Below are 72,089 nucleotides of genomic sequence, written 5' to 3'. Positions count from 1 at the left end.
TTTGGATAAGAACAATGTATTTACTATTAATTTATTCATGCACTAATTTATTTAGACCTTTTATCAAGATAACAAACATGTGGTAATTATCAACTAACAAAATTATAATTGGAGTGACAGATTTATTTTTGATTTTGGGCCCAGATTTCAAGTTGGTCCAAATCGTTGTCCAAAATAAAACTGTGTTTGATTTCAACATAAATTGAATATAGATATAGGTTTCTTTCAAATGCTGAATCTAAACCTGTATTTAAATTTTGGATTTTTGGGCCCAGTTTTCAAGTTGGTCCAAATCAGGGTCCAAAATTGAATTCATGGGGTTCTTTGAAATGCTGAATCTAACCATGTATTTAGAGATTTTGGGCACTTTTATCAAATTGGTCCACATTGAGGTCCAAAGTGTCCTAAATTAAACTTTTGTTTGATTTCATCAAATATTGAATTCATGGGGTTCTTTGATATTTGATTCTAACAATGTACTTAGATTTTGGATATTGGACCATAATAGGTAAATGTCCAATTTCAAATTTTTCAGTTCTTTCACCACATTCATTTTGTGTCACAAACCTATGCTGTGTCAAATATTCAATCACAATCCAAATTCAGAGCTGTTTTAAGCTAAAATGTTGTGTCCATACTTGCTCAACTGTTCAGGGTTCGACCTCTTCAGGAAAATCCGGTTTGCTGTCACTCTGACAGCCTCTTGTTTCTAAGACTTATTTTAGATTATTTTTAATCCCCTACCGACGAAGTCGAAGGGTACTTTAGGTTTGCACTCCGTCCGTCCGTCTGTCTGTCTGTCCGTCTGTCTGTCCCTCTGTCAGTCCGGCAAATCATCTTTCCACACTTTTTTTCTTCGTTCTTGAAGATATTGATTTGATATTTGGTATATAGTTTTATCATGACAAGTTATAGATCAAGTTCAAATTTTGTTCCGGTCTGATGATTTAATCCAGAGTTATGGACCATAACTCTGGACCATATCTAATGTTAGAGTACTATGTTAAACCATATTTCTGTACAAAGAGAGATAACTATTTTTTTAAAAGACATTCTTTGTTCAATTATTTGAAGAATTTTTTGGCAGGTTTGTTAGTTATTAAGTATAAACTAATTTTCTGAATCCTATATATATATAAAAAACTATGAAGAGAAATTCTTTAAGGTTCATCATAACAAATGGACAAAAATGGCTGTATTTACACCTCAAAAACTACTCTGTGTACAGACTTACCTGTCCAGTTTGTAAAGTTTGAAGGCCTGGCATCCACTAGATATATAAAAGTTAAATGCATTTTTTGTTTCAGAAAGATATAATCACTTTTGGATTTTGATGGGCATTTTTTTTCCTTTCTGCAGAAGGTGTAAAAATAAACAAACACCTGAATTGCTTTGATACTGTCCACTCCTTTAAACCCGTTAACTCACCTATAGATGTGTAGATACCTATTGTCTATCTTTTGTCCATGTCAATCAAGGACAATCAATACAATACAATAAAGTTGTTACCTGAGAGGGAGCATCTCAAAGTTTTATCCCAACTTAGTTTATTTTTACACCTTCTGCAGAAGGAAAAAAAATGGCCATCAAAATCCAAAAAAGATTTGTTATGATGAACCTTAATTAGATAATAATCTATTTTTATTATGTATATATTTCAATACATTACATTGTGTAGATAAAAGTTGTTGGCATTTTATAGATAAGTTACAAATCTATATTAGATTGTGACAAATGAAAGAAAAAATATTTGGAACTATTAATTATATTTGATTATAATTTGAAAATAGATATACACTGTATTACATCATATCTAATTTTAGAGAACTATTAATCATATCTAATGTTTTTTTCATCATGCTTATACGATATTGATTGATAATTGGTATATAATTTTATCATGACAAGTTACAGATCAAGTGTAAATTTTTGTTTCGGTCTAATAATTTTGTGCAGAGTAATGGTCCTTGGACTTGAAAAATTCACTAATATAATCAGTTTTCCGCACTGTTTTTAGTCATGCTTGAAGATATTGACATGATATTTACTTTTTGTTTACACCATGGCAAGTTATATTACAAGTTAGCATTTTGTTCCAGTATAATGAATTTTTACCCGGTAGGGGACTTTGTATTGCGATGCAATACTCTCAGAATGCTTGTTAATATTAAAATAAGAATGCCTTATGGACATTACAATACATTTTTTTCCGATTAGGTAGCACAATATCAGAAAACGAGTAAAACTCTTAGGTTTCTTTTTTAGTTACCTTGCCCTATGGACCATGTGAGCTATGTCTGTCTTCGTTGTCTGTTGTCATCAATGTTCTAAAATATCTTCTCTGAAACCACTAAACCAATTTTAAGCAAACTTGGGCACAATAATCATAAGGTATCTAGTATGATGATAGTTTTTAGATCATCTTTCCAAAGGAAATGTGAGCTTTTGCCATCACTTGGTGTCCGTCGTTGTCCGTCGTCTTCGTCTTCCGTCCGGTGTAAACTATTTCAAACATCTTCTCCTCTGAAACCACTGAACCAATTCCAACCAAACTTAAGCTGAATGATCCTTAGGGAATCTAGAATAAAGTTTATGTTTTATTTTCTGTTTTGTCAAAAAACATGGCCGCGATGGCTAAAAATAGAACATAGGGGTGAAATGCAGTTTTCGGCTTATATCTCAGAAATCCTAATATCTCAGAAATCCTAAAAACTAAAGCATTTAAAGCAAATCTGACATGGGTTAAAAATGTTCATTACGTCAAGTTCTATCAGCCCTGACATTTTCAGATGAATCTAAGAACCCATTGTTGGGTTGCTGCCACTAAATTGGTAATTTTATGGAAATTTTGCAGTTTTTGGTTATTATCTTGAATATTATAAGTCCCCTACCGACGAAGTCGAAGGGGACTCTAGGTTTGCACTCTGTCTGTCTGTCTTTCCATCCGTCAGTCTGGCAAATCAGTTTTCCACACTTTTTTTCTTCGTGTTTGAAGATATTGATTTGATATTTGGTATATTGTTTTATCATGACAAGTTACAGATCAAGTTCGAATTTTGATCGGGTCTGATAATTTTGTGCAGAGTTATGGTCCTTGGACTTAGAAAATTTACTCAAATATTCAGTTTCCGCACTTTTTTTCGTCATGCTTGAAGATATTGATTTAATAATTGGTACATTGTTTTATCATGACAAGTTACAGATCAAGTTTGAATTTTGTTCCGGTCTGATGATTTAGTGCAGAGTTATGGTCCTTGGACTTACAAAACTCACTCAAATAATCAGTTTTCCACACTTTTTTCGTCATGCTTGAAGATATTGATTTGATAATTGGTAAATAGTTTTATTATGACAAGTTACAGACCAAGTTCGAATTTTGTTTCGGTCTGATGATTTTGTTCAGAGTTATGGTCCCAGGACTTAGAAAATTCACTAAAATAATCAGTTTTCCATAATTTCTTTCGTCATGCTTGAGATATTGACTTGATATTTATACCCCCGCTTTAAAAAAAAGGGGGTATACTGTTTTACCTCTGTCTGTCCTTCCGTCAGTCCGTCAGTCCATCCGTCCGTCCCATGAATATTTTCGTCGCATTTTTCTCAGGAAGGACTTCTGAAATTTGGTTTCAGGGTTTATATAAGTAAGTTACACCGTGTGATGCGTTTTCAGATTCACCACTCAACAACTTCCTGTTTACCGAACAATTGTATTATTTTACACATGATAGCCAAGTTGAAAATTTTCGTCACATTTTTCTCAGGAACTACTTGACAAGGATTTCTAAAATTTGGTTTCAGGGTTTATATAAGTCAGCTTTACCGTGTGATGCGTTTTCAGATTTATCACTTAACAACTTCCTGTTTACTGAAATATTACGGCGGGGGTATCATCAGTGAGCAGTAGCTCACAGTTTTACTTGCTGTTATATAGTTTACACCATGACAAGTTATAGATCAAGTTAGCATTTTGTATCAATACAAATAATTTTAAGAGGTAGGGGACTATGTATTGCCATGCAATACTCTCAGAATGCTTGTTATAGATAAAGATAAACTGTAAAGAGCAAAAATGTTCAGCAAAGTAAGATCTAAAAATAAGTTTATATGACCAAAATTGTCAATTGACCCCTTAAGGAGTTATTGCCTTTTAAGGACAATTTTACACAATATGTTCATCATGTTTTCTAACTTTTAAAAATCTTCTCCTCTGAAACTACTGAACCAAATTAAACCAATCTTAAGCTGCATGATTCTGAGGTTATTTAGAATAAAGTTTGTGTTTCATTTTCTGTTTCCTCAGAAAACATGGCCACCATGGCTATAAATAGAACATAGGGTAAAATGCAGTTTTTGACTTATATCTCAAAAACTAAAGCATTTAGAACAAATCAGACAAGAAGTTAAAGTGTTCATTAGGTCAAGGTCTACCTGCACTGCAATTATCAGCCAAATCGGGTATCTGATTTTTGTCGCAGAAAGCTCGACATAGGGATAGTGATCTAGCGGCGGCGGCGTTAGCTAACTTCTTAAAAGCTTTATATTTTAGAAGACCTGGATGTTTCATACTTTGTATATAGATGCCGTATGTTACGAGGTTTCCGTCTGTCATATGTCCATTGTCCTTGACCTCATTTTCATAGTTCAGTGACTACTTGAAAAAAAAGTCAACATTTTTTGTAATGTTAATTTCTTTCTTATTATGAGTAATAGGATAACTATATTTAGTATGTGCGTACTTTGCAAGGTCCTCATGCCCGTCAGACAATTTTCATTTAACCTCGACCTCATTTCATGGATCAGTGAACAAGGTTAAGTTTTCGTGGTCAAGTCCATATATCAGATACTATAAGCAGTAGGTCTACTATATTTGGTATATGGAATGATTGTAAGGTGTACATTTCCAACTGGTAGGTGTCATCTGACCTTGACCTCATTTTCATGGTTTAGTGGTCAAAGTTAAGTTTTTGAGTTTTGGTCTTTTTTTCTAATACTATATGCAATAGGTCAACTATATTTGATCATGATGTATGGAAATATTTTATCATGTACATGTCAGTCTCGCAGGTTTTATTTGACCTTGACCTCATTTTCACGGTTCATTTCTCAGTGTTAAGTTGTTGTGCTTTGGTCTGTTTTTCTTCAACTACAAATAATAGATCAACTATATTTGTTGTATGGAAGGATTGTAAGTTGTATATGTCTGTCTGGCAGGTATTATCTGACCTTGACCTCATTTTCATGGTTCATTGGTCAATGTTAAGTTTTCATGGTTAAGTTTGTTTCTTAGATACTATAAGCAATAGGTCAACTATATTTGATGCATAAATTGATTGTTAGGTGTACATGTCTGTCTGGCATGGTTCATCTGGCCTTGACCTCATTTTCATGGTTCATTGGTCAATTTTAAGTTTTCTTGGTTAAGACTGTTTCTTAGAAACTATAAGCAATAGGTCAACTATGTTTGGTTTATTGAATGATTGTAAGGTGTACACGTATTTCTCGTTTGGTTTATCTTACCTTGACCTCATTTTCTTGGATCATGTTAAGTTTATGTATTACTTGTAGTAAAGCTTTATATTTAGGACTATCAACATAAAATCAATGGTAAGTAGAGAAGGCGAGACATTTCAGCGTGTGCACTCTTGTTAGGTTATTGCCCCTGACTTGATGATTTTAAGGAAATTTTGCAGTTTTTGGTTATTATCTTGAATATTATTATAGATAAAGATACACTGTAAACAGCAAAACTGTTCAGCAAAGTAAAATCTAAAAATAAGTTTTATATGACCAAAATTGTCAATTGACCCCTTAAGGAGTTATTGCCCTTTAAAGACAATTTTTCACAATTTGTACATCTAGTTTGCTTACTTTAAAAAATCTTCTCCTTTGAAACTGATGAATCAATTTCAGAGCCAAACTTGGGCCGAATGAGTTTCAGAGTATCTAGTATAATTTTTGTATTTTATTTCCTTGTACATCAAGAAACATAGCCACTATGGCTAAAATGCATTTTTTTGCTTCTGAAGAAAATATGACAGATACAAAGAACATTTAAATGGCATTTTTAAGCCACTCATTAATATATATATTGAAAAGCAAAAATTGTCATTGATGAAAGATTTAAGCAAAAAATTACAGGTGAGCGATTCAGGCTCTTGAGAGCCTCTTGTTTTGTTCATGCCAACCAAACAACATGGCCACCATTATTATAGATGGAACAAAGATTAAAATGTATTATTTGTTTCATATTATGAAAACGATAATAGACTATGGGCCAACAATGCTTATATTGTTAAGGCGGATCTTCGGTATATATTTCCTCAGATAGAATTTTCTTATACTTTGCCAAAATGAAGATTTTACTAAGCTTTTTGCAAAAAATAATAAGTAGTATTGGTCACCGTGCAATTTTTCAAGCTACAAGTCGTGCAAAATTGCCCAAATTTGCATAACACTTTTTTGTGAATAAAAATAAATATATGAGATAGAACTTTGAAATGAAATATGAGAAGATAGGTTTTATAATACGCTTTAAGAAAATAAAAATAAAAAATGGTGTAACAGAACTAGTTTTCTTGCTACAAGTAAAACATGAAAATTTCACAATCATTCCAGTATAAAATGTTTACTATAAGAGTTATCTTCCCTTAAATGGCTAAGTTGAACAATTTATTATTAAAACACAAATATTTAGTATTTGTTTAAACATTTTGTATTACGCAATAAATCACTTATTTTTCTTTATACAAATTAACATTCTTACACATAAATTGCAAATCTGTCTCAAAATTTGCAGATTTAGTCAAAGAACTAGACCGATTGTGTACTGCTATTTACAATCCAAGATGGCGGTATACAGTGAATCTCCCTCAATATTTTCCTACTTACTATTTCCATGAAAACTGTTGGATGACATTTTATATTTTGGTCTAGATGAGGTCTACAGATTAAAATTTAGTGGGCCAATATTACAGAAAAACGACCAAAGAAAAAAAGAAATTAGAACAATAGGCCAAAAAAGTAAAGAATAGAGAATAATGGGTTCTAAATTATAAATACAGAAAAATGACTATACAATTAAAGAATACAGAAATGAAGGAAACCCCTCCCCCTACATCAAGATCCTATTATATGACTTGTGGCCCTTGAAAATCACCAAATTTTATGTGTTTGCCTATTATATGAAAAATAATAATTGATTAGTAGAAAATGAACAGTAAAAATTACCAGTGGTCCAAGGTTGGGCAGGGTTGATGGCTCACAAACAAGTTTAACACCGCCACATTTATGTGCTTGTCCCCAGGTAGTAACCTGTAATTCATTGGCTGTCGTTGGTTCATGTTTTTCGTATATCTTTTTTTCGTAAATTGTATTGCATATACAAAATGTATATTATAATTAGACTGTTAGTTTTCTCCTTTGAAATGTTTCACATTTTTCATGTCAGTGCCTTTTAAAGCTGACAATGATATATGGGTTTTTCTCATTGTTGAAGGCTGTTCATTACGGTTACCTATAATTGCTTTTATTTTCGTCAAGATTAACATTTGGCAAGTAAATAGTTTCCGGATGCTAAATCAAATATTTTATACAGGATTGCAAACTTGCATGGATATATGGTCACAAATAACGTGGGGAAGATCCCTTTCACTTTTAATGTTGCTATTTCTTATGTCAATGTCAAAGTTACTAAACAAGACCAATTTGTGCAGGGAAGTGGTTTTCGGATGCTAAATCAAATATTATGTATAGGAATTCAAACATGATCGGATATATGGTCACACATAATGTGAGAAAGATCCCTATCAGTTTTAGTGTTGCTTTTTCTTAGGTCAATGTCAAAGTTACTAAACAAGACCAATTTGTGCAGGGAAGTTGTTTTCGGATGCTAAATCAAATATTATGTATAGGAATTCAAACTTGATCGGATATATGGTCACACATAATGTGAGAAACATCCTTATCAGTTTTAATGATGCTTTTTCTTAGGTCAATGTCAAAGTTACTAAACAAGACCAATTTGTGCAGGGAAGTGATTTTCGGATGCTAAATCAAATATTATGTATAGAAATTCAAACTTGATCGGATATATGGTCACATATAATGTGAGAAAGATTCCTATCAGTTTTAATGTTGCTATTTCTTAGATCAATGTCAAAGTTACTAAACATGACCAATTTGTGCTGAAAAGTTGCTTCCAGATGCTCAATCGACTTGAGGATTAGAAACTTGCTTGGATATATGGTCACATACCGGTATAACGTGAGAAATAATTTGATGTTGCTGTGTCAAAGTTTCTAAATAAAGGCAACAGTAGTATACCGCTGTTCAAAAGTCAGTAGAGAGAAAACAAATTCGGGAAACAAATTAAAACTGAGGGAAACACAACAAATATAAGGGAAAAACAAAGGAACTTTGTGCCAAGAAACATGTTTAACCCCACAACATTCTATATGTGTCTGTTCCAAGTCGGGAGCCTGTAATTCAGTGGTTGTCGCTTGTTGTTGTATATCATAATTGTTATTCGTTTATTGTTTTGTACATAAATCAGGCCGTTAGTTTTCTCGTTATAATTGTTTTTCATTTGTCATTTCGGGGCCTTTTATGGCTTGTTATACGGTATGAGTTTGCTCATTGTTGAAGGACGTACGGTGACTAATTGTTGTTAGTTTTCTCGTTTGAATTGTTTTACATTTGTCATTTCGGGGCCTTTTCTAACTGACTATGCAGTATGGGCTTTGCTCATTGTTGAAGGCCGTACGGTGACCTATAATTGTTGATTTCTGTGTCATTTGGTCTCTTGTGAAGAGTTGTCTCATTGGCAATCATACCACATCTTATTTTTAAAATGAAGTCCAAATCAAATACGAAGTTAAACAGCTTTAAAAAGCGAAGATTCCGAATAAACGATAAAAGTAACCTATGCTTCAGGATGGAGAAACCTGCTTGAGGATGGAGAAACCTTGGTGTCTGGAATAATTCAACATCGTATAAACTGTAACAAAAATTAACATATCAATGATTTTTCATGTCAGAACAAAAGTGTTCACCACTGGGCAGGACTGGGGGTTCGAAACGTTCACTAGCAGTCGCATCGACCTAGTGGCTTTGAAAATTCACCACAGAGACTTACAAGATAGCTTATAATTTGGTACTTCAGAAGCGCGTTTCGTCTAGACAGTTCTTATAAAATATGCAAAGTAGTTCTTCTGGGACAACAGAGAAAGGACAGGAAGGTCAACATCATATCTAACAACCCTTATCTGTGATTTATGATCTAGAATATGCATATGTAGACAAATAAGACATTATTGTTGTTTACAATTTGTTTTAGATAATGATAATAACTTCCAACGCCTCAACGCAACTAGGAAATACCTGCACTGCAAAGAGAAAATTGCAGGATCTTAATCAATACGTTTCAACTATAAAGAACTGCCTTAACAAAGAGTAAATCGCAGGAACTAAATCAATACATTTCAAGTAAAAAGAACTGCCTTAGCAAAGAGTAAATTGCAGGAACTAAATCAATAAATTTCAAGTGAAAAGAACTGCCTTAACAAAGAGGAAATTTTCAGGAACTAATTTAATACATTTCTAGAAAAAAGGACTGCCTTAACAAAGTGTAAAACTTCAGGAACTAAATCAAAACGTTTCAAATAAAAGGAACTGTCCGAACAAAGAGTAAATTGCAGCATCTAAATCAATACCTTTCAAGTAAAAAGAACTGCCTTAACAAAGAGTAAATTGCAGGAACTAAATCAATACCATTCTTGTAAAAAGAACTGTCTGAACAAAGAGTAAATTTCATGAGCTAAATCAATACATTTCCTTTAAAAAGAATTGCCTTAACAAAGAGTAAATTACACGGACTAAATCAATACATTTCAAGAAAAAAAAATTACCATGAGAAAAAAAACCCTGATATATCGTTATTACCAAAGTTCTGTCTGAAGTCGTTTGCATCACGCATCAAAACTGAAAGAGAAATAAGAGAAATTATAAAAAGTATGCTCGAGGATAGAGAAACCTTGGTGTTTTGAATAATTTAATATCGTATACATAGTAACAAATGAACATATCAATGATATTCCACGTCAATATTAGGCGTAAGTTCCATAAAATCTAAGTTCAGTCATCTTTATTAGATATGATGTTGGCCTTCCGGATCTTTCTCGTATGTCTGCATTCTTATGTAATTAGAAGTTAGCATGTTTTATTAGAACTGTCTTGCAGGTGGACAAAACGCTTTTTTTTTGTGTACCAAATGATTAGCTTTCTTATTGTATCTTTTGTGAGTTGTCAAAGCCACTGGGACAATGCGAAGTAACCTATTAATAAATAGTCAGTAAAATATTGATATCGAGCAAAATTGATAATTTTAAAATTAAAATCTTCACTTTGGTCATATAGCTTGATGTTGAGATGAGACAGGTGAAATTGTGTTGGATAATTGGAGACTTTTGGATTTTTGGTTCGTGTTGTCAAAATTTTATCATTTATTAGTGCACACTTATGATTCCATAATGACATTATTACTGATGTAATGCATTTGATCTTATTCAATTTTTATTTGTCATTTTTTACATATTTGTTAATCAAATGTTAACAAATATAACTGAACTTAGATTTTATGGAACTTACGGCTAATAGTTACTCTTCGTGAACTTTCTCCACATAGGCAAACAAGCATTACATGCACAACAAATGGTACATTTCGAAAACTAAATGAATACATTTTTAGAAAAGAATTCACCATGAAAAGACCAACAACATATATCGTCATTATAAGTTCTATCAAAAATCTGTAATGTCAGGCAACCTACAGTGTAGAAAAAGGGACGTAGCGAAAAAGATAAAATTATGCAGAACCAATTTAATACATCTTAAAATATAACAATAAAAATATTGCTATTGATAAAAATGGATTATCCAAACTTATTTGAAAATTGACATCTTCATCTTTCTCATGGAGCTGATTTTGGAGATTTTCACTGTCGTCGTTGAAATACGACAGGTGAGACTTTAAAGAGTTGCCTAATATTGAAGACCTTATTTTGATGGTTAAAATTCTTTTGGTTTTGTGTGTCATCTTTTCTTAATAAATAATCTATTATGATACGTAATAACTGAATGAGACCATAATGTTTACTTGTGGATCGTCATATTGTAACCTGACGAATTCATCAAAACACGTCGGTCTAATACAAAGAACGATAACCTTTGCAACTTGGTTTGATATTTCTCGTTTAACACTTCAAATTTGATCTAAGATTAAAGGAAGCAAAAATAAAACTAGGGGGTAGCTAATGGCCGACAATTTGTGTTTTAGTTCATTAAACTTATCTTTGACCTCAGCCTTTCATTTTGGGTAAATGTTTACGGCGGCCTACATTGTGAAAAAACAGGAAACATTAGTTGCATGCAACATCATTACCCTTTAACAGTTTTTTTAATTTCATTGAAATGTTCCAAACAGATATCTTGTTGAAAAAAATATTTTTGAGTAACACAATTTTAGCCGATTTTGTAATTTTTCCTTAAAAAAAAACCTATGTTATGATTTGAGATTTGAATATATCACCAATGTCTGACAATCTGAAATCTTCAAATACAAGTAAATGAATAACAAAATCAAAGTAAATTTAATCCAGTAAAATATATTTATATTCAGACAGGTCAAGAAAGTTTAACAATACTGTTAGCCATGTTTAAATCAAAATTAACTCGTTGGTTCAAGTTAGAGAAAAAAATTGTGAAACTGGTGTTTCGAACAGAGAATAGACAAATGGACATCCGAGTAGACCATATGATTCTTCCCTCAATGCCGAATGAATGCGTTAGCATGAATTTAATTGACAGCTAAAATAAAAAAAGGTCGAATGTTCTTAATAGTAATTTGTACATCCAAAAATTAAAACAGATCACGTGCATCCTTGTTAAACAATAGCTGTTGTCATTAAGATTTACATCTACGGATGCATCTGTTGATGGGTTGAGGGTTTCCGTCCTTAAAAGTCAAGGAAAACAACGAGTCTTTGTTATAGATTTATTATTAGTATTATTATATTTGGGGAACGACCATTTAACTTCAAGGGGGAGGTTATGGTTTTTTCCTAAAAAAATATCCTGATCCCAATTTTGATGAAAAAAATATTGTGGTCAAGAAGATGACAAAAAAAAATATTCTGAATCCAAATTTTCCCTATACCTTATAGTGTTAAACTTTGAAAAAAATAATTTGATTGATAGCGTCGAAAAACTAAAAAAAAAATGTTCGCGATTGCTTGAAAAAAAATTCTGACTCAGACAAAAAAACAGAACCACCCATAACCTTCCCCCACCCCCATCTTGAAGTTAAATGGTTGCTCCCTTAGTATTGCGTATCATGTTCAGCATCCTGCGGTAAACGTATTTTATCTTTCGGATGTAATACAACGCTTGTTTCCAGAAACCCTTTGCAATATTGATCAATAATCAACTTGTTTAGGGTTATCTAACAAGTCGTCAATCGAAGCTAGTCGGCCATTCTCGCTACGCCAGGCTAAAATAACGGAAAGTCGGGATGGGGTTTACAAAATAGAGAATAATGGCCATGGGCGAAAAACAAATAAAGAAAAGGGAAGAATAGACCAAACAAATAAGGAGTACAGGGGTTTTCAAATATAAAGAAAAGAGAATACCGGGCAACAAATATAAAGAATACAGAAAAAACGTGTAAACAAAATGGAATACAGAATTGAGTGATCCCATTCAGACCCTCATATCGTATCTATGGCAGTAGACTGTGACGAAATTATTATATTTTCTAAAATATTTTATGTTTTACATCAACTTTGGAGTATATTTTGGATTGAAAAATTAAGATATTTAGTTAGCTATAAAACAAGGTTTAATCCCCCATTTTCTACATAAGGAAATGCCTGTACCAAGTCAAGAATATGACCTGAAGTTCTCTATTCGTTTGATGTGTTTGAGCTTTTTATTTTGCCATTTGACAAAAGACATTTCCGTTTCGAATTTTCCTTGGAGTTCGGTATTTTTGCTTTTTACCTTTTAGCTATGTTTAAAACGTGCATAATGACAAATATGAAAATACGACTGGGTTAGTCTTATAGAGAAACCTGTAATATTTCCGTCCCCTTTTTGCAAAATTAGTGCGAATTGAGTACTAAGTGCAATATGGGTAGTGTGACATTATACAGTAATGAAACAAACACAACGCCGAAGGCATGAAAATATAAACTTGTGGTTAACGTCACTTTAACGTAGGTTTTCACTGTAGTGAGGAGTTTAAAAAAAACTTGTGGCGAAATATCGTTTAGTGGGAATCTATTAAAATTATTACATTTGATTAATTTCGTCTGTGTAAAAACACTCAAGCAGATTCATGGTAAAATGTCACGTGAAGCTGCTATTTCAATCTTCACATTGAAACGACACATCTTGGAACTATCCTATGATGTAATATAAAATATGTAGCGGAAGCAGTTGCTTCCAATCTATTTTGACAGTTATAAGTTCATTTAAAAATCAAACAAACAAAAATTTCATATTAAGAAACTATTACATAAGAATGCAGACAAAAGAGAAGGGCCAGGAAGGCCAACATCATATCTAGCAACCAATAATTATGATCTAGAATATGCTTTAATAAGACATTCTTTTTGTTAGCGATTTGTTTTAAATCATTATTATAGCTTCAAAAATAGGACATTAGACTAGTTTAGGAAAAATGCTGTTTAAATCACTATGTAAGGTCTATTTCCTTTTGAAAACCAAATAGCTGCACTTTCAACTAAAATACATTTATTATGAAAACTTGTGTTAAAGTGAGCAATGTCGTCTGAAGCAAAAAAACAAAACTAAAAAAGACTTTCAAATATTTTCCACTTATTTGTTAAAATTGAGAAATTCATCATTTATATGATACCATAATGACATTATTATATGGCATGCATTTGAGCTTGATGATTTGTATTGAAAATAAAAATGTTTGTGTGCAAATCACATTATATAACCTGCTGATAAATGAATTGACAATTCACTTGGAAACTCAATATATACCCCCGCGACACTTACCAAGGAGTAAATCCTGAATAATCATAGGTCTGCTCTATGTTCCTTTGGAATTTCAACCAAAGATGGAGAACTGGATCTTCTCTCACTGTATTGGATACCTAAACTACATAAGTGTCCTTACAAACAATATTTTCTGGTTCTTCTAAGTGCTCCACGAAACATCTTTCTGAATTATTAACATCAATTTCATCAGCAATCAAAGCCGGGCTTCAAAATTACTGTGAAACTACCTATTTTAGAATCAGATGTGGATACTTAAAAATTTCAAAGATCTTTTGGAGCACATATATCTAAGACTCTTTCATCTATCAATAGTATGTGACCTAACGAATAAGAATTATCACCGGGTTTGTTCTTACATGTACATGAGCAACGCTACGGGTGAAAAGGTAGTAATATACAGTTGGGAAAAAAATTACCCTAATAAATTTTACCATCCACTTTTCCTTGCTTTCTTACAAATTAAACTTACTGTTTGTGTCATATATGTGCATATGTATGTTATCAGTATCTTCTATAGATTTGATATCAAGTAGTTGAAATGGTAAAATAAAATTTCTTTTGGTGTATCCATGGCAACAACCTGCATGTATTTTGCTATAAAACATTGCAAAAAGGGGGTACATATGTCACATATTTCCCCAAAATTTGGCAAAAGGTAGAATTTCAGTCCCTTTGAGTGACATCTTTTCTGAAACTGTTTACATATATCCATCAAGAGATCAAATAAAAATCATATGTCTTTCGTTTCATTTTTTTGTAAAATTGCGTCAAAAAGTTCGAGTGAAAAAAAGTGTTTGTAAACATTACAAAATCGTCTGGACCTGTGGCCGGTCTGGCTATGAAAATACGGACAGTCAAACATAAAATAGAATACAAAACATGTAAAAAATAATCTTGATGTCCTTATAAACCCACTTTGAAGGCTAAATTAGTCATCAGCTGTCTAAACTGAAAATTATCGCGCAATAACTTTCATATCTGAAAAATCCACCGGGGCCAAAATGTGAAACTGTACTCCTAACTGTGTATTGCTACCTAATGTGAAGCAGGATCTGCTAACCTTTCCGGAGCACCTGAGATCACCCAAAGTTTTTGTATGGGTTCGTGTTGGTCAGTCTTTAATTTTCTATGTTGTGTTTTGTGTTCTGTTGTGTGTCTGTTATAGTCTTTTTTTTCTTTTTTAGCCATGGCGTTGTCAGTTTATTTTCGACTTATGAGTTTGAATGTCCCTTTGGTATCTTTGGCCTTTCTTGTACATATTTTTCATCCAATGTTTATAAAAAGTACTAAACGTCGTGAACATATTCAACGTGTGCAATCAGGCAATACTTGCAAAACAAATAGTAGATTGCACGAACTATATTTATACATTTCCTGTTGAAAAAAATTACCAAGAGAAAAAAAACGACGATATCATAATTTCCAAAATTATGGATAAAATCGTTAACTTCGGGCATCCAAAAGTGAAGACAAGGGCCTAAAAGAGAAACAAACAGATATAATGATCAAAGTAACACATTCTAAAATATAACCAGTAAAAGAGAGGCGAAAGATACCAGAGGGACATTTAAATTCATAAGTAAAATATTGATGATGATTAAAATTGACGATTTCGATTGAAATCTTAAAAATGTGCCTTTGAGCTTGACGATGTCCATTGTTGTCAAAATACAAAAATATCTTGCGATAAGATCGGTGAAAATTTGAAGGGTAATGAAAGACAAGAAGTAGTTTTTGGTTGATGTTGTTAAATTCAGAATTTCATCATCTATAATGACATTATTACTTATGTTTGAGCTTATTCACTTTTTATTTGTCATGTTTTACATATTTGTCAAATGTTAACAAAAAATACTGAACTGGAACATAAGTCTTATATTGACCCTTCGTGAACCTTCTCCACATGGACAAACATGCAATACCTGTACAACAAAGGGTAAATTTTGCGAACTAAATCAATACGTTTATCGAAAATAATCGTTATTCTAAGTTATGTCAAAAATCTTTAATGTCAGGCAACCAAAAGTGTAGAAAAAGGGACGAAGAGAGAAAATAAAAATGTGCAGAATCAAATAAACGCCTCTCGAAACATACATGCATTACCCTTTAAAGGTATTTGAATTTCATTGAAATAATCCAAACAGATATCTAATTGAAATTTTTTTTTTTTTTTTAGTAAGACTATTTTAGCCGATTTTGTAATTTTTCCTGAAAAATCCTATGTTCGGAGAGATACGAATATATCACCAATGTCTGACTAACTGAAATACAAGTCAAATACTAGTAATTGAATAACAAAATCAATGTAAATTTTATCCAGTAAAATATATTTACATTCAGAAAGGTCAAGAAAGTTTAACAATAATGTTTGCCATGTTTAAATCAAAATTAACTCGGTAGTTCAAGTTAGAGAAACAAAAAAACTGTGAAACTGGTGTTCCGAACGGAGAATAGACAAATGGACATCCGAGTAGACCATGTGATTCTTCCGTCAATGTCAAATGAATGCGTTAGCATGAATTTAATTTACAGCTAAAATAAAAAGAGGTCGAATGTTCTTAATTGTAATTTGTACATCAGAAAATTAAAACAGATCACGTGCATCCTTGTTAAACAATAGCTGCTGTCATCAAGATTTACATCTACGGATGCATCTGTTGATGGGTTGAGGGTTTCCGTCCTTGAAGGTCAACAAAAACAACGAATTTCTGTTATAGATATTGTTATCTTTATTATATTTAGTATTGCGTATCATGTTCAGCATCCTCCGGTAAACGTGACTTTATCTTTCGGATGTTATACACCGCTTGTTTCCAGACACCCTCCGCAATATTGATCATCAATCACCTTGTTAAGGGTTATCTAACAAGTCGTCAATCGAAGCTAGTCGGTCATTCTTGCAACGCCAGGCTACAATAACGGAAAATCGGGATGGGGTTTACAAAATAGAGAATAATGGTCATTGGCCAAACACAAATAAGGAAAAGAGAAGAATAGGCCCAAAAAATGAAGAATAGTGGGTAGAGGGGTGTTCAAATATAAAGAATAGAGAATAATGGGCAATACATATAAAGAATACAGAAAAAAGGTGTAAAAAATAAGGAATTCATAATTGTGTGACCCCCATCCAGACCCTCATATCGTATCCATGGCAGCAGACTGTAACGAAATTATTTCATTTTCTAAAATATTGTATGATTTACATTAACTTTTGAGTATATTTTGGATTGAAAAAGTATGGGCAAACCAAAAACAAGAACTGATTGTTCATGTAAATAGTTTTAAGATAGCTTTTCTGAAATTATTTTGTCATTATTTAGCTGTGGGCGATGTTCCCTGCATAAAATAAATATTTTCTTCATTTTTAGGAAAATTACACATTTTGACGTCATATATTGTAAATCTTGTGTTAAGTTTACCAATCTGCATAATAATCAGACAGTGGTGAAAATATGACATTATAAACTCGCTCAAGTGTACATTAATTTAAGTTCAGAATGTACAATGATGCATGCATACAACGTTCTTTTCCTTTTCCTGTTCTTGTATTTTAAGATATAATTTAGTTGAAATTCATGTCTAGACATTAGCAATTAAGGGAGCTAAGTCCAAAATTTGTTATTCTAACTAAAAGTAATCTAGAGATTTCTCGAATTACCAGAACCCAGAAACAAAAGAACTACCACTTCCAACTTAGGATGAGGGTAACTTCAAAAGAGGATGGTTGGGATGGTGTTTTTTTCGACCATGCTTTGAAATTCTTTTAAATGGCCTGATTCTTACAAAAACTGGCACTTAATTCATTTTTATTCCTTTGTGTTATGCACTTTTCTATGCTATGAGTAAATTTGACTCGAGTAATGCTAAATACACCTCATTTCTTGGACCAAAAATACAGGCCTTATAATGTCCACTTCCTTTTTGTTTGATATTGTAGCTTATAATTACTGGACTGCTTGTTTTTTAATGAGGACCATGCCATTGACACTCGTAAGCAGATGTATTACAAAGTTCCAGGTGTCATCCCTATCTGACAGATTGGTCAATCGGTAATCCTCGGGTGAATTCGCTACTCTCCTTCTAACATTAGCTGGAGGAACAGAATCGGCCGAGTTTAGACTAGTTACCGACGGATATCTTTCGAACACCTAAAGAAAGTAGATTTATAACACATACATGTACCTTGTGATTCAAGGACCAACATATGGCCTTTTAGCTTCAGAACCATATCTTATTTGATAGCATACTTGCTAACATATTTTGAGGAGAATTCCTGGGAAAAAATCGACAAGTTTTCTGTTGAGATCTCAAGATCTTCGTAATTGGTCGGGCATAAGGAGGCGGAGTCCCGCCTAAACACGAAATTTATACTTTTTAAAGGGACATTTGATAGTGTTTTAAAAAATTTAATTCCGTGGCATTGCTTTACGGAGCACGCAAAATAAAGACGATGCTTTACACTTTTCTATTCAGGAGAAAATAAGCAGACATTCCCCCTCCAACTTAGAAGTTCGTCGATTCCAGAATATTAGAAAAAAACAATACGGTAACCCGGTTGAGAGGTTAAAATTCCGGAGGCATGAATGGCTAATGCGATATCAAGGTGTTTTTTTTAATTTATCAGCAGTCGGATTTTTTAAGTTCTGCAAACAAAATCAACAAAATATGACAAATTATCGTAAAACAAATACATAAAAACAATCAAATACTATCTTGTTTTCAATTTTAACTATCAATTACAAAGTAGATATGAATAATTGTCATGTATATTAGTTAATATGCATATAGGGAGGGTCTTGATGGACGGTACTTCATTTCTGTATTCCTTATTTGTTTAGGTAATTTTTCTCTATTCTTTATTTCTTGGCTAATTATTCTCTTTTCTTTATTTTTAAGCACCATATTATTTTCTATTCTTCCAATTTCGGGGATTATCTCACTTTTCTTTGTTTTTTTTTTACTAATTATTCTGTTTGATTTGCTCATTTTTCTTTGTTTTGTAAACCCCACCGAGACCCTCATTAATGACATTAACAGGAAATTGCAGTAGCCTGATAAAATTCCGAGACCTGCTAACAAGCCACTAGAAAGTGTGCATTTGTTAAAACAGTACAGGTAAAAATGAAGGTTCAATTTCTAATAGTATTGTTTCTTGCAGCTTTTAGATGTCAGGCGACAGAATCTGTTTTAGATTTGTTTCCAGAATTCAAACGAGAAATTGGTGGTCTCCAAACGAGAATTGATGGCCTGCAAAGAGAAATTAAAGTATTAAAAGCAGAGATTGATACAAAAGGTAAGGCATGTATTTCATTTCTCTTAAGGTAAGACATTTAATTCATTTAAGGTAAGAACATACAATAAAACGATTATTATAAATATATCACGAATATTAGTCGAAAATTTGTTTATCCTCCAATTCCTTTTTTCCTTTAAAAATCAATTTTCCAGTGTTACTTTTTTCCATTAATGGACTTAAACATTGCTTTTTTGTTTATTTAAATACACCAGTAAATGTGTAAATCATATATTTTTAAATGCCAAATTTTAGAAGATTTTCATATTACCGACTTTTGACTCCGGGGTATATGAAATTTAGACAGGTTACCTTCTCTGTGTATCAAGTCTTGTAAGAGCAACTTAAAGAAGTAACATTAAGCTTAAAATCCGTGCAATATAGGGGAAAATTAATTGCATGTTGACCGATGATTTTGTCGTGTATAAAAACAAACAAAAAATGTTTGTAAGGTTTGAACTGGAAGCATAAATGAATAAAATCACCTTCAAACATCACGCTTACCATAGTCGTTTCAGTCTTTTTAATCACAGGGGCTTGTTTAGTAGGTGAGATGAGGTTTGTCTGTCAATAACGGTCGCTATCCTATATCTGATCCACTAAACAAGCCCCTGTGGCCCAAGGACACATGAAGTTCATTTTGAGGGGAAATAACTCTGACAGAAACCCAAAACAAAAAGTCCGTGATATGATAATGGACTATAAGGCATGTTGAAAAAAAATGGTGCATAGATTTCGTGAATTTTCTACATTTTAATTAATCATAACATAATTGTCTTCAACAAATATCAGTATGTTCTGCATGTACAGTGGACCGACTTGTATGAAGGGCGAGGTTCTTCGAACTGCAGCTGGTAAAATGCGAAATGCTGGAAATGGGCAGAATTTGAGCATTGCAAGAAGCCCCCACCTCTGCCCCGACCCGTTTATGAGTTTTTGTATGTTCAATTGATTATGGTGGAACCAAACAGCTTGACTAAAATTAATTTGGCTCGTTCAATTTCCTAAAATTTTGACAAAATATTTACTTTGATCCTTTGACAAAAAATATAAAAATTTCAAAAAACTTGAACCACACACTTTATCGTAAAAAAATCATTGGATATATAGCAGTTTGACAAACACTAATTTTGATCATTGAGAAGCTTAATATTTCTTTAACAATAGAACGTGATTGAAACGTTCAGCTGATTTTTACAGAGTTATCTCCCTGTAGTGTTATGTACCACCTTAAATGATTATAATATGTAGAAGTCAGGCTAAATCTTTTGTACGTCTACAAAAGACACACCAGTTATACTTGAAACAAAAGTTAAAAAGGTCAAATAAAGTACGATGTTGAATAGGACCCAAAATTCCAATGAGATAGAACAAAAAAATAACCAGGAAAAAAATTACTAAGTTTTGCAAGGCTTTATCAAATACTGACATTCAGGACAAGAGACATACAAGTTTTAGTTATAAATACAGAATAGTATTGTTGTCTTTGTTGACTCATGGAAGTAATATTTATATTCAATATTACTTCCATGTTTGATTGTACATGTCTTTAATACTTTAGTATGTGAAAACATTATTAAGGTGGTACATAACACTACAGGGAGATAACTCTGTGAATATCAGGTGAACGTTTTAATCACGTTCAATTGTTATGGAAATTCTAAGCTTCTCAATGATCAAAATCAGTGTTTGTCAAACTCCTATATATCCAATGAAATTTTCCGATAAAGTGTGTGGTTCAAGTTTTTTGAATTTTTTTTATATTTTTATCAAAGGGTCAAAGTAAATATTTTGTCAAAATTTTATGAAAATTAAACGAGCCAAATTAATTGTAGTCAAGGTATTTGGTACGACCTTAATTTATTAGGTTGTAATTGGCTTAAAACTAGCTTTCAGTAAGTGATTACTAATTACTCCTATATCGGTGGTTTGTGTTTATTGCTTTTGTTAGTTGATTTATTTGTGCTTCGTACCGATTACTGAGTGAAGCCATTTGCAACTGATTTTTACTTGTGTTGTGCTGCAACACCACTGTCCCAGGTAAGAGGATGATTGAGCGCTCACAAGCATGATTGACCCCGCAATATTTTTATGAGCCTGTCCAGAGTCAAGAGCCTGTAAATTATTGGTTGTTGTTGGTTCATGTCTGTCATAAATGTTTTCGTTAATTGTATTTTATAAATTAGGCCGATGGTTAACACGTTTGAATTGTTTAACATTTTTTATGTCAGGGCCTTCGATATTGGTTTTTCTCATTGTTGAAGGCCGTATGTTGACCTATTATTGCTTTTAACTTCGACATTTGAACTCTGGTCGATAGTTGTCTCATTGGAAAACACATCTCCATACATTTATATATGTACTAATCGTTGTTGCTATTACATTGTATGTGTTGTTACTAAATATGTCATTGGCCTTTAATTTGGCAACATTTCTGCTCAATGAATTTGATAACATTTCTGTCAAACAAGTGAATATATGGTCTCTTGTGGAGAGTTGTCTCATTGGCAATCATGACACATCTTCTTTTTTTTTATATGAGTACTTAAATTCAGAAATAATTTCGAGGTTTCTATCAATTCGAATAATGCGACTGCGTGATTATCTCAATGATAAGAACTCTCATTCAGATATCTGATACAAATATGAGGGTCTGGATGGAAGGGGGTCCTTCTTTTTTTTTTTTTTGCTTTATTATTTTAGACATTTTTTCTGTATTCTTTTTTTTATTTTGCTTATTATTCTACATTCTTTATATTTAAGCACCTCATTATTCTTAATTCTTTTTTTTTTTGCCTAGTTTTTTTTATTCTTTAAATTTTTTGCCCTTTATTCTGCTTTATTTGCCCATTATTCTGTATTCTGTAAACCCCATCCAAACCCACATATATCATATAACGGCAGAAATATGAATAATTAATCGCGCATTTTTTGTCCTTTCTTCAAAAATTTCAATAATAAATGCACGCAAAAAATTATGTGGCTCGTGGTAAAATATTTAGCATAAAGGGCCAACCCGTGGTAAAATCATGATACATTCAAGCCCTCATGAATTATTTTTTTAAATAAAACATATTGGTTACCTAGTGTGTGTACATTTGATGTAATGAAGTATTAAAATGCCTGGTTTTTGTTTCAGAGTTATCAAGACAAGCAGCTTTCACGGCATATCTTTCATCCAATATAAACGGAAACAACTTTGGGAAAGGTCGAACGGTGATATATGATAAAATCGTTACAAATAAAGGCAATGTTTACAACAAAAATACCGGTAAATTCACGGCACCGTCAGATGGAACGTATGCCTTTACATGGACAATCATCGCATTTGGAGCTCGAAAAGCCCATGGTGAGATTACTATTGAACTTATGAAAAATACAGATCAACAAGGAGTGATGGGCGTTGACACTGAGAAGGATTATGATGATGCGAGCTCCACCGCTTTCACGGTCATTACACTTTCTGCTGGAGATGTTGTATTTACCAGATCCGTGACATATGAAAATCCCGAGGGATATTTAAGAAGTGATACGTATGGAAGATGGACCTTTTCGGGATGGAAATTATTTTAAAAGACAAGTTATTTCTTAATAGCTGATGAATCGTTTCTTTCTTTTATAACCACCATCATAAATAAAAATTCTAATATAGTAAATAAAATTGTTTACTGACTTTATCAGGTGGCACGGTAGTATTTAGATTCCGGACTTTAAGTTGCTTTTTTTGTGTACTTAGGTCAATGTTTCTGAACAGTATGATTGTACAAAAAATACAGTATCTTCTGAACATACTTTACCAAACCAAAGGGTGAATCAGGTGTAGAAAGATATGAAATAATTTTACATACAGGTGAAAATGATTTTTTGAGATTTTTTTAAAATTTTGTATTCACTGCATGATAAAAGACCAAAAGCACTAGTGGCCTTAGGTTTATAAAGATAACAAAAAAGTAAATGATAATCATACATATTCAAATTAATTTTTGAATAATATAATGAAAGTACTTCAGATTACTGTGTATGTAGAATTTTGGGCAGATTAGAAAGTGGTGAAAATTCTAAAAAGGCTATCATTATCCCTATGGGCCAGGATATACTACCGTGCCACCTTTAAGACTTTACACGGAGGCCATATAAGGGTCTGTATGGGGTTTACAGAATAGGGAATAATGGGTAGAAAGTGCAGAATAAAGGCAAAACTTAATAAAAAATAGAGAAAAATCGGGAAAAAAAAAGAAGAAATACAGACCTTCAAATATGACTTATACGAGTGCATTACATGGTTGGGTAGCATTTTTCAGTGAACTTGAATTCCAAAGTGTTAAAAAAGGGGGGTAGCTAGTAAAACCAAACAACACTCAACATTCGTCATTTCACAATTTCCGAACATTTATATTTATGATGTATATAAAGTTATGATGAAGATGTGTTCGTTGAAGGTTATTGTTGTGGAAAAAAGGAGAATGTATTAATCCACTTTTGAGCCCCTTGAATTCGAAAACTAAAAATGACACATTTGTTCTTTCTTGGGATATAGGAAATACATGAGATACAACTAAACAGGATTTTCTCTTTAAAAAAGGGGGATATACCAATGACACACACCGGATCAATAATTGCGACTTTCTTATGTTTAGTTAGCTGAATTTACATCTTATTATGACGACTTCTTGTGGTTTCCATGACCCTTCACTAGGATGTATTTCTACACTATCTATTTCCACAACCTGTTAACAAGACGGATGAATAACTAACATATCTGAGTGTTATTTTCTACAAATAGGAAAATATTTTGATAATTGATACTATCTCTGCATTAAGCATTATAACACTATCATCTAACATATAACTACAAGGATATATGGGTGTACTTCAATAAGGCATCAACCTAGCGACAATAAATCATTTGAAAAAGACATCTTGAGGGCAACATGCAGTCTTCATCATTGACAGGTTTCTAGGTGTAAATCATCGTAAGTCTTTATAAAAGTTGTTAATAAATTAACCAGCAACCATTTTATAAAAAACTATACTACATGATCAAATTTTTTATCATGGGATATAGTGGTCATCCAATGCCCCCAGAAGCTCTGGGATAATTGAGGCAGAATCCAACGTTCTGACCATTTCTCGGACCTTTTGCAAGGAAACACTATTTTCACTGGAACATTTTGACTTCTCAACAAGGTTCTTTTTTAAATCCTAAGGCGAGAATACATGAACTTAATTATGTTACAATGAATTTGTAAATTCAATGAGTTTGCAAAATCCCTGAAATATTTAGAGATTCTATATTGTCACTAGCAGTTTTAGTAACTTTGTAAAACCCTTTAAATCGTTAGGAATTTGATAAATTCCCTTTAAATATTGCTAGCGATTCGTTTAAACCATATAAATGTCATAAATGTATTTGTTCCTGGCTTATTTTAAAGCATCACGACTTATACGAAGTTCGCATTCAGCAGGCTGATTACATCAGAACTATATCTGAATTAAAATCAAATCGTTCAATTACTGTCAATTTGATCGAACAAATGATAATATTAATCATTCAGTTTGGTCTTTATTTTCATTTTACCAAGTTTGGAGTAATTTCCCCTGTTTTGCCACGTTCATTTTTATTTTGACAAATATTTAGTGTACATGCATTTGCATTATGCCTTTGTGTTGCTACGTACCATACAAAGGTAAATCCAGAAAAGCTCTTCGGACACATGAAATTAACAACGTGTTGTTTTATTTTATACAGCACAGAGTCGATACCTCTGCTGGTGGACTATAAGTCACCGAGAGTATCATCAGCTCAGTAGTCGGTACTGGCATGATTAAAAACAAACCTTTCTGAAATTACCCGTAGAGGACGATTTTACAACATGTTTATTAGAAGGATTATATTTGCTGATTGACTATTCATTTTCATCTATTGCCACGCACGCATGAGTATTTATATGTTCGTATATAAGTATGCAAATAAACCGATTAAAAATTGGTGCTTCACTCAGAGTAATGGTTAAGTTTAAAGAATATAATATTGAACCATACTGTATTTGAATCAAATCAAATCAAATCATTGTATTGGTGTAAAATCCAAATATTGGATTGTTACCAAGACAAACATGACAATCATTACAAACATACAATATTTAAATTTAAACAATATTCATATTCTATAAGACTATATTTAGATGTTTTGGAGGAGGTGATACTTTTGCAAATTTGAAAGTACAAGTACAAAATTTCATAATACAATTGTTATAATATATACCATAACAAATACTATAAGAAAAATATAAAATAGTCATAACTTTATTACATTGACTAGTTTTTCTTATCAGCTAGGCTATTTCTTAATACATATAAATCATTAACTTCCTTGACAATAATTTTAGTTACGTCATACTCATTAAATGTAAACATAAATGTAAATTTTTCCTCATCAGACATTTTGGTGAAATATGGAACTATACTCTCTACTTCCCGAAAAAGTTTTTGCCTACATTCTTCTAAAATTTGACATTTTAAAGCAAAATGATATTCATCTTCTACCTCCTTTTTACAGAGGGGACATAATCGTTTTTCCAAAGGTAATTTACGGTGTCTACCCTATTCAATACTTAGATAACTATTACTTATTCTTATTTTTATAAAATTTGATATCATGTATCGATCTAAATCTATTAATAAAATTTTTTCTAATTTGTATTCTTTTTTTAATTTACTGTATGTTCTTAGTTTTTTTCTATTAGGGTTATTTTGGTCGTTAAAAAGACTGTATTTCCAGAAATCTGTATACCTTTCAGCTAACGTTTTACCTACAGCATTAATAAGGTATTTTTTTGAGAAAGTATTTTGATTTTCCCATACATGATTAAACCCTATTTTTGAAAGAGCATTTTTTAATTTGACCGCAAAACCATTATTTAAATTTAAACTACATTTATAGGCATTTGAGGCATAACTTCCTTTTTTTGCATTCATCAAATGGCACCAAAAGCTAACAGAAGCCTTTTCAGCATCAATAGCAATAGGTAACATACCTATTTCTGCTAAAACTGCTGTGTTTACTGCAGCTTTATTTACACCAACAAGATATTTAGCAAATTTAATTTGAAATTTTGATGGTAAAAAAGACAAATATCTACATTCAAGGCTTGAAATATCTTTAACTAACATATTAAGTGCCCATATTTCACTGCAATAAAGTAGTATAGGTTTTAAACAACTTTCAAACAGTTTTAAATGTGGATAAATATTAAGTTTATCTGAGAATAAGAGCTTTCTAATGCAAAACATTGCCTTTGAAGCTTTTTTACACAGATGATTAACAGCATAAGTGAAAATTCCTGAGGGCTTAAATAAAATACCCAAATATTTATATTCATTGGTGAAATCAACTGTGTGTTCATTGAATTTAAAGTAATAATTTTTTAGGACTTTACCTGATTTATAAAATGTCATAACATTCGTTTTGTTTAGATTTACAGTTAAATTCCACCTATCGCAGTAAGTGTTGAGTATGTCTAAACATTGTTGTAAGCCATATTCTGATTCAATATTTGTGATATATTGTTTTTTTTGTTTTCCTCATAATATGGACGCCTTCCGGTTGACAAGCAGCACGATTTGCTCTAGATGATTTTGCTGTTTTGGTCTGAAATGTGACAGGAATGTTATCAAAGATTACATAAATGACTTTATATCAACTAGTTGTCAAACTTTATATGAACATTAACCTTAGATATAAACCATTTTTACCGATATGGAAAAAATTGCAGGCAATATCGGGTAAAACAAAACTAGGACCAGGTATTCAATATATTGAAGGGAAAAGTCATACAACTTTCAAGTGTCAAATCAATGTTGTGCTAGCCCTTTGGAGAAGAACTTTAAATGTAAGATATTTTAAAACACTTGGACCAAATGAAAAATACCTAATTAAATGGAACGACTTGATAAGAAAACAAAACCATTGACAATCAACGATGAAAGAAAATTATTTGATTGGAAATCAGCCCTTCCTCAAGATCTAGATAAAACAGTTGTAGCAATTTAAATTAAAAGAAAGAAACTATTTGTTATAACAATGCATTATAGTACAAATTTTATATTGGTACAAGTACAGAAAACTGGCGAATGGGTCCATTGTCGTTGGTAATTTGTGACATTTTAGCGAACAAGGCAAAGGGAAATAACTCTAGTACAGAAGTAGATAAACAAATAAAAAGTGTCCCAGATAATTTACTTATACCAGGGACTATCATACTAATATATTATCTTTCAGCTTATACAACATGGTGATAAGTTGAATCAAGAATCTGATTCATCCATCACAGACTCTTTGATAGAACAATTAGACAAGACACTCCTAGAAACTGACGATGGGGGACAGGCATTTCAGGTAAAATTGAAATCGAAAACCTATTGAAGAATGATGATAGTTCAACCAACACAGTAAATGTAAATATAAAGGGAACAAATGTTGCAGAAAATGTAGAAACTGAAAAAAACTACTAAAACTTCTAACAACATAAGTGGAAAGACAAGTTATACACAAAATGTCACGATTAAAACCCTTTTAGAAACAATAGAATTACAGAAAAAGGAAACAAGTGATCTTAAAACAAGTCTTCATATGCTAGAACAATGCCAAGTGCAAAATGATGAGAAAATGACAGAAATATTGGCTATATGCAAAACAGTACTGAAAAAATGAAATCAATGTGTGTAAAAAATCCATACTAAAGATGGAAACTGTGCTTAATTAACAAATAGAAAGAAAAGAACAGAAAACTACAGAAAATAGCAATGCTATAGCAGAATAAGTATTGATGAATAAAAACTGTCTTATGTTAAACATGTTAAACAGTGAAAAGCTGGATAGAATTAATTCAGAAATAAAAGACTTGAAAAATCAGTAAGTTAACAAGAAAGAAAAAAGACAAATGATAATAAACAACAGAAACCAGATGTTAAGATTAAAGAAGGTAGTAAAGATTTAATTCACAAAGAGAATAGTAAAAATGTACAAGAGATCAATACAAGAGAAGAAAGTAGAAACATGGTACCAGAAGATCAATGGGACAATGAGTTATGGATTATAGGTAAGTCTATAACAAAAGACCTACGTAGTAGCAAGATGTATAAGAACAAATCTGAACGTATTACTACCTTACGGGATAAGACAACTTGGAGCTACACAGCTCATTAAATCTGGTAAAATCAGTGCTAAAAACATCATGTTTCAAGTTGGATTAAATGAACTGGAAACAAAAGAACCAGATGATATAATGGAAGAGATGGAAAGACTTGCACAGTCTACAGGACAAGAACTACCAGGTTCATCAATCGTACTGGGTCAAATAATACCACGCTTTTACAGTGACAGAAGACTGGCAACAGAGTATGAACAGAAAATACATGTTATGAAAATCTTATGATTGAATAGTGTAGGGAAATTGATATTTCTTATGTTGAGTATGATAATATGAAATTTATTGACTACATTGATGGTATTCATTTGAACTCATATGTAGTTAGTAGTTTAGTTATGTGTATGAAAAAAGTTTTAAATCCAAAATTAGGGGTTATCATAAATGAGACAGAAATAGATAGAAATAGAGTGGCTAAAAACTAAGACAAAATTATCAACATAATTTACAAACAAGAAGGACAAAAAGCATAGAAAAGGAAAATTTTTCACAATCTAGATATAACAATTTTAACTTCAATAAACAAGAAGGTTCATATCATGGACAAGGTCAAAGGTCAGGTCCATATTATGGGCAAATTCATAGGTCAAGTTATGAAAATCACAGAGGTAACGAACAATTTGTAGATTATAGCAGAAAAGGTAAAATGAATGAAAGAGGTTATTATGAAAGTAATATTACACCTTTGTTAGAGTATATGATGAATGAGATGCAAAGAAAAAGGTATTAAATGTATGACAGTATTTCAAAAACATGAACTTCTACACAATACTAACACAGGATTAATATTGTTGAATTATTACTTATGAAAAAAGACTTAAATATGAAATTGAGAATGGAAATGGGGAATGTGTCAAAGAGACAACAACCCGACCATAGAACAGACAACAGCAGAAGGTCACCAACAGGTCTTCAATGCAGCGAGAAATTCCCGCACCCGGAGGCGTCCTTCAGCTGGCCCCTAAACAAATAAATATACTAGTTCAGTGACAATGAACGCCATACTAATCTCCAAATTGTACACAAGAAACTAAAATTTAAAATAATACAAGACTAACAAAGACTAGAGGCTCCTGACTTGGGACAGGCGCAAAAATGCGGCGGGTTAAACATGTTTATGAGATCTCAACCCTCCCCCTATACCTCTAGCCAATGTATAAAAGTAAATGCATAACAATACGCACATTAAAATTCAGTTCAAGAGAAGTCCGAGTCTGATGTCAGAAGATGTAACCAAAGAAAATAAACAAAATGACAATAATACATAAATAACAACAGACTACAAGCAGTTAACTGACATGCCAGCTCCAGGCTTCAATTAAACTGATTGAAAGATTATGTCTTCATCATATGAATATCAGGCACAATCCTTGTCGTTAGGGGTTTAGTATCATACCATCACAACATATATGAGAAGAACATAACCCGTGTCATGCCAGCAACTGCTTTGTAACAATGCTTTGTTTCTATGTATATGATATAAGTAATTGAGATATATATATATACATTTTGTACTTACTTTAAAGGAAAAGAGAGAAATTGAAGGTTAAACTTTAAAAAAAAAGGTTAATTACAGGTGGGCTTTGATTTTTGTTTTGGTTTAATTTCAAATTAATATTGACCATAGGTGTCAATTTAACAGATATAATAGGTGTACAAACAGGTAGAAAATAAGTGAAATGCTTGTTAAATAGTATGATATGAGCCATTAAGATATATAGTTTACAAAGAAAAAAAGAAGAGGGAAATTGATTGGAAATTTATTTTTGTCTATTTTGAGATTGTTTCAATTGTTCATTATATTTAATGCCTTATAAATAAAGAAAAGACATACGAGAAAAACATAAATTTCAGTGTCCTATGAATTATATCAAACAATTAGTCGAAAAACAAAAATGAAAAAGAGAACACATATTAACAAGTTTTTTATTGAAAACTATAGTATGACAAATTTTCATAGATAGATTGATAGAGGATTGCTGCTCACAAAGAAGCTATTAAACCAAGAGTTCCAATTGGTGAAGTTGAAATCATCCCTTCGTAAATTTTACGGACGCCATCACGAGTTGGTTGACCGTTATGGAATAACCGTTTCACAGATGATATCGGATATGTTCCTTTTGTCGTAACTACAATACCCTTCCCTTTTCACGAATGTGACCTACCGAATTAGACTATTTACCGGATTTGTAATAACATAAGCAACACGACGGGTGCCACATGTGGAGAAGGATCTGCTTACCCTTCCAAAGCACCTGAGATCACCCCCAGTTTTTGGTGGTTCGTGTTGCTTAGTCTGTAGTTTTCTCTGTTGTGTCTTCTGTACTATTATTTGTCTGTTTGTCTTTTTATTTTTGGCCATGGCGTTGTCAGTTTGTTTTCGATCTATGAGTTTGACTGTCCCTCTGGTATCTTTCGTCCCTCTTTCAGGTCTTACTTAAGCTTTGAGTTATCTCTCTTGGCACATCTGTAAAGATTAAGTTATGCACAGCAAAATTTGCTCCAATAGAAACAAATTTTGATCAAATATGCTTTTTATGTTCTAATATTTTATTTACAAATATAAACTCAGATAGTTAAAAAAAAAAAATCAGCTTTCAGATCAAATAGCAAAATGTTAATTTATGAATACAAAAACAACACAGTTATCAATATCATCTTGGAATGTGCGTAGTCTCGGGGATAAAATTAATGACCAAATAATTGTCAGTTTATTAGATAATGATATAGATATTCAACTTAAGACAAGGAAAGGCGACACCGCAGAATTTAAAATTCCTTCATTTTTTTCTGCTTTTTTAGTTCCTTTATTTATATACTATCAATTTATAACAGTCTTTTAAAAGGCTTGTTATCTTGAAACAGAGTAGCGAACATTCTTAAAACAATAATAATCAATAAGGAAAAGGTAATAATTGGCAAAACAAACAAAGAATAGGGAAAAATGACCTAAAATTATAGAATTCATAAATAAAGCAAGATATTCTTAAACTAAATATATTCCTGTCCCCCCTCCCCACCGACAAAATCATTTCCCTCTTCATCTACATATAATTATAAATAAAGCAAGTATTGTAATAAATGATATACAAAATCAAACTTTATACTTAATTCTGATCTACACACGTCTTAACGTGGGAAGCCAAGTGGTTACGGGAACAGCTACTTAAAGTATTCGTTCACATCCGAAAGAAAAGGCGTGTTAACCGAAGGACACTGGACGGCAGAAAAAAATACTAAATTCAACAACACTTATCGTTATCTTGATGATATTATTTCGTTAAATAATCAAGAGTTTTCTAAATATACTGTCGACATTTATCAAAAGGAACTTACTATAAATTTTCAAATATAAACGGTAATAACTGTCTTTTCCTAAATCTAGATATTTCAGTTTTACACGGGAAACTCTACACTAAAGCTTACGACAAAAGGGACGATTTTTCGTTCCCTATTGTTAATTTTCCTTTTTGGACGTCGATGTTCCATTGGCACCATCTTACGGTGTTTATATATCCCGACTCGTTTAGTTTGCTATACGCGTGTCTGTTGTGACGTTTTGGATTTCAATGAATGTAATCTATGTATTACTGGTAAATTATTAAATCGGGGATTTCGTTACAACAAATTAATTAAAACCTTTACTAAATTCTTCCATAGATATAAAGATTTGGTTTGGAAGATTGGTTGTACCTGTAGAAAACTTATTTTTAACGGGATAGCACATCCTGATTTTTACGGAGATGTTGTTTACCGAGCCCGGAAATTTAGATACGATCCGGGTAAACTTATCGATCCTTTAAAAACTTTATTCTAAAAGATTACAAATTCAACACTATAATCAGATCTTTGAATATTGTTTTTTTTTTTTTTTGTATTAATATTGATTTTGTTATCAGTAAATTAAAATCAAACTAAATACTATATTTATATACATATACACATTCATGGCTCTACAATCTGTCGATACCCGTATCTTGGCATTGCACAAGGTTTTTCGCTGACTGTTAATGACGTCTTTACACTAAATCCATTAGATTTTGGATGTGTACTGATTGATATTTTAGTCTTAGATGCATGATTTTTTTTTAATTAGAAGTTATTGGCTTTGAACTATCTGTCAGTAACTATGAGTACTCTCAGATCTGTACTTAGTGTCTTTTTGTTGTGGGGATGCATATGTACCCTACCACGTCCACTCTGTGTTTTGTTAGATGTATTTCTACTTTGTATCAATCTGATGAGTTAAGCCATTTTCAACTGATTTTTATAGTGTGTTCTTATGTTGTACTGTTATACCACTGTCCCAGGTTAAGTAGAGGGTTGGCGCGCCTTCAAACTAGTTTAACCCCGCCACATTCTGTATATGCCTGGCCCAAGTCAGGAGCCTGTAATTCAGTGGTTGTCGTTTGTTGCTGTATATCATATTTGTTTTCCGTTCATTATTTTGTACATAAATCAGGCCCTTAGTTTTCTCGTTTGAATTGTTTTACATTTGTCATTTCGGGGCCTTTTATAGCTGACTATGTGGTATCGGTTTTACTGATTGTTGAAGGCCGTCAGTGACCGACCTATATTTGTTAATTTCTTTGTCATTGGTCTCTTGTGGAGAGTTGTCTCATTGGCAATCATACCACATCTTCTTATTTTTATAGATATATTTAAAATAAAAGTATACTACAAGGACATAATCTTTTCGTTTGGTTGTTTTCGAACTGGAACACTCTCATCTAAGCAACAGATGCATCCCTTAATGGAAGTGTTTACGCACAGCTATTCTCTGGAAATTGTGCAACCGTTTGCTGGTGATTTCCTTTTATACAAACAGAGAGATAAAAAAAATCAAATAATTAATAAAAAGGGAATGTATGCTAACGCATTCATCAAGCATTGACGGGAGAATTAAGAAGTATACTTGTGCATGTATACAATTGGTTGTTATCCAATTGTAACACCTGTGTCACAATTTACTAATGACTTTAACTACATACCGAGTCAACTTTTTGTCAGTTATTTGGAATCCTCTAGCTTTATCCATGTCGTGCAATTAAAAATGTGTCCGCTAACCTCCACTTTTCTTATTTTCTTATTTTCAAAATTTTATAACATAGCGTTTAAAAAAATGTTGAAAATCTTAAAAAAAATCTTTGTTATTTCTTTCATAGTTTTTTGAAGGAAAAAAGGTGTCAATGTTAAATGTACGAAAAGTCTAGAGAGAATCATTTCCCACCAAATTTTCAATTGCTTAAACCTTTTATTTTTTCTGCTTTCTAAGTTCCATTATTTATATACTCAATTTATAACAGTTTTTTTAAAAGCTTGTTATTTTTAAACAGCGGAGCGAACATCCTTAATGAAATCTCTTTGAACATATTTGCATATTACCTTTTTAAAAATTTAGAATTTTACAGGAAAAAAATGTTGGCCTTAATCAAAAATATGTTTTTCAATAAAATGTCTGTTTGAAACATGTCATTTAAATTCAAAAACTGTTTAGGATAAAAAATGTTGCTTGTAGTTCATTTTTTCCAAATAATTAAGGCGCCAAAAAAAAAAATGTTTTTTATCAACCCTACTTTCAGTGAAAATTTTGCATTATATGTACAGCCAAAAATGAAAACAACACAACAACACTTTATAAATTGTATGCGTCCGAAGCGCTTTTCTTGATTTTCCGTCATCAGGAATGCTCAAAGCCGAATATTTGAAAGCCAGGGTTGTATGAAAACTGAAAAAAATGAACAGGAATATTACCAGAAAGGACATAAAAGAAAAAAAAGTAGTAATGTAAGTATCTCGTAGAGGAATTTTACAACTGGACTATTTTAAAGAGATGTGGTATGATTTCGAATGAGACAACTATTCACTAGGTACCAAAGGACAACAGAGGATTATTATAACTGGACTATTTTAAAGAGATGTGGAATGATTTCGAATGAGACAACTATTTACTAGGTACCAAAGGACGACAGAGGATTTTTGCAACTGTACTATTTAATGAGATGTGGTATGATTTCCAATGAGACAACTATCCAGCAGGTTCCAAAGGACGACGACGTAGACATGTTTTGTATTGAATCAAGGTTGCGGCTATGCCTCATGCTAAACTAACCTTACACTATCGTTTTCTTCGCTGGTTAGGTTATTTCGGTTGTAATGCTCTCAAATGGATTATGTTGTTTCCTTCCAATCCAAACATCTTGTTAACGTTGGCATGTCTAAATAGTGAGCCGCCATGTTGATTTGCTGTAATCCATTTATATTATCAATCCATGTCACATAATTAAATGCTGGGAAAATCTTTGAAATATAAAACAACAAAATTAAAATATCAGGTCAGTGTGATTGTTCCGCGCTATACTTGATGATGGAAATCATAGTACAGATCTACTTTTAGCTTTGATATCCAGTAGCTTTAATATATATCAGATAGATCAATGGCTAAGCATAATCAAATGATAATGAGATCGCTTATGACACATAAGCTTATATGCATGATTTTATAAATCACTTGGTAATGCTTATAGATAGATGTAATAGCACCGGCAGGCTGGATGTTAATTTCTATTTTTTAGTACAAAACTTTATTGAATGTAAAGATTTTTTTACACTCAGGCATGCCCTGTAAATAGTATTTAAACTCTATCAATAACTTTTAAACTGAGACCCAGATTTTAATGTACATAGAAGTTATTTTGCAGGGATTACACTGTATATAATGTTTTTTACTAGCATGTTAATTTAAGGTCTCACCAACTTTTACATAGTAAGGTTGGTGTACTCCAGCTATTGGAGGAAGTTATAGAGGAAAAACGAAGAAGGCAAGCGAATAATGCAATAGAACAGAAATAAAACAACACCTTCCTCAAAACTCAATTTCAATGCACTATTATCCGAATTTGGAGCGTACACGTAACGGAATAACCTTTATACTGGATTCCTGCTATGTAGAAGTATATCAGTATGTTTATGTTATATTTCACTTATTGTGGAACAGATGCGATAAACATAGTCATCAAACTTTAAACTATTCACAAAGATGACGTTATCTATAAAGAGGAAGTTAAAAAGTCTGATACGAGGGTGTGGATGGGGGTTTACAGAATAGAGAATACTGGGCCAAAAATATAAAGAATAGAGAAAAATGGACGACAAAATAGAGAATAGAGAATAATGAGGTGCTAGAATATAAAGAATAGAGAATAATGGGCAAAAAATATAAAGAATTGAGAAAATGGCCTAAAAAATTAAAGAATACAGAAATGACGGATGGGGGCCATCCAGACCCTCTGATACTAGCTTCAGCTGGTTACCGAACAAACTATACCCTTACCATCTTACCAAGGGCGCTTATTCTTTTTTATTCCACTGCATGTAAGTATTGATAGTGAAACCAACATTTGATTGGTTGAGATTATTCCACGTGACGTTGAACAAAACTTCATATTCCCCTCTGAGTATCATATTCCCCTCTGAACTTCGGGACCTCCTTGTGCGACGTTACGCGTGATTAATGTGTATAACCGTTTTGAACGTTTTTTTTTACTACAGATAGTTTAGTAATTTCTTGTTCAAAATTAATTCAGATGTAGACAAAAAAAAACAAAAAAAATAATTAGCTTTTGATCGGTACTAATTATCATTGTTTATGTCGTGTTTATTTATTAAACAAGCGGATAAGAAAAACAATATATAATTTAATATTTATGTTCAGGAAGTAAAAAAAAGTATAGGCAGTGGAATAAAACATTCATTTTCTCGCTGCGTTGAAGACCCATTGGTGGCCTTCGGCTGTTGTCTGCTCTTTGGTCGGGTTGTTGTCTCTTTGACATATTCCCCATTTCCATTTTCAATTTTATTTCCCTTGTAATAGGGATGTATTAAGATTTGTTCACCCTCGAAAAGTCATATTTCCCTCGGGCGATGCCCTCCTGAAATATGAATTTTCTTGGGTGAACAAATCTTCATATCTCCCTCTGGCACGGGAAATAAATGTAGTATTATTATAGTATAATTGAATTTAGTTCCTATTTCGCCTACATATTCCAGCTTGCAAGTTCCGCAAGTATAAGAATAAAATTACAATTTTCCGTTTTACAGTTAGATGTTACATAGATGTTGTATCGCTACTTTGTTTCTGTGCTGGTGAAAGTGTTTTCAGTGTTGGCGACTTTACAGCACTTACAATTGCTTCTTATTTATATATACTACCCAATGTTCAGGTCAAGAAAGATTTAAAAGAACTTTAAGCGCGTAAAGATCAAAACTGACTCGGTGGTTCAAAGGGGGAAATTGTTGATAATGATGTTACGAACGGGGAACAAACACATGGATACCCACGTAGACCCATGATTCTCCCGTCAATGCCGAATGAATGCGTTAGCATAAATTTAATTTTCAGCTAACATAAAAAAGGTTGTATGTTCTTAATTGTTATTAGTACATCAGGAAATTAAAACAAAACAAGTGCATCCTTGTTAAAAAATAGCTGTTGTCATTAAGACTTACATCTACGGATTAGTATTGCGTATCATGTTCAGCATCCTCCGGTGAACGTGACTTTATCTTTCGGATGTTATACACCGCTTGTTTCCAGACACCCTCCGCAATATTGATCAATAATAACCTTGTTAAGGGTTATCTAACAAGTCGTCAATCGTAAATACTCGGCCATTCTCGCTACGTCTGGCTACAATAATGGAAAGTCTGCATGGGGTTTACATAATAGAGAATAATGGGCAAAAAGCAAATAAAGAAAAGAGAAGAATAGACCAAAAAAAAAAAGAATAGAGAATAATGGGCAAAAAATATAAAGAATAGAGAAAAAAGGTGTAAAAAATAAGGAATACAGAAATGAGTGATCCCCATCCAAACCCTCATAACGTATCCATGGCAGCAAACTGTTTTCTAAAATTTTGTAATTTTCCTTGTTTTGTATCAACTTTTGAGTATATTTTGGATTGGAAAAGTATGGGCATACCAAAAATAAGAACTTTATAATTGGAGGGTTTATGTAAATAGCTTTAAGATAGCTTCTCTGAAATTATTTTGTTATTATTTAGCTGTGGGCGATGTTTTCGAAAAGAAAACATGGATGAAAACCTGCATAAAATCAACATTTTTCTTCATTTTTGTGAAAAATACACACATTTTGACGTCATACATTGTAAATCTTGTCTAATTCATTTATATTCCTTGATGTTATGCATTTCCCTATGTTTTGAGTAAATTTGAAGTAATGCTAAATAAAACTTTATTTTCTCGGGCCAAAAAACAGGTCCTATATATTCCCCTTCCCCTTTGATTGAAATTCTAGCTTACAATTACTGGTCTGCATGTTTTATAATGAGGTCAATGCCATCGATACTCGTGAAAAGTAAATTTTCCTACAGCATAGAAGTAAGACAAAGTTCAATATGTCACTGCTATCTGACAGACGGGTATCTTTCGAACATCTGAAGAATGTTATTTGTAGATTTATCATGAAAGAGTTTATACGTTTTCAGATAAAAATTGCCGAAATGGCTTTGAGTGGGATCCCGTCTGTGGGATTGTGTTGAAGCTGGGAAACTAGCTTTTGTATCTGTAGTCGGCTGTTATTGTACTACAAGATACACACTTAGGTTAGATGTTTCGGTACCAATATATGAAATATTGGGCTTTAGTTAATGGATTGGAATCTAGATCACAGTTCATTCACATCCAAGTCGGCAGTCCAATTCAATAAACATAAACGAATTGGTAAAGTCCAAATTCTTTTAATTGAGTCCAAATATAAGATGAAACAGTTTTAAAATTCAGTAATTTTTAACCAAAAACAATATATCTGCTTGCGTTGGAAAATCCGAACGCAGTTCATGTGCTCTCGTTGGCATATCCAAACGGAGTCTCTGAATAAAAATTTAACTTTCTTTAAATACCAAATAACGTTGCTAACAACAAAGTTTTTAATGGTAATTTTATCAACAGAAATTAGAAAACGGATTGATTCCGGTTATCAAAGAGAATTATTTACACGCGTATTTCTTAAACATACAGATAATTGATCAAATAGAAATATTGAATAACCGTAAGATTTAAGTTCAATCTTGACCATAAGTATTGACAAATATAAATTTATAATCTAACATATTCAAGTGTAAACAAATATTTCGGACATTTTAAATACATTGTGAATTTCGAGATCATTAGTATGAAATATATTAAATATGCCTGGTGCACACGAAACGTGCACGTTAATAAACTGTAATAGAAATCAACATGATTAGATAGCTTTGAATATAAAATTTAACACAAAAATAATGTGTCACAGATTTATAATACATGTATCTTGTTATTCAAGGGACCAAAACGTGGCCTTTAGCTTCAGAACCATATCTACATTTGATAACATACTTGCTAACATATTTTGAGGAAAATTTCATTAAAAAAATCAGCAAGGAGTCTGTTGATCCCACAAGATCCCCATAATTGGTGGAGGTTAATTTCTGTTTAACAAAAACAACAAAATATGACAAATTATCTTATAACAAATTTGCTACATAAAAAAACAATAAAATATTATCTGGTTTTCATTTTTAACTATAAATTACAAGTAGATATAAATCATTTGCATGTACATGTATATTAGTTGTAAAGGACATTAACAGGAAATAGCAGTAGCCTTATATAAACTTAAAGCCTGATAACAAGCCACTAGAAAGTGTGCATTTGTAGAAATAGTACAAGACAGAATGAATGTTCAATTTTTGATAGTATTTTTTCTTGCAGCTGTTCCATGTCAGGCGACAGAATCTGTTCTAAATTTCTTTTCAGAATTCAAACGAGGAACTGATGGCCTTCAAACGAGAATTGGTGGCCTTCAAACGAGAAAAGGTGACCTTCAAACGAGAATTGATGGCCTGGAAAAAGAAATTAAAGCATTGAAAGCAGAGATTGGTACGAAAGGTAAGATATGTATTGCACTTAAGATAGGAAAAACACCTTAAAACGATTATTACGCATACAAATATTAGTTGAAAATGTTCATAACCGCCAATTCCTTTTTCATATTTAAAAACAATCTAACAAAATTTCTAGTGTTATTTTTTTCAATAACGAATTTTGATATTGCTTTTCTGTTATCTTTTAAAAGATCAGTAAATGTGTAAACCATATATCAAAGTGGCATGTTGAAAAAAACTAATGCATTGATGTCGTACATTTTCAACATTATAATTGATCATAAAGTTTTGCTCTTAGATAAAAAATTAGTATGTTTTGCGACCTGTATAAAGGGCGAGAAATTTTGAACTGTGTCTGGGAAAAAAAGATATTCTGGAAATGGGCAGAATTTGAGCATTGCAAGAAACCGCCTCATGTACATGTCATGGGCCTTCAATTGGGCAAAATTTGTGCTTAATAGATTTGATATTTATTTATTAAAATAATCATCACGTATCGCACGTCATCCGTATTCCAGACGAACGAAAAAATAAAACCAAAAAACTCTGCAGAAAATAGTGACGAATTTTTGTTCCTCTTTTTTCTTTCGTAGTCTTTAATATATATATATCATACATGTATTTGTGGAAGTTATTCATAACTTGTCTTCACTTAACCTAACTAATGCTGTCGTTATATTTCACTTACTATCGATCGCTTCATTAAAAGCAGCTACACAATCATTCAAGTTAGTATTTTGAACTTGACTTATTGCTAAGAAATTTTTTTATTGTCGGAAACCGTATGTCTTTTTAGTCACTTTTTCTGGGGGCGGGGCGTAATCGTTAGTTTTTCATACGAAAGAGTTCCCAATATCTTAATGTAAACACTCAATATGAGCTCTTTTGACTTAAAATTATTGATACAAAATGCTAATTACAAAGATTTTTGAAAGATAAACTTTGAAATTTTTTTTGCGATTTTCAATCACGAGAAAGGGCCCAAAATAAAAGTGAGCTCATCTTTTTCACGGGTATTTAACATAAGTTTATATGATGGATTGATTGTACCATCCTTAACGTCCAGCGGCAAATAGTTCATATATATTCAGGACGATACGTATTTATGTGTAACTACACTACTTGCAAACAAATATATATAAGCAGATAATTCCATATTTTACAATATTCTGGAGTTGCTTTTAATTCTTATTTTTCAGCTTATATAAAAGTATTATAGAACTTTCAATTTCTTTCAGGACCAAATAAAGTTGCGTTTATGGCTAAGAATGCAGGTCCTTTACAGAACATTCCTGCAAATTATATTGTAGTATACGACACAGCTATAACAAATTTAGGCAACGGATACGATACGTCCACTGGGATTTTTACCGCTCCTTCAAATGGTGTCTACATCTTTTCCTGGACATGTCTAAGTCATGCAGGCTATTACTTCCCCACTTATCTCGCTGTAAACGGAAACCTGATAGCCAGAAATCACGCAGGGTCACGGAATGTACAAGACCACATCTCAGGAAGTCAGAATGCTGTAATTGAAATTAAAAAGTACGATAAAGTATCCGTCAGAATTCAAAATGGACATACAGGACAGTACATGTATGGTCAGGGTTGGTCAACTTTCAGTGGTTATAAACAATATAACATGTAAAATTATAGTAGTAATATAAATAAAAATCTTTCAGATTTTTTGTCTTTTTTATGGTAATTCACAATGCAGAGGATGTTTTGGTTGTCTAAACATAGAAACCTTTAAGGATGTTCGCTACTCTTGTTTTTGACTTTTTGTCAGATATTCGGAATCCTCTAGTTTTATCCATGTTAGTTCCAATAAAAATTAAGTTCAAGATAGCCCCTAGCGTCCTTTAATGCTGATAGTTTCTTATATATCGATAACCGATATATTTTGGGATTTGTTTTTCTTTTGTTGTTGTTGTGTTATTGTTGTAATGTTCTAAATAAATTGCATACTAGTATTAATAAACTGGTACCGTTTTACTATAAATTGTCCTCTTTTCTTTTAAAAGATTTTTTTAATAATTCTTATTTACCACCATTCAAATATTCAGACTTTTGTTCACGGCATTCTCCAATTGTATTGATAAACAGCCTAGATCAAACTCTTGCAGTTAATCTAACTTGAGGAGTTTTTTCCTTTAGTTTGTTAATTGATAAGGAGGTCGTTAGGAAGGGGTATATGCACAGATGAACAGGAAATAAAATTACCATTTTACGACAAACTGCTATAAATAATTATACAAATTTTTTTTTAAAAAGTACACTACTGGACGGTTACCTACTCCCTCTTTATAAAAAATATATAATAAGTTAATTTGAAGCTCCCGCTTAGATTATTAATATTCTTAGTTAAACAATATGTCATTTGTAGTAAATGTTAATGGCAGAAAATTGCCACAAAGTGCACACACTGAACTGTCTCGCCTGATATACTTATCATGATTCAATTTATGTTGAAAGTCTGTAATATGAAGGTTTTTCTACAAATATCACATACACTTAACATTATCAATGATCCATGTGAATGAGGTCAAGGTCAGATGAACCCTGTCAGACAGACATGTACAATTTACAATCATACCATACACCAAATATAGTAAGCCTACTGCTTATAGTTTCTGGGAAACAGACTTAAGTACGAAAATTGAACATTGACCAATGAACCATAAAAATGAGTTCAAGGTCAGATGAAACATGTACACCATGCGATCAATCAATACACCAAATATAGTTGACCTATTGCTTATAATATCTTGAAAAACAGACATAACCACGAAAACTTAATATTGACAAATGAACAATGAAAATGAGGTCAAGGTCAGATGAACCCGGCCAGACAGACATGTACACCTTACAATCATTTCATACACCAAATATAGTTGACATATTGCTTATACATGTAGTATTTGATAAACGGACAATATATCAAATATAAACGGCCCTACTGCTTACAGGATCTGAGAAATAGACCAAACCGGAAAATCTTAACATTGTCCAATGAACCATGAAAAAAAGGTCAAGGTCATTCTATACACCAAATAAAGTTGACTTATTGCTTATTGTATCTGAGATATGGACTTGACCATGAAAACGTAACCTTGATCACTGATCCATGAAATGAGGTCGAGGTCAGGTGAACCCTGTCTGACGGACATGTAGACCTTGCAAGGATCCCATATATGAAATAAAGTTACCCTGTTACTCATAATAAGTGAGTATTTCACCTGACACAAAACTCTACATTTTTGGGTAAGTCACTGAACCATGAACATGATGAAAATGAGGACAAGGACAATGGACATATAACAGACGGAAACTTCGTAACATAATTTAAGGCATCTGCATACAAGGTATGAAGCATCCATGTCTACTACCTTCTGAAATATAAAGCTTTATACAAATAGTTTACGCCGCCGCCTGGTAGTAATCCCTATGTCTCGCATTCTGCGACTTTTCGTAGCAGGCGATACAAAAATGAAATTTCTTGTTTAAAACTAGGCGAACAAATTTCTTTCAGTAAAAACAGCACTGACAGTTGTTTTCCACCTTACTTTTCACCATGCCTTATATTTCATTTGGAATAAAGATACCCACTGCGTCACATTGGCAGATGCGACACATCTGAGACTAATAGATGAATCTGTTGGTCCTAAGTCACATTTTGGTTGTATGATAAACCTGAATGTCATTCACAGTCACAATTTTTTGTCAACACGAAGTCGACTACAACACTTATTTGACCGAAATCAGTTTTTGTGATAGTTATACAATATTTATAACATCCATTACGAACTCTCCTAACTTCCTTTGACTACATATCTCTTTACCTTCGGGTTTTCTCTCTTTTCTCACCTCGTTTCAGCTTTGAACTTTAAACTTTGTCGCAGTGATCGCGCGCGCTGTGCAGGTTAGTCAATTCAGTTTAGGAGCATATAGAAAGAATGTCAGGAAATATAACGTAATAAAATAAGAATTGTTTTTTACGAATGAGAATGGAATACCAATACGACTGTTAAAGACAATTTGATGGTAAATTTGCGGTAAAATATAACAATATGTACAGTTTGAAAGTGTCAGAAACAAATCATACCCAATACGGGACATACCGTTTTAAGTCAACTTGCCATATGAACCAAACATTTTCCACTTGTACTAGTTGACCACATATAATCCTGACTGAGATTGGAATGAGGTAACCTATGTACCGATTAGCAATAACATTTTCTTAAATTAACGATAACGTTAAATATTTTACTCCATTTAACCTTAAAATATTGAGGCTCATTTGATGCTTACAATAGTACAAAGAGGGCGTTTGACGCCTTACGGTTAAGACCAGTCCCACACTCCGGACTATCAGATAAGTCCAAACTCTGTCAACTTTTTTTTTAGAATATGGTGTATAAACAAGTGAATATGAGTTAGTCTAAAAATAATGTTGGCAATCTATTCTGTTTACATTTGATGAACTGCATTATGGTAATGCATTATTTTGTTTCAGAGTTAAAAAGACCGGCATATCTTTCATCCGATATCAACAGAGATAATTTTGGAAAAGATCGAACTCTGATATATGATAAAATCGTAACAAATAAAGGCAATGTTTGCAACAAAAATATCGGTATATTCACGGCACCGTCAGATGGGACGTATGCCTTTTCCCTAGACAATCATCGCTGGATAAAGTCGATCCCTAGGTGAGATTACTGTTCAACTTTCGAAAAATACAGCCCAACAAGGAGTGATTGGCGTTGACACTGGAAACATTTTGATGATGCGATCGCAACTGCTTTCACGGTTATTACTATTTCTGCTGGAGATGTTGTATTTACCAGATCCGTTACATATGAAAATCCCGAGGGAAGTTTTAGAAGTGATAACTTCGGAAGATGTACCTTTTCCAGGTAAAAATTATTTTGAAAAAACATTAAAATTTTAAATTAGTTTTTGAATGATATATTCTGTATTTTCTTTTTATTTTATTTGTCCTTTTCTAAGATAACTTAATTAATGTATTAAAAAATCAAATAAAGTAAACGAAACTATATATTAATTTCATCATGATCATTGCTTTATAACCTTACACAAAAGAGTTATGACGGCATACATGGTAGTGAAACAAAGCCACACTCTTTTTTCATTCAACAATTGCGGAGTAACAAAGTAGATGAGTCCATAAGTTTAATTTTGTGATTTTTTTTCCTTCTTGTAACTGTTTATCCAATTCAGTCAAACAATAACAATAAAATTAATTGATTGATTGGTATTTAACGCAATTTCCATAATATTGTGCTATTTCGTGGCGGTGATTCGTTATTGGCAGAGGAAGCTGGAGTGCCCAGAGAGAACCAAAGACCTTCGGTAGAACAAACTGACAACTCTTGTCAATAAAAATTGGAATCGAGCGCACCGCACCTACCACGCGCAGGATTTTGATTACAGGCTAGTGATACAGTGACAACTTAGACCACTTGGCCACCGATGCCCCCATTCAAATAATAAAAAAGATATATCTTATAAATTAAACTATTACAAAATGCAACTTAAAAGCTATTTTTGGGAGAGTTGTTTTGTTGGCTTTTTTAAAAGAGCTAAATGCCCGGATGGATAGCTGTTTAACTTATAAAAAGATGTGGTATGATTACCAATGAGACAACTCTTCACAAGAGACCAAAATGACACAGAAATCAACGACTATAGAACACCGTACGGCCTTCAACAATGAGCAAAGCCCATACCGCATAGCCCCGAAATGACAAATGTAAAATAATTCAAACAAGAAAACTAACGACCTAATTAATGTACAAAAAAATGAACGAAAAACAAATATGTAACACTGCAACAAACGACAACCACTGAATTAAAGGCTCCTGATTTGGGACAGGAACATACATACATAATGTTGCGGGGTTAAACATGTTAGCGGGATCCCAACACTCCCCCTAACCTGGGACAGTGGTGTAACAGTACAACATAAGAACTAACTCTAAAAATCGTTAGGGACCAACCATTTAACTTCAAAAGGAGGGGGGGGGGGATTATGGGTTTTTCCTAAAAAAATATTCTGATCCCCAATTTGATGAAAAAAATATTCTGGTCAAGCAGATGACAAACACAAAATATTTTGAATCCAGATTTTCCCCATACCTTGTAGTATTAAATTTAGAAAAAATAATTTGATTGATAGCGTCGAAAAACTAAATGAAAATGTTCGTGCTTTGTGCGAAAAAAAAATTTTGACACGGGAAAAAACCCTTACCACTCCCCCTTTTTGAAGTTAAATGGTTTGGTCCCTAACGCAAAACAATCATCCGTTTTTAAACTATTAACTTAGAGGAGAAACAGCAAATATATATTTTCAAGTCGTTGGTTTGACAAAGTCGGGGATCAACCCACGACCAACCCCCCCCCCCCCCCCCCCCCCCCTTTTTCCTCGCACTAGAGACGCATGTTACCACGAGATATCCAAGTATAGGAACACCAAAGTTGTTGCTGAATATCTTTTTAAGATGAGGGTCGGGCGGATGTTCATATTTGTTATCTTTACTTTTGTAGGCTGTAAACACCATCCATGCAGACCATCATATATGATGCTTTTGCTTTTCGTGGTATAAAAGAAATACACAATTTACAATGAAACAGCATTGCTCGTAAGAAAAAAGGAGGAACTACTATATAGCGACACACAATGGATCAATAAATTATGCAACATGTTTATGTTCAGATCGCTTTAATGACTACTTCTTGTGGTTTCTGTTACTCATTACTACGATGTAATGTACACTATCTGAGCGTCTGGTTTGAATTTACAGAATGGATAATAATGGGCCAATACCAACAGAAAAATGGTCCAAAAAATAAAAAATAGAAAAAAACTAGGCCAAGAAAACACAGAATAATAGAGTGCTTAAATACATAAAGAATACGGATTATACAGAAATGAAGAACACCCCATCCAGACCCCTCCTATATATTTCCACAACCTTTTCAACAAAAACGGATGAATAAACAGCTTAAATGAGTGTTTTATTTTACAAATATGACAACAATTATATACTATGAATAAAAGGAAATATTTGGTATACTTCAATAAGGTAGTAACCTAGCGACAAAACAAAATATTTCCAAAAGACATCTTGAGGGCAATATGCAGTCTTCATCATGGACAGTTTTCTAGAAATATATTGTTGTTAAGTCTTTAAACAAGAGGACCCAAAGAGCTGAATCGCTTACCTGCTTATCAGTTATGTTTAATAGAAAAACAAAGAATATTGGGTATATATTCATGACATAAAATCAGTTCATGCACAGCAAAAAATACAAAAAGCAAAGGAACAGCGCTTTTATTACTGTTTTTCATCTCAAAGTCACAGTGAGGCCTTCAACATGGAGCAAAAAAAAAACCTCTCACCTCACTGCAAGTTTGAGCCGGCACCTTTATTTTCGGTTTGAGCAGAATTATTTTCAAAATAATTCAGGTAGACATTGTTAGATGTAACACCACCAAATCGGACCCGGTTAAAAAGAACATACTGGAAAGTAGTACATAAATAGAACAAAACAGATCCTACGCATATTGCTTATTTGTAGATCTTATAGATTAACATTTTATATGCCTTGTATTGATAATCATTTGTACTGCTTACAGTTTATTCTTATACTCATTATTGAAGCTGTCTGTACTCATGATAAAGGTGGTATAGTGACATTGAAAGTTCAATTTCCATGTGAAAGTGTAATCCTGTGTCATACAACTTATAAGAAGGTTTCTTATTTGGATTTTGGGAGTAACACAGAAATTTAGTAATTACGATATTGTCTGTTGCTACTTCTTGTGATATATTTTTACGCCTACTATATTGATGTAGTTTGTGCAAATGAGAGGCGGAAGAACCAAAGGGAGATTCAAACTCAAATGTCGAAAACAAACTGACAACGCCATGATGGCAAATAGTTATCAAAGGTACCAGGCTTATAATTTGATACGTCAGACGCGCGTTTCGTCTACATAAGACTCATCAGTGACGCTCAGATCAAAATAGTTAGAAAGCCAAACAAGTATAAAGTTGGAAGACGGACAACAGTTCATATATTACAACATGTAAAACTAAAGAATGCGCAACACCAACCCCACCATTACCGGGGATTATCTCAGTTGCTCTGGAAGGGCTAACATATCCTGTTCCACATGTGGCACCCATCGTGTTGCTCATGTAAGTACAAATTTGGTGATGAGAATCTAATTCGGTAGGTCACATTCTATGAAAAGGAGACGTGATTGTGGACACGACAATTGCAACATATCTGTCGTCGTCTGTGAAACAGAAATTCTATAAGGGTTAACCAACTAGTATAAGCGTCTGTACAATTTTCTAAGTTATGACTACAACTTCACCACTTGGAACCCTTAGTTTAATAGCTTCTTTTTAAGCAGCAACCCTCTTTCACGAATATCATGATATAAAATGCAAGCTCTGGAATATCGCACCAACTGGGTGATATGTACCCAATATGCAGACGCTGAGGGAGTGTTGATACATGGAAATCGAAAGTTCACAGTTATGAAGCTGAGACCATCTCTTTTGTCGTAAAGTTTTGTTTTCAACCGACCCTAATTGTTAATTTCTAGATGTAAGTCTAAATATGATGCAGATTTAACTGTACATGTTGTATCCTTTATGTCAAATTCGATGCGATAGATGAGTTGAACATAGTCACCAAGCTTTGTATTAAGTAAAAGGACATCATCTATATATAGCGGAACGTGAAGTTAATGGATAATGCTTGCTTCTTTTCATTCTTCCATAAGAAGCTCATGAATGAAGTTTGCCTCATATGAATAAAGGAACTAGTCTGCAATTTACTCTTTGTTGTGTAGATATTGTCTGATTCCTGATGTGAAGTAGGTTCACGAAGGGTCAATATTAGCCTTACGATTACATAATATGTTCAGTAATTTTCATATATATGAAAAACTATGTAAAAATATCCGACAAGTACACAAAAATCAAGCTCAGACGCTTTACTTCAGTAATTAGTCATGCATTTTTTCAACATTTTTTTTTGTTGGGCATCTCACCAATGTCCATATTTTTATTAATAAATTTATTTTGGCCGAAGGTGTGGCCAATTAATTTCAGAACGAAATAGATATTAAAATGATTATAACTGCAAATTCCAAAAAGTGGTACTTTGTCATACTTTTGATGCTATCATCTTATCTAAAACATAAAGTAAACAGAAAGTGTATGTTTCCCGACAAAGTGAATACATTGTTTTTATCCTGCAATTGATCATTGACAGTTAAACGTGTAGCATTTTAATGCCCAATCGTTGTCTTTGATTCAAAGAATTAGACATTACTTAAACGCGGACTGAAAAGAAGACATAAAATGAACTGTGATGTTACCAATACTTAGCTTTAATATTATCGTTCGCTCAAAATAAAATCAGGTCACCCGGGCGGTTATTTTATGTATTCAAACGAAAACTAGATTTTTTTTTATACTTTTTATTGGTATGTGGATGGACGGATGATTAGATTGGTGTTAACGTCCAGTAGCAAATATCACGTGAAAGTGAGGACGAGAAAATGTTGATATGATATGATTATAATTCCTGCTTTGTACTAAACCGACACGCTGAGTCCGATTTTTTATTTGTTAGTTTGCAGAGTAACATCCCGAAGAGAGACATATCACTCTACCCTGACACATTATTCCATCTACAAGCCGACCAGTCTTTGTTTTTTTCTCTAAGTGCTGCTTGCTAAGCGATGAATTAGCAAAAAATTATTTTCAAGTCTTTGATTTGACCCGGTCGGGGACCTAGCCAAGGACTTCCCGCACTCGAGTTATAATGGCTAGACAAAATATAATTCAACAAGTAATAGCTTGCACTGACAATGGACGATCCCCGCACTGCACATTTATTGAGGGATTTTTTTTATATTTCAAAAGTTCAAAATACTAGTATGATTTTTTTTGGGGGGGGGGGGGGTGTATTTCACCTGTATAAAAATGTAAAATTGATAGTGGGATAACATCCGTAAACCAACTCTTAAAAAATCTATTTAAAGTAACAGTGAGCTTTGCATTTGACCTGTTGACCACAAACTCTATAAGCTTCCTCCCCTCCGTATATCTATCATCTGTATAAGTATTGTTACGGTTTAGGGGGCTAGCTGTAGGTTTGTACATATGACGTTTTCGAGCTACTCAGCAAACACTCACTTCTATTTTCGTGTTCGTTTTTTACTTTTATCCATCGCGTATACAAAGACATTTGATGAAGATTGCATATACTTTTTAGTTATTGTAAGTAAATATTGTTAGTAAGGTCTCTGGGAATAATGATATAGAGTTCGTCTTCACTGTTTGACGAGGGAGGGTCCCCTGACTGAACGGCGGTTCCCAACTTCTGTTTACCATCATTTCACACGTTCCCGCTTTAAAACCATTCTATTTTATTTGCGCAAGGCTTGAATATTGTAACCGGAGCCCATACATTCTAAGAGTAAGCCTTGATAAGTCCCGTTTGTCCATTTTCCGACTTGGAAGAATGTCAACATTTGCAATCGCCGCCATTTGCATCACTAGGTTTACTGACGTCAATGACCTAACGACCTGAGATCAGCAGCCAATCAGCATTACGTAATTTGCCCACAATCACCATAGGGGCACGAAAATTTGGTGGGACAGAGTATACAAACGATTGCACAACAGTCTTCAGGGAGACTGCTACCAGGGCGTTCACTCCTGATACCAAGGAAATTACCAGAGCAAACCAAATACGCCGCAGTCGATGCAACCAATGAAACACATGTACCTATGCTACTGTTAAACCACCGTTGGATAAATGGACCAAACCATGATTGACCTGTATGTTTTACTATGCTTATTACGATGATGACAAACGATTAACGTACCAAAAAGGGGGGTCTCCGTATATTTCATTACTCAAGTGTTTTGGTGGGTTTTCATTTGATTTATTCTTGTAATAATATTGAATGTCTTGTATATAATAATTTGTAAAGCTTAAAACAATCTTATTATCTGTTGTACATGTAATAAGTAAGTCAATGTAAATGAGTTTCTGAGCTACCATACTAATACCAGTGCCTTATCTGTTTTTTTCTGCTACGCTACTAGTGCCTTGATCATTTTGCCAGCTACGCTACCAGTAAAAAATAGTTTGCAACCCAATGCCAGGATTGACAGATCTATATTAGAAGTTACCAATATTATAGTCACCAGCGTGTTAAACGGTTTAAATACTTGTACATACGGGTCACACCCACCCGTACCGTAACAGTATCATGTCAATCAAGCAAGGGAAACTCAAGCTACCATCAGGACACCATTTTTTTAATCTATTTTTTTTGTAACAACTTGTGCTTTTACTTATTTAACCCCTCCCCCCTCTTTCCCCCAAATCAACAGGGATGTCCCTTTTCCTGTATATTCTATCATAATAAGTTCCGATCAAGCTCCTTTTCCATTTATATCATTTGAAAGCATTAAAATGTTTTACCGTTTTTCTGCAATTTGAGAGTCTCTTATTATACTCTTTTTCCCATTAAACAGATAAAAATAAAAGCTTGAAAAGCAGTCAATGTTGTTAAATGTATTGTCCCATTTCTTGTGCCGGTAATTATAAACGGATGACTCTACTTGGGTGATCTTTAAAAGTGAAATAAAGGATGAATATGGAAACAAGCCACGTTATCACATCCGAGAGATACAGTCACGTTTACCGGAGAACGTTGAACATGAAACGCAATACTGAATATATTAAAAATAACTATTTTACAAGGACTATATGTTATCGTTTGGGTTTTTAAAAAGGAAAACTCTTATCTAACAAACAGCTGCAGATGCATCCGTTGATAAATCAGATAATCTTTAGCTTTTGCTTAAATTATCTGTTGTTAAAAAAAATGGAGAACAAACAACCATTTTGTTTTAGCTGACAATGTTTGCTATATATGGGAGAATCATGTTGTCTCTCGGGCGTCAATTTGTCTCTTATCCGCTCTTAACACCACTATTACCATTTTCTCCTTTAACATGACTCTCAGAGAATTTGAATCTTTACACGTCTATCGTTCTTGTAAAACTTTCTTGACCTGAAAATTGTATATATACTAGAAAACACCCGCGACATCGCGGGTCCGTGACTGAATTAAAGTACCTAATGCCATTCCAGAATTGGCAAATCTGACTTTGTTGTTTTACAAGATAACAAAAATATTTTTTGGCCAAGTGATAGATAATTAAAAACAATAATTTTCCCATATGTCATACAAATGCATACAAGGCAATAATAATCATAACTAGTGATGATTTAGATTTAAATAAAAGATAAGCCAAACTGTGGTTCCCCAAAAATTAAAATTTCCAAACCTGAGAAGCAGTGGTAGGAAATTAAGTATGGAGAAATTGTTTTAACTTAGATAATCATATTAATATCATAGTACATGTGTACAAAAAATTGAAATAATCAGAATATATCAACATGTATCAAATGAGATTATAAAATATAATTAAAGATATTGCAAAAATACACAGAAGTATACTACATGGATGAACAAATGTAGCCTAGATGCAACTAGACTAATCAATATAAACATAAGAATCGAGCCTTGTTTACGGCCTGTGCAAAACGAGTCATAACAAAGTGCCTGTACTGAAGGAAGGGATCTATATACATTTGATAGGCATAACTTTTCCAACCACCTTGTGATTTTATAAGTTCAGATGAACTACCACACTCGAACGCAAATGAGGCCCCTCCACGTCTGAAACTATGTCCAGAATAATGGTCATTATTAATACCAAAGACAGTAAGGGTCCTTTTCAATTTGTTCAGAAAAATTGAGTATGTGAGGGGAAGTACTTTAGTGCCAGTCCAATATAAAGAAAATGTGTCGTTATCTTAATATTTGTAAGTTGCATTTTAAAAAGTAAGTTTATAATATTTTATCACATTTCAGCTTTTCTGTCAGCATGGGTTCTTTATTCAAAAACAATGTCTAAAATTGGGGTCATACCATTCCGATGATAAAGGCCATGCATGGCGTACGTAACGTTTCGACCATGAAAAGCAGAGAAATATTTACTTGCGAGCAAACGGGATACTACTTCGTGTCTTTTTTTTTGTGACGTCGAAATCACCACTAGCATAAGCAATTTTGTATAAGAATGTGTATGACAAGCTCGCAAGAGCTACGAAAAGTGGTGATGATAACTACGAAACGCATGCTGCAATGACAATAACTCAACTCAATAAAGGAGACATTCTATCAGTGAAAGCTCGCTTTGATGGGATGAATGTGTACAATACGTACGATTCAGGATTCATCATTCTTCAGATATACTGATGAAGCAATAATTTTATGTATTCCACTTTAACTTTTATGTATGTAAAAATTTCGAAATAAAATTGTTTATAATAAGTTAGTGAACATTTCCACAGACAGTTAACTACACAACGCTAAACGTAGCATTTACACAATATGAATGCTTATAGAGAACAAACAGCCATTTGGGTGTTCAAAATGCATTTGTAATTGTGTAACTATGTAAAATGATAATAATTCATATCGATGTAATTTTTGAATGTTTTTTAATGAGTTTGGTTGATAACATGATAATTTAAGGATTTTACAAACGTTTTGAATCTGGACCTCTTAAGATTTCCTCATGTGTTGCTCCAGATTAACTACACCTCAAATCTTACAAAGTTTTACCAATTCATGTCCATCAAATAAAACATGGGAAATAAGATTTGTAAATGTTTCTCATTTTAATATCCTCCTATTTTCTAAAGGCACTTATCCGGATATTTACATTCTGTCGATACTTAAATCGCCTTTTGGTGGCCTGTAATTCGACGTTTTAGAATCTGATGTATCTGGATAATATTTTCAAAAGCGTACACTAAAACGTTGTGATTGGTTGTAAAGGTACTAAACAATATTCTCATCTTTTATGTGAAAAAGATACGGGCATTTGTTTTCTCTTTTCACTTGTTTTATACTTTGTCATACATGAGTCTTTGGTCTTTGATGGATAGTTGTCTCATTGGAAATTATATTATTATCTTCAATTTCGACAATAGACTCAGATTGATGCAATGGGTCAAGCTTTTAATCATCAATAGTTTAGAAAAGTATTGAATTTATCAAAGAATCACATGAAGAGGCATGCAATAAGCCATTATGTGCTACCTGAAATTGCATTAGTAGTAAAATTACTCAATATGAAAATAAGAAGATGTGGTATAATTGCCAATGAGACAACGTTCCACCAGAGACCAAATGACATAGAAGTTAACAACTATTCGGCCTTCAACAATGAGCAACACCCGTTCCGAATAGTCAGCTATAAAAGGTCCCGCAATGACAAATGTAAACAATTTAAACGATTAAAAACTAACGGCCTGGTTTATGTATACAACAATGAATGAAAAACAAATATGATATACAGTACAAAATCACAATTCCTATATCACATGCTCCTTACTAGTAGTCTTCACAATAATGTTACTTATATTGATAAATGAACATTATTTGCTCTTTTTTCGGGTTGTTGTCTCTTTGACATATTCCCCATTTCCATTCTCAATTGTATGGTCATATAATCTTGACACTTTAGTGCAGAACAGCCAATTGTTATATCACTGTGGTGTCATAGAAATTACCATTTTACACATAGATTTTTTGACAAGATAGATAAGAGCAACATATTTAACCAATCATTTTTTACATCTATATTTACTACAAGTGTGGACACAGTTATGGATGGTAAATTGTTTGATTAGTGATTTTTTTTTTTTGGCAATATTTTCTTCAGTGAGTTTATGTATGAAGGTGCCCCACTAGTTATTTTATTTTTCTTAGTCTTTCTCATATTAGTGCGATGACGGAATAGGAAAAATTCGATTATTTAAAGAGTTTAATTTCACTTCATTTTACACCGCTAAAAATGTGCACAGTCCTAGAAAAATTATTTTACTCGAATTAAAGTTTGGTCGTCAAAAAGATGTAATGTGCATTTTTTTTTCATTTTATCGTTTAGCTAGCAAATTTGACTAAAAATGCAGATCGTGAGTAGCATGAAGTTTAACTTGTTTTTCAGAGGCTGCACTCAATTATATTTCTTTTTTTTTTAAATGTACTCCAACATCACACACAATGCTTTATTCATTTATAAAAAAAAGCTCATCATTGTTGTGAATACCATATGGTATATTGGACATATCTCTCTCGATCTATAATGATGATTTCTTATGAAATATCATTCCTTTCGTATTATTTAAGTGTGCCAAATTTGTATAATCGTATAACGGACCTGAGAAATCACATTTAGCCTCGTTTCATTCATTAATCAACGTTTTCAGTAGAATTAACTGTGTTGACACATTTTCCGCCAAACCGTAGCTCCATGTTTTGTGCAAGAGTTGTCATTCTTATCACAACAAAGTACTGTAGTAATTTCTACGGGATTTAATTCCTGGTGTGCTTATTGAAATATTGTTATTATGGAATAAAACTAGTTATTGCATATAATTTATGATCATGCATATTTGTCAGTATAATGAACGTGTATACGAGATCCACGAAATATAGGTAATTACGGGAAATGGCCCGTGGGAATGACTCTCTGCTGTCCAACGTAAACAACTTGGGAAGTTGAAATTCAACTGTCCCAGAGAACGGCTGCTTTTCGTTCTCCTGACCTATTCATTTCACGTTTGGCTTTGAGAATTTAGTAAGAAGATAAAGTTAAGCTGTTTTAGCATTTATTTACACATCTTCCAGTAATATTAGTGTAAACAGACGGTGAATTCCGTTACACATTTTACTTGACGATGGTGTTTTTGCCGTGAAACAATTTTAGATCAACCCTGGCCTAAATTTAGAATTGTTCTATTGATATTGAAGCATATATTTATTGAGATTTATAAATTTTGTCTGAACACTGACATTATACAGGTTCTTTGATTTGATTTGAATTGTATGAATTAGTTGACCTTGAACGTATTGAAATTAATATTCCTGCATAATAAATTATTTTATTCAGAACTCTTAGTTCAATTTGTAGCCTTTTCTGCTATTCTTCTCGGAAGTTACATTTTTACTATATCATGAAAGCCTTTTGATGACAAATATGAAGGTACAAAGTACTGTCAACGTTGACATTTTGTGTTTCCAACATCATACAATAAAGCTCTAATGTATTCATTGTATCTCAAGTACTATAAATTGATAAACTGCAATTTCTTTTTTAAAATACACAAGTTTTTTTGGAATAATGTTCTTTTTAACGATTTTTTTTAACTTTCAAGTATCTACTATCTACTATCAAATCAATAACTTAATAATATGATTTCTGGAAAGTTGTGTCCGACCCCTGTTTGGGCAGGGTGCTTAGTTTTCGTCATTGAGTTAGACTTAAAAACAAGTACTGTGGATTCATTTATTTTCGTGGGTACCAATTTTCGTGGATTAAGGAAAACATACATGTTCGTGGATATTTAATTCCGTGGTTTTGCCGAAGTATGCATACAAGCCTATAGAAAATTTGGTATTCGTTGATCATTTAATTTCGTGTTTCACCTGTTCCCACGAAATCCACGAAAATTGGTATCCAACGAATAATAATGAATCCACAGTAGATACATTTGTGTTTTAAAATACAACTGTCATGAAAGGATCGTAATGATGCTTTGCGGATATATTCACCGACTTTCAAGAGCTACGTTGACAGAGGTCATCCCTACCTGATATGAAAATCGTATAAATCATAAAATGATACTGTTAACACTCCAGCTATTCATGGATAAATTATTTATGTCACGAGCCCCATTTATGCCAAGAAATACATGAGAGAAATAACATCAAAACTGACTAAAAGAAAGCTATTTGAGTCAAGTGGTTGGAACATAGATGAAGTCAAAAATAATATCAGGCGGATTTTGTTCAAAATATTTTTTGTATAAAACTGACACTAACGAGGAACAAGACCCAGAAACAAGTAAAATGATGCGACAGAAGGATAGTATTGAAAATCAACAAGTTTATAGGCATTACATAAGTAATAATGTCATCATGGCATCATAAGTTTGCACCATTACGATGAAATTTAAAAAAATTTTGATTAAATTCTAGTTTTTGCTTCAGTCGACATTGGCCAAATTGCATGAGTGTCTGGATAGGGGGTCCTTTACCAAATCATTATACAGTTGTCAAGCATCAGTTTATATATATTGTCTTAAAAAATTGCAATTGAGCTCCAAACTCCTTGCATTTAGTGTAAAACTGCAAAAATTGAAAACACTGCAATGATAGTTTGATATTCAGATCTTAATATTTGATTTAACAAATATGAGTCAAGGCTTTATCCAAAATGATATTTAGCTACAAGATGAATTTTACAAAGTTGTAAATGTATATACAATCTATTTGGGGAAAATTTTGGTCCATATCTATTTCGTCGAAAAAAGCTACCATGTGAAACAGTCATTTTAAAGAAAACAAACTCTATAATTTCATGACATCAAAGAATGCTCAAGATCTTATTATACCCCCTCCTTTTGGACAGAAAAATAAATTGTAGCTTTTTAAACAATGTTTTACAATTGCATCTGATTATAATTATTACCACTATTCAATCAATCTATAACACAATGCAACTGAAAGGCCATTTTTGAGTTTGTTGATGAAGACATATTCTAAAGAACTAAAAAGTTGGATGGATGACTTTTTAACGTGCAGTTGCAAACATAACATTTCATACATATTTAAAACAATTATATGTTAATGTGACAAGTATATGAACCTAGCCCTGATTTATCAGCAGACGGATTTTTTAATTTCTGTAAAAAAATCAACAAAATATGATTATTTATCGTATAACAAATGTGCTACCTAAAAACAATCAAATATTATCTTGTTTTCAATTTTAACTATTAAGTATAAGTAAATATTAATAATTTGTGTAACGGACATTCACAGGAAATAGCCGAAGTTAGCCTTATAAAACCTGATAATTGATAACAAGCCACTTGAAGGTGAACATTTGTTGAAATAGCACAGGAAAAATGAAGGTTCAATTTTAATAGTATTTTTTCTTGCAGCTGTTAGATGTCTGGAGATAGAATCTGTGTTAGATCTGTTTCCAGAATTCAAAGAACTGAAAGCAAAGATTGACACAAGAGGTAAGACATGTATTGCTCCTAAAGTAAGACATTTAATGCATTTAAGATAAGACGATGATAACGCATACACATATTAGTTGAAAATTTTCGTATACTACAATTGCTTTTTTCGTTTTGAAAAAAAAAAATTAGTGTTATTTTTTGTGCTGGAAATAGGCAGAATTTGAGCATGCAAGAAGCCCTTTCCCCGATCTGTTAATTGAATATGTTGGATTGCTACGTCATCGAAGTCACGTGATGTCTTCTTTAGTTGGATATGGTTTCATTAATTGAATAATTATGTTGGGTAGAAGTCAATGAGATAGTAACCGAACAACAAATAACACAAGAAAAAGATGACAGGGTTTTGCAAGGATTGATTTAACACACCCATTGAGAATGTTGAGGGCAAGAAACATTTAAGTTTCATTTATTCACAATAACATTGTTTTCTATGTACTAACTGTTTATTTAACATTGTATGTGTTGTTCAGGTATATGTCATTGATCTTTAATTTGAAATTATATATCGAAGGTCGGCGGCGACATTAAGTTAATGTATTAATAATGTTTGTCTTAACCTTAATTTGTGTAAATAGTAGCACATAAAATTTTTTTTTCACATTTCAACTTTTATGTCAGCATTGGTTCCTTATGAAAAAATAATGTCATATCATGAGGTCATACCATTCACGGTTATAACGGCCATGCATGGTATAAGTAGCGTTTCGTCAATGACAAGCAGAGGAGTATTTACTTGCGAAAAAAAGGGGTACTACTTCGTGTCTTTATATGTGACGTCTAAATCATTAATAGCATCATCAATTTTGTATAAGAATTGTCAATTTATCGCAAGAGCTATAAAAAGTGGTGATGGTCTCATAGAATCTCATGCTGCAATGACAATAACTCAACTTGATGAAGGAGACATTCTACATTTGAGAGCTCAGACTGATCAGATGAATGTGTCAAACGGGTTCGATTCAGGATTCACCATTCTTCAGATATACTGATGAAGCAATACTTTTATTTTTTTACATGTATTCCTCTTTTACTTTCATTTATGTAAAAAAATCAAAATATAATTGCTATTTTTTTTAATTGGTGTATCTGCGTTAAATGATGATAATTCATAGGGATATAATTCTTATATGATTGCTTTTATGTAAATACTTGAATTGGATTGGTCAATTAGAATTTTTCTCTTAGTTTACACTTCGATAAACCATGTTTCCGAAACTACTTTCGTAACCTTGACTGTAATCTATTCTTGCGCGATACACTTGCATGCAGGGATCCCGGGATTTTCAGCAAATTGAGATTAAAAAAACAAATACATAACAGTTATTTCTATTCTAATGCATATATAACAAAAAAGAAATAATGCATTAAAGCTTCGAAAATGTATAAAACCAAAATTTAAAATTAAATTCCGCGAAATTTCATGAATAATTTAGTGAATTTACGTCATGGCAAAATACGACGTCATACGAATGAAAACTTTCAAGGGAAAGATAATTTCGTTAATTGCACGCTTCAAATTCGGATAATATCTCATTAAAATGCAATTTTTGAGGTAGGTGCTATTTCATTTTAGATTCTGTTGCATTTATCGAACATTTATGGATTTTAGAAAGTCAATATGACGGCCAATTCCTTAGTTACGATCTGTCAATTGTACATTTGATGGTAATTATAGTATGGCTACTAAAATGTTAATTAAAAATCGCAAATATTTTTCTTAAGAAATATAAGGATTAAACACATTTTTTCTAGAGGTTATTGATGTGTAAAACGGGGCTCTTACTCACAAACTTAACACAAAAGTCCTTCTGACTTTTATTCAGTTTGTGAGTTAATCGCCCCGGTTTACACATCAATAACCTCTAGAAAAAATGTGTTCAATCCTATAATAATTTTTGAATGCTTTTAATAAGTTTTGTTGATGTAAGTTGTTGATGTCTTTAGTTTTCTATGTTGTGTCATTTGTACTATTATTTGTCTGTTTGTCTTTTTATTTTTGGCCATGGCGTTGTCAGTTTGTTTTCGATTTGTGAGTTTGACTGTCCCTCTGATATCTTTCGTCCCTCTTTTGTAAATATCTTTTAGATAATAGATTTAAAAAATTATGTATCGCTTCGGGGGTGCATCTAAGAGAGGAGGAAATTATCTGTAACAGTAACAGTAACAATTGATAACATGATCATTTGAGTATTTTACAAACTTTTTGAATCTCCCTCAAATCTCTCAAAGTGTCACCATTTGATGTCTATCAAATGGAACATGTGAAATAAGCTTTTTGTTTGCACCTGTCCTAAGTCAGGAACCAGATGTTCAGTGGTTGTCGTTTGTTGATGTTCTTCATAAGTGTTTCTCGTTTCTCGTTTTTTATATAGACTAGACCGTATTTTTTCCTGTTTGAATGGTTTTACACTAGTCATTTTTGGGGCCCTTTATAGCTTGTTGTTCGGTGTAAACCAAGGCTCCGTGTTGAAGGCCGTACTTTGACCTATAATGATTTACTTTTACAAATTGTGACTTGGATGGAGAGTTGTTTTATTGGCACTCATACCACATCTTCTTATATCTATTTGTAAATGTTTCCTATTTCAAAAGGTGATATCGTTCAATTTCATGAAAACAATTATCCGGATATTTATACTCATGGTCCTACATTCTGTCGATACTTAAATCGCCGTTTGGTAACCTGTAAATCGCCGTTTGGTAACCTGTAAATCGCCGTTATGTAACATGTAATTCGCCATTTGGTAACCTGTAATTAGCCGTTTCAGAATTAATGAATTCTTAGTAATATTTTCAAAAGCATACACCAATCCGTTGTGATTGGTTAAAAAGATACTTGTCATTGATATTTGATTAAACAAATATGAGCCAATGCGTTACCAATTATATACAAGATGTATTTTACAAATTTGTTAATGTTTATATTATCTATTTGGGTAAGGTTTTGGCCAATATCTATTTCGTCGAAAAAAGCTACCATGTAAAAAACAGACATTTTAATGAAAATATAACAAGTTCTATAATTTCATGACAACAAAGAATGCTCAAGATCTTATTATACTCCCTCCTTTTTGACAGAAAAATAAATTGTAACTTTTTAAAACAATGTTTTACAATTACATCCGATTATAACAATTACCAATATTCAATAAAGCCATAACAAAATGCAACTGAAAGGCCATTTTTGAGTTTGTTGATGAAGACATATTCTGAAGAACTAAAATGTTGGATGGATGACTGTTTAACGTCCAGTTGCAAACATAACATTTTCATACATATTTAAAACAATTATATGTTAATGTGACAAGTATATAAAACCCTAGTTTGTATAAGACAGTCATGCTGAACTGAATTTCTTTTTTTTTCTTTTTTTTTTATTCAACAACAATTTTGCACATGCTGTTAACAGATTTCTTCACTGATACAGGTATTTCAGTGGAGATCCCTGTATATTAGTATATCTTAAGACCAGGGTATCTTCAGGTTTATATTTATAATTTTGTTAGTAATATGATCCGTTCATCCTATTTGAACTCTTTCAAAATTCAAGAGTCTATCCTAAATTGAGGTAAATTATATGGCCTTCCAAATACCGTTTCGATTCCTAACATCACTGAAGAGATTAATTGTCGAAATCCGGATATGGTGTACAAAATTTTTGCACCTCATGTTTGTGGTATACCATCTTTTCCGCAAGTTTATTGTTTTCTGTTTGGTAATAAATTAATTATAAGATCCATTTTGTTACATCTTGTTATCCGTTTGTTTGGCAATCGCCAATGGCAGTCAGCAGGGTTTAAGAACATCAGTTGTTCGACCTGCTAGTCAAATGCGTTTTGTGAAAATATACTTTTTCACTCTTTTGGTATTTTGGAAAATGTTGTTTGTGCTGTATTAAGACCCCTCTACCAAGAAATTTGTTTTGCATGCACACGTATAAAAATTGCGGTTTTTGTCCAACGCAATCATAGGTTTAAACGTTGTTTTCAATTTAGACTTTCTTATAATTTTGTTAGTATATATTATGTCATTAATACATTATTTATCATAAATACATTATTTATCATAAATACATTATTTCTATATTATTTTACTATTATAACTCTGAAAATGAACTTTATATATAAAAAAAAAACAACAGTTTTCCTTAATATACCATCAATTGTTACTATCTGATAGATGTTGAGAATAAAACAAAATAACGGGTTATAGTAGCATGTTCGGGATTTGGTTTGTGATTTAATATATTTCTCTGTCGTCCGGTTTAACGGTTTTTCAGGGGTTTTTTTTGTGTGGATTAATTACTTTCACCACGTGTTTGCCAAATATAAATGTATTAGCCATGGAAGGTATGTATATGTATTTCTTCGTATAATCTAAAATGACAGTATCCTAGTGTTATCGGTTCTCGATAGTGAGCGGGGGGAGGACCTTTATCGGGACTCCTGGATCGGATTTCGGGATTGATCCTTTCGGGATCCGGGAATATTTTTTTTTCGAATTTCGGGATGTCGGGATTTAAATTTTTTTAGATTCGGGACCTCGGGATTCCATGTTTTTAAGCCCGGGATTTCGGGATCAGTACCCCTCCTACCCCTCTCTAGAAACAAATAATTTTATGAATGTTATCGTTATCGGCCAATTTAGGCATTTTTAACAGATATCCTAGGAATTATCACTCAAGGACAAAAATATGCATTGAATATTAATCTTTAATATATTTTAGATGGTTTTAAATTATTGAACCAATTCTTATATGTTATAAGATGTTATCACAGCTGTTAATAATATTTTACTGTCACAGTAACAATATTTAAGGGCATTACTTTTCCGATAATTGAATTGAATTAAATTTAAAAGTTCATAAGATATGGCCCAAACTGCGTTCCATAGATTTTTTCCTTAGCGACGTCACACCACATATAACAGTTGTGTAGTACGTATGAAGACTTGACCTTCTTTTCGAGCTAAGTTTTTTTTACATTTAAAAACGTGCTATTTATGAACCGAGGGGATGCTATATAATTTTTTTAAAATTTGTCTAAATACTCTTTGCCCAAGGTTGAGACTGTAGCCAGATAAGTAATTATAGGAATGACTAAAGATTTAATAACTGTTGTTCTTCCTATCATGGTTAAGTTTCTTTTTTTTCAGTTAGATATAATTTTTACAGACTTTTCTATCTGTTTTTCAAAATTTAGTTTTTGACACTCTTCTTTATTATGCCCAAAATATATTCCCAGACTTTTAACTGGTTTTTCTGTAAAGTTAATATTTTCATATTTTTCTTTACAGTGTTTTTGTTTTCCTAGCCAAATATTCTCTGTTTTAGATCTATTAAGTTTTAATCCTGACAGTTAATCAAATCTTTCAATCATGTTAAGAACTTTGGAAATATCTTGTTTTGATTTGAGAAAAAGAGTAGTGTTATCTGCTAGCTGACTTATCTTTGAAGTATGGGTTTTTCCATCTATCTTGATTTCAAATCCTTTAAGGTTATGGTCTTGCCTAATTTTACAAGCAATAATCTCCTCAGCAATAACAAAAATTATCGCACTTCATGGACAGCCTTGACGTATTCCACGATATATACTCATGGGTTTTGAAATCCACCCATTGTTTAAAACTGAACTTTTTATGTCAGTATATAAAAGTTTTATCCATCTCATAATAGAATTTTTAAATCCAAATTTTTGTAAAGCAAAGAACATAAAATCACACTCTATTGAATCGAATGCTTTTGAAAAATCTAAGAATAATAAAGCACACTCTATATTAAATTTGTCTGCATAATCTATGACATCTTGGATTTGTCTAATGTTGTATCCTATATATCTGTTTTAACATACCCATTTTGATCTCCATGAATAATTTGGGGTAATATTTTGATAATTCTTTGAGCAAGTGAATAAGCAACTAAATTTGTGTCAACCTTCAATAATGTTATTGGTGTATAATTGTCTAAACAGAGAGGATCATTTTTTTATGTATAAGGGAAATAACTCCTATTTTTTTGTGAATTTGTAACTCACCTTTATCAAATGAGAAATTAAAAGTTTGACTGCAAACTCTTTAAGATTTTCTTACATGCTAGTTCACTATGTAATAGTCCACATTTTCAAGTTTATTTGTTTGACACGGCCAGAGATCGAATCTCCTGCCCTCGAGCGAGATCCACACTACCCTAGTAGTAGTAACAGAAGGATTTTTCGTGCATATCTTTTATAGATGAGGGTCTTCGGAAAGGAGGGGGCTGTTACTTTCTGATATCTTTTATTTTGTAGGCCATTTTTCTACTCTCGATATTTTAGCAACACTACAATTAAAAAGGGGGAACTACCTATACTAAACATCAGATCAATAATTGTTGAATCATTGTAAACTGTTTAGGTTATGTTCGCTGAATTACATCTTATTATGACGACTTCTTGTGGTTTCCATGACCCTTCATTGGATGTTTTTGTACATTGCCTATTTCCACCACATTTTAGCAAAACGGACGAATACTTGTTACCAACATATCTGAGTGTTAAGGGGGTCTAAATTGGGTTTACAGAATAGGTAATATAATAGGCAAAAAGTGCCTCATCAAGGTCTTAAAACATAAAGAATAGAGAATTATTGGCAGAAAATATAAACAATAGAGAAAAATGACCTCAAAAATTAAAGAATACAGAAATGAAGGACCCGCATCCAGACCATCTGGTATGTTCTACAAATATGAAAATGATTTGATAATTGATACTATCTCTGCCATAAGCAATGTAACACACTCATCTAACACATCTAACATATAAATACAAGGATACATGGGTGTACTCCAATGAGGCAGCAAGCTAACCACAATATATAATTTGAAAAAGACTACTTAAGGAAAACATACAGTCTTCATCCTTGACAAGTTTCTAGGTATAACTAATCAGCAACCTTTAATAAAAAAAGATTCTACATTTAACCAATTTTATATCATGTGATAAAGTGGTCGCCCAATGCCCCTAGAAGCTCTGCATTAATTGAGCTAGAATCCAACATTCTGACCATTTCTCGATCTAATGCTAGGAAACACTATTTTAATTGCAACATCTTGACTTCTCATCAAAGTTATTTTAATCCTATGTCGAGCATACATGAACATAATTATGTTACATTGAATTTGTAAAATTAAAGAGTTTGTAAATCCCGAAAATATTTAGAAATTCTGTAAAGTCACTATCAGTTTTAGTGTTTTTGTAAAATCCTTGAAATAGTTGAAAAAAAAAATCCTTGAAATTCCTATAAATATTGCTAGGTGTTTTTTTTAAATCCTTAACTAGCTGTTTAAACCATAATAATGTCATGAAAGTATATTGTGTTACGTCTTAACGTTTGTAGACCAAATAATTTACAAATAGCGTTTTAATACCAACATTGTCATGATAATTGTTTGGACTGGAATTGTGAAAATAATTGTATATAGTTCAAGATTACATATTCGTTATATAAGTTAGTCACTGTTTGTGCTGTCTGTCGTTGGTGGAAGATGTTCGTTGTTGTTCAGCGGTTTGCATGTTGTGTCGACTATTATGTTATTTGTTTGTGCGTTTTTCTGTGATGAGTGTTCTTGCGTGTGTTTGTGTTGTATTTCTGTCACAGAGTGTTGTCATTGTAGTGATATTTTCTAACATAGTCGGAGGTTTAGTTAGCCATAAAATCAGGTTCAACCAACTGCGTTTTCTTAAAATGTCCTGTACCAAGTCAGGAATAAGTAGTTGTTATCAAATAGTTCGTTTCTATGTATTTGGTTTTGTTGCACTTTAAATGTTCCTGTTGTTCCTTTGTTTTCCTCTTATAGTTGATGTGTTCCCTCGGTTTTAGTTTGTTACCCGGATTGTGTTCTCTCAATCTATTTATGAATTTTGAACAGCAGCATACTACTGTTGCCTTTATAAGTAATTATTTTAAAGCTTCAGTTCTTATACGGAGTATTCATGCTGGAAGCTGGTTAAATCACTGCTATAACTTAATCTAAATTAAATCGGTTAGTTGCTGTCAATTTGATCGGAGAAATAAAACTATTAATCAGGGGGTTCCATTATTTCTCTTTTCTTAATTCTTTATTCTTTATATCATTTTTCTTTGTTCTTTATCTTTTTGCCCGTTTTACTCTAATCTTTATTATTTTTTGCCCGCCCATTTATTCTCTTCCTGTAAACCCCATTCAGACCTTAATTCATAAGGACTGTTTTTGCGGATTTACTATTCATTTTCATCTCTTGCTACTTATGCTTTTTTTCCGTCAATACCGCGCGAAAACTTATTTGCACGTTAGTACACAATTAATTCCTGTATTTAGTGTTGCAGATTATTCATTTTCCTTTTGTCTTGGGCAAAATCATCTAGTTTTCAAATCTTACGAGGCCAGTATATTCATTTTAAAATCATCCACCCCCTCCCGCGAAAATAAAATTATCGTCCCTTAAGGTATTCTAATAGAATGCAGTATAATACGATACCTAATGATTCGGTATTCGGAAAACAATAAATGTATTGTTTACTCGACGTCAGAAAATTGTATGCACTCGACTGTTCCTCGATGATCAAACATGTTATTACTCGGTCAATAAATATACAATATAATGCCAACCGTCAGTTAGGCAAAGTCGAATACTAAGTTGGGAAAATATAGTCCTTACCAGCTATCACAGACTCAAGATATTTGGACTACTTAATGAAATTTGTAAGCAATTGATTAAAGACATGATCATGCGTTACCCTCATTATTTTAAACTAAAAGGTGGTTCTTTCGATCGTCGAATTTCCCCCACTCCCACAAAAAACAGAAGAACAAAACAAAAGCTGGCATTCTATATTCAAAATTCAAAATATGCAATTCTACAATGTATATATCATTTTGTAATGAAGACATCGTTCAAGACAATATTGGAGCAATTATCTTTATAAATATGATTTATTTTATACATTAAATTGCTTTGCCTCATTAAGATGAAGTCGCAGCTGCGGACACCTTATTTACATTAGTAACGCTATATTACGGAACGTAAAGTTTCTATGCTTTAACGTAGCTTTAAGGGCATACGATACAGTTTTGATCCCACGGAGAATTTCTAACGAAAGTTTGCTTGCAAGCTATTTTTCACCGAGTCAATTCAAATATGTAATAAAAAATATACCTTCATGTCCTACTTTAGAGATAAATGGGGTCGATGTTTTAGCCATTCACCTGTCAGTTTCTTGGACATTTCTATTCCATGGAGTTTTTTGTTTCAAAAGATAAGCGCATGCAGAGTTTTGTAAAAATATCTGGAATATCTTTGCTATCTAACTGTGTTATGAATTTGTGTAACAATTCTTTGGAATAATTCATTTTTCATCATATTTTTATGATTTTAGTCAAAAAACGGATTTTTTGGTTGTACATTGATCTTGTTTAAAAACTTTACATTGTTGGTTTGCACAAATAATCTTCTTACAAAATAAAACTTAATGTCATTTTAAAAAAAGGGGTCCATGAACTAGTTTTCAAGTTAATTCAGTCTGATGATAAAAATCAGTCAAAAAAGGCATCTATTATCAATATGTCACAGTTTGACGTAAGTCGCAAATAAAAAAAAACATTTTACGTTAGCGACGTCATTACTTCCTTAAAGGCATACGATACAGTTTTGATCCTGCGGTGATTTTTTTACAAAAATTTTCATACAAGCTATTTTCACCCAGTCTATTCAAATATGTCACAAAAAATATACATTCATGTGCTACTTTAAGAAATAAATGTGGTCGAAATTTTAGACATTTACTCAAAATTTCAAAAGATAAACAAAAGCGGATTTTTGTAAAAGTATTTGGAAAATCTCCTTGACATACGAATGTTCAAAACTTGTATAACCTTCTTTGGGAATAATAAATTTTTATCAGAGATTCATGATATGAGAAAAAAAACGGCATTTTTTGCTGTAATTTATAAATATCATATTTAAAAAAAAATTACTGTGACTTTTTCATAAAAATTGGTACAAAAAAATATTCATATGTAATCAAACCCAATGTCATTTTGTAAAATGAGGGGTCCATGAACTAGTTAAAGTTTCAAGTTAAATCAGTCTGAATGATAAAAATCAGTCGAAACATGCATCTTTTCCCATTATGTCACAGTTTGACGTCGCGAAAATGACATTTAACGTTAAACTGGACCCCTGTTGTGTTCACTTATCGCTACACTAACAACAGGTACGGCCTAAATCCCGCAGTCAGCTTTCTGTCTACATGATTTAATCATTTAGACGAGACTAGTGCATCATGTGATGTGTTTATTATGTATTATATTGATAGGAAATCAGAAGAGAAATTAGCACATGTATATCCCTACTGAGTTCTTAAGGAAATGAAAAGATACCGGCTCAGTTTGTCAAGAATATGATAACACGCTGTCACCATGGGGTTAACTAACATATACTTATTTATTTTGCGGCATCGCAGTATTAACATTTGAGGTCAAGTTTCTGTCAATATAATTTCGTAGCGATCGAATCGTTGAATTTGTAAGACTCGTTCAATTAATGCCAATGTGACAATGGCTCCAACCCGTTCCTTCGGTGCGGAGATTTAGATGGAATGGCGGACCAGTTTAATTTAACGTTAACAAAGTCATTACCTCCCCTGTAATTGTACTATTATATATATAATAGTGTTATTAACTAGCAGTTTCTGTATTGGCACTGTTAAAGATTCAAGGTTAGCTGTATTGGAACCGAGAGTCGAAGAGTCGAGGGCCAATATAGCTGATCGAGAATATATAGCAGGGCCAATAAAGAAACCACCAGATCATAACAAAGTTATTAAATGATTTTAATTCTTTGATAAAACTAAGAAACGTACCGTGACTGAACTTTTTATTTTTGCATTCAAGATGGATTTTAAGTCAACATTGTCTGATGTATTTTCTAATTTCCTGTCCAAGAACCCAATCTCATGCTTTTACAATTCATTATATCTAGCAAATATAAAATAGCTAGGAAGAATACATCAGAGAGTTTAACTATTCTTAATCTTGATTCGTCTGCGTTCTGATGAAAATCGAAAATTATTATGTAAAATGCGAGTAAGTGACCTTTTCTTTGAAATAGAGAGGGGTAGATATAAAAGAATTCAAAGAGAAAATAGAATATGTAAACATTGTAATATTAGTGAGTTTAAAGATGAAACCCACTTTTTCGTAACATGTAACATTAATAAATCTTTACGAAATCAACTTGAAAACGAAATAATTAATATTTTTCCAGAATTCTTGAAATCGTCTTACTTAGAGCCTCCTGTTCCGTTTATCAAAAGATCATTTACATGGAGTGGACACAACACCTGCACAAATATTATAATTTTTATACGCCCGTTTACTGGACGTATTATGGTATACTGACATTAACTCAAAAACGCTTTAATCAATTTGCAACAAACTTTGGTGATGGTTTATATCTTTCGATGTAAGCTCCCTTTAGAATTTTATAAATTTTAGATTTTATATTTCCGAGTTATGGGGTTTTATTCATTAAAAAAGGGGGGATTTTCCAGTTTTCGAACAATAACTCAAGAATGCTTTCACCAACTTGCAAGAAATTTTGGTGAATTGTTTATATCTATTGACATGAGCTCCCTTTTGATTTTTATAAATTTTAGATTATACGTTTTCGAGTTACATGTACGGGGTTTTATTCATAAAAAAGGTGGATTTTTCAGTTTGCGGACAATAACTCAAAAATGCTTTCAGCAATTCTCATGAAACTTTGGTGAATTGTTTATAGCTATTGATGTAAGCTCCCTTTTGAATTTTATAAATTTCTAATATGACATTGAGAAGTAATTGAACAAAATTTTTCAATGTCACTACATGGATAAAACCAGAGGATTCCGAATATTTGACAAAAGGTTAAAAAAAACACAAAAAAATTAAGCGAACATCCTTAAGATAAAACGATCGTAACACATACAAATATTAGTTTCCTTTTCCTTCAATTCCTTTTTTCATTTGAAAACAAATTTTCTAGTGTCATTTTTTTCACTAAAAAACTTTAATATTGCTTTTCTGATAAATTCAATAGACCAGTATATGTGTAAAGTTTGACTCATATCCCGTTTCCAATTTCAATTTTATGAATAAATTCACCTTCACGTTAACAACCGTTGAATCTGTCTTTTTCTATGTGATATGACACCTTCCTACTTTGATAATTTCCTAAATGTCATCATTCAGTCAGTAACTGAACTGAACAATAAAAAAGTATTTAAGTGCAATTTTAAAAGATTAACAGCAGAACAAAAGTAGTAGTACAAAGACACACGATTTTTAACATTTGGGTTTATATTGAGTCTTATAGAAATTATAAATTGCAAAGTCAAACTCAGTAATATTCGGCATGCTGAAAAAATTGATGCATTTATCTCGTATATCTTCTACATTTTAAGTGATCATCGAAAAAAATATCATTATGATCTGCAAAGTTGACATATGTATGAAGGGTAATCAATGTTGAACTGTGCTGGAAATGAGCAACATTTGAGAATTTCAAGAAGCCCTCTCCCCCGACAAATTAATGAAAGATTGCGGATTGCTACGTCATCGGCGTCACGTTTTGTCTTAGTTGGGTATGATTTAATTGATTAAATAATTGTGTTGGGTATAAGTTGACGAGTTAGTAACCGAACAACACAATAGCTAAGAAAATCATTACAAGATTTTACAAGACTAAAATTCTACGTCTTTCCACTATAAGAATGAGGAGATGTGATTTTACTTCAAATGAGCCAACTATTCAAAAGAGTTGAAATGTTGAAAATAAAATCAATTATAGGTCACCGTACGGCCTTCAACAATGAAACCATCATACAGTAAAGTTAGTTATAAATGGCCACGACATGAACAATGTTAAACCATTTAAATGACATTGTATTTACGTTGATCAACACTACAACCAAATATCAACATATTTTTAACGCTGAATACCTGCTGGATAACGGTCTTATCTATACAAGACAATTTTCAAAAAAAAAAAGATGACAGACATAAACCAACGAAAACCACTGATTAGGACAGGCACATAAAGAATGGGGCGTTGTTAAACATGTTTGTTAACGTTCAATCCTCCACCTAACTTAAAAATACTTTACAACAATAAATATTGAAATACAAAGCAATTCTATAAGGAAAATAAATTGGCTGATCTTTATGAATTTGAAACTAGATATCGAAGGTCGGTTGCAACTTTTAGTTAATGTACATAAAGAATGTTTGTCTTTATCTTAATATTTGTAAGTTGCACATTAAAAAGTGATTATTTTATAATATTTGATCACATTTCAGCTTTTCTGTCAGCATGGGTTCCTCATTCAAAAACGATGTCACCCAATGAGATCATACCATTCACGACTATAATTGACAAGCATGGTATAAGTAGCGTTTCATCAATGACAAGCAGAGGAATATTTACTTGCGAGAAAACGGGATACTACTTCGTGTCTTTTTTTGTGACGTCCAATTCACCAAGAGCAGCAGCAAGTTTGTATAAGACTAGAACTTTGTATAATATTTCTTATACGATCGCAAGAGCTATGAAAAGTGGTGATGATGATTATGAATCGCATGCCGCGATGACAATAACTCAACTTGATAAAGGAGATATTCTATCAGTGAAAGCTAACAATAATGGGATGAATGTTTACAATACGTACGATTCAGGATTCACCATTCTTCAGATAAACTAATGAAAGCAATAATTCTATGTTTTGACATGTATTTCAGTTTTACTTTTATTTTATATGTAAAAATTTCGAAATTAAATTGCTCATACTAATTGATGAAAATTTCCACAGACAATTTATCATGTTTAATACACAACGCTGAACGCATATAAAGAAGAAACAGCAATTGGGGTGCTTAAAATTTTAAAATAAAATTGCTAATACTAATTTGGTGAATATTTCCACAGACAATTTAACATATTTAATACACAACGCTGAACGCTTATAGAGAAGAAACAGCCATTGGGGTGCTTAAAATGCATTTTCAAATATGTATTTATATTAAGTGAGAATAACTCATAACGATATACTTTTTGAATGTCTTTTAATGAGGTTTGTTTGCGTCAGTTGTGAATATCTTTTAAATTATTGAATGTATCAAAGAATCAAATGATGAGGCATGTATGTGTCCCGAAAATTGCAAAAGTAGTAAAATTACTCAATATAAAAATAAGAAGGTGTGGTATCATTGCAAATGAGACAAACCTTCACCAGAGACTAAATGACACAGAATTTAACAACTACATGTTA

At 32.4% G+C, this 72,089-nt stretch overlaps 1 protein-coding gene and 1 long non-coding RNA gene across 2 annotated transcripts; both read left to right on the top strand.

Annotated features, from left to right (window-relative positions):
- Positions 1–39,229: 39,229 nt before the first annotated feature.
- Positions 39,230–41,214, top strand: LOC127721024 (cerebellin-1-like). The gene is made up of 2 exons (XM_052227726.1): positions 39,230–39,534; positions 40,769–41,214. Exons 1-2 carry the CDS (start codon positions 39,321–39,323, stop codon positions 41,176–41,178), a joined length of 624 nt encoding a protein of 207 aa, XP_052083686.1. The 5' UTR covers positions 39,230–39,320; the 3' UTR covers positions 41,179–41,214.
- A 16,406-nt stretch (positions 41,215–57,620) lies between these two features.
- On the top strand, positions 57,621–71,624 carry LOC127720665 (uncharacterized). The gene is made up of 2 exons (XR_007990918.1): positions 57,621–57,767; positions 71,122–71,624. It is a non-coding gene; the product is annotated as an uncharacterized LOC127720665 (long non-coding RNA).
- The last annotated feature ends 465 nt before the right edge of the window (positions 71,625–72,089 follow it).

This window comes from Mytilus californianus, unplaced genomic scaffold, assembly GCF_021869535.1.
Source record: "Mytilus californianus isolate M0D057914Y unplaced genomic scaffold, xbMytCali1.0.p SCAF_11, whole genome shotgun sequence".
NCBI classification, from domain to species: domain Eukaryota; kingdom Metazoa; phylum Mollusca; class Bivalvia; order Mytilida; family Mytilidae; genus Mytilus; species Mytilus californianus.
The sequence above is the reverse complement of the archived record's forward strand: the minus strand, read 5'-3'. Positions and strand labels throughout refer to the sequence as shown.

Coding starts and splice junctions, on each gene's coding strand:
- LOC127721024 (XM_052227726.1), top strand. CDS start 39,321: ATGAATGTTCAATTTTTGATAGTATTTTTTCTTGCAGCTGTTCCATGT. Junction 39,535..40,768: donor AGCAGAGATTGGTACGAAAG/GTAAGATATGTA, acceptor AATTTCTTTCAG/GACCAAATAAAGTTGCGTTT.